Here is a 72,089-nt window from a genome sequence, read left to right as displayed (position 1 = left end):
AGGAGCCAACTCGTCGAGTCGTAGCGGGTTTAACCGAGTAGTCTTAACCCAGTGTTGGCTCGCCGAGTCGGGAGTCAACTCGACGAGCTGAGTGAGTCCTAGGTAGAGTTCAGTTCATGCGAGGGGACTCGACGAGTAGAGTCAAATGTGGACGGTTGACTTGAGCTTGACTTTTGTTGACTTTGGGGTTTTGGTCAACATAAGTAATAGAGGCCTTGGAAGGGTAAAATGGTCTTTTGCCCACTTTAGAGAGTTAGAAAGAGAAGGAACCGCCTTCGATTATCTGAGTCGTGAAAAAGAGTTATTATAAGAGATATTCATCCTATGTGTTAGGCGGTGGCGAGTTCGAGATTCAAGTGTGAGGATAGCTGCTTTTTGCTTGCCAGGTGAGTCTTCTCACTGTACTTTACCTAGAGTGGGAATTAGAGTTATGTGACAGAGTATTTTGTATGATATTTATGTGATGTGATGCACTGCATTATTTGTATGTGATTTATGATGTGTGTGTGTGTTCCAGAGTTTACAGAGTTAGGACCGAAAGGTCCACAGAGTTAGGACCAGAGGGTCCACAAAGTTAGAACCAGAGGGTCCATAGAGTTATAGCCTCGAGTGGCTAATATGTGTTTTATGTGGTATTTTGGGGAACTCACTAAGCTTCGTGCTTACTGTGTTATGTGATATGTGTTTCAGGTTCTCAGGATCGTGGGACGACACCGGTTGATTGTACGCACCAGAGAAAGAGTTATGAGAATCCTGGATTATTAATTACTAAAACATGGAGTTATGTTTTGTGAATCGAACAAATGAGATTTTAATAAAATGTGTCATGAGGATTTATATGATTTTAAATGAAAATTTTCTTTTGAAAATTTACGTTGTTACAATTAAGCCATGCAAAGTCATAAAGTCAAGAACTTTACGACTTTAGACGTCCATTAAAGTTAGATCTAAGTGTTGTACGTTTGGTCTTAAGCTATTAAGATCTTAATGGAGAGTTGGCAATTTATTCGGTTATGTGGGGCGTAACCCCTAAGTATGTAGCGCGTAACGGGACTTTTCCTCGTTTTTCTTTTTGTGGAAACTCGGTACACATGGTGTAAGGAAGGAGTATGCATGGCGTACTCCCATAAGTGAAATTAGGTCATTTTTAGGTATTGGGTAATGTTTGGTTGGGTTTAGTTTGGAAAGGGTGGAATGGTCTTTTACCCTAGAGAGAGAAAGAGAGTATGTAATGGACCTTTGATTATGATTATTACCCTAATTCTTAATTAGGGTTGGTTTTTATATATGTAATGTGAGGAGATTCTTGGACCAACAGATCGGGTGTGAGAGTTATCTATTATCGATTGAGGCGAGACTTCTCACTATATTGTAGGACACTAGGTGTCGTATGTGCTTGTTGTCTTTATGACTCTTGTTATATGCATGTATTTCAGAATGTTATATATATGTGGGGTTGAAATAGACACATGGGTGAAATAGACTCGTTCGGTTGAAAAACACTGATTGAGTCGTAAGGGACTTTGGGGTAAACTAGACCCAAGGGTGAAATAGACCCGTTCGGTTTAAAATTACCGATTGGGTTTGAAGGGAATCTGGGGTGAAATAGATTTGTCCAGTTGAAAAATATTGATTGAGTCGGAAGGGACTCAGTGGTGAAATAGAGTTGAATCACTAACTCTCCCCCACTTGGGGTCCAAACTCAAACCAATTGTTGCTTAAAGTCGATCATTGCCCCGTTAGGGCTTAATCAATCCATGTCCATGATAACCTTGTTCCCACGCTAAGGAATGGGAACTAGATCCACTGGATACCACTCGCTGAATAACTGAAGAGTACAACCTTGATGAACCCTCACAAACGGGATTGACCTATCATCGGCAATCTCAACATCTAAAGGACAATCCAGCTCCTCTAGAGCTCCAGAAAATCTCTTGCAAAGCGCAAGAGATACAAATAACCGAGTAGCCCCTGAATCAAATAATACTAAAGCAGAGATACCGTTCACCTGGAACGATCCTAAAAGAAAACATATAAATATAAGCAACAATTCAATATAAATAAAGAGATAAGGAAAAGATACATATGTTGAATTCAGTCTAAGCTCCATAAATGACAATAACTCATAAGATATCATCTATGGGACCAAAAAGGACTCAAACACTCAAATAAAGAAGACCAAAGCATTAACAAGGCAAGTTATGAGCTTTATACCTCAAATGAGTGCTAAATGATGAAGATAACCTGAATCTTCAAGCTCAACTCCAACAACTCTCCTTCACCAACTTCTTCTTCTTATTTCCAAGGCACCATGTAACACCGTGAAAATTCACAAGAAATTTAAATTTTTCAAAAACAACCCATATTCATTAAATCATGACAAAAAGGTTTTCAATACATTTATTATCAGAGTATTCCCAGAACTATTTCATAAAACATAAACAATAGGAGCGATACGATCACGCCTTTGCCTTGCCACGATCACCTGAAGTACCTGAAACAATACACTGAAAACTGTAAGCTCGAAAGCTTAGTGAGTTACCCCCAAAATACTACATACAACACATACGCCTTTCCAGGCCATAACTCCGTGGGATCTTCCGATCCGAATGCCCCAGGGGATTTCCATCCCATATCTCTGTTGATCTTCCGTTCCATACTCTGTTGACCTTCCGGTCCATATCATATTAACCTTCCGGTCCTTACCATACATAGCATACATGGCACATACATATCATATAACCGCATACAACATGATGACCTTCCGATCCGTAACATGTTGCTCATATCGTAACATAACACATACAACTCTCATAACACCTAACCTCATATATCTCATACTCTTTATAGCACATACGACCTTCGTCTATAACATACTGTTCATACATAACATTACAGGTGAGCAAAAACCGCATCGCAACTAAAATTAACCGCATAAACCGCAACCGCAATTAAAACCGATGGTGAGGTTTTCTGTTTTTCAAAAACCGCAAATTTGCGGTTCGGTGCGGTTATTAGTTTTCAAAAACCGCAAAAAAAAACCGCACCGCACCACATATATTATATACAATTTTTTTAATTAATTATTAATATATTAAATATTTAAAATAACACAAGTTTCATGGATAAAAGATGGATAAAATACCAGAAGACAAAAGTATTGGTGTTTTGTTATGTTTAACTTTGAAAAATGGTAAAATTAGACAATTTTAAGATATTTCTTGTTAATTACTATTGATTTGACGTTTTTAAGATATTAGTTGTTTGTGATTTAAGTTAATTGTCTTATACTTTATGTTTTTTTTTATTATTACAAGTAATAGGTTTGAACTCTTAAAACCGTTTGAGCTCTAAACTGTGGTTAAACACCACACAAAATAACCGCACCAAATCCATGCGGTTAATAACCGCAACACAGAAAAACAAAACCGCACCGCAAAAATAACCGCACCATGCGGTTTTGAAAATGGATTAACCGCATTTGCGGTTAGTGGTGAGGTTTTAGCTAATAACCGCACCGCGCTCACCCCTACATAACATATATAGATCACATATCATCTAACAATATATATATCACATACTCTTCATAACACATAAGACCTCCCGGTCACACATATATCTCCTACTCATATCGTATCCCTACTCATACGGATCATATATCATCTATCAACTTAACTAATACTTCTCATGACACATAAGACCTTCCGGTCACACATATAACTCATACTCACATCGCATCTCGACTCATACGGATCACATATCATATATAACTTATCCATAGCACATAAGACCTTCCAGTCACACGTATATCTCATACTCATATCGTAACATAACACCACAATTAAGTAACAAACAACTACCCAACTTTCCATCCGGTAAAAGGGCCGGCCTTGGTGCCTTAGACCCTATCAGTATAGTGAGGATAACTCACCTGCAACTGCCGACTTGAAGGATTAAGACCACGCTGCTCCGACCACCAGTACGAACTCCACCACTAATCATTACCAAATAACCAAACCAATAAACACCAATAATTACCAAAATACCTCTGGAACTCAAACTGGTCAACCCTTGGTCAAAGTCAAAGTTGTTGGATTAGGTGTCTAAGCCCATAACTATAATTGGTATGTACTTGAATTGATAGCAGCACAGTCCTTTTGGGTTGCCCTCAAACCTAGCAACCAGACAAGGAAATTATGAAAGGAGAGATATTAATTTATTATAAGATTAATAAATTAATATAAATGAATTTATTAATATGTTAAAAGATTAATATATTAATAAGAAATCATTTTGTTTAATTAATTGTTAGCCAAAAATTAATTAGAATTAATTTTGGGGTTAAAAGAATTGATTATAAGGTGCAGGGACTAGTTTGCAATTATCTAAGAGTTGAGTGGAAGGCTCTAGAACCCCCTTGGATGAGGGTGGACGAAATCTTTAGGGGAAAGCCTAATAATTTCGTCCATAGGGGCTTGGATAAGGCCCTTGGGTTTGCTTAGGCCCTAAGCAAAGGATAACTAGGGTTTCCCCTAAACCCTAGATCCCTCAGCTATATAAGGAGCCTCCTGGTTCATGTTTTGGTCACTCTTCTCTTTTGAAGAAACCCTAAGGGCCGAAATTTTGCATACTCCCTCTCCCCTCTCTCCTCTACTTTCCTTCTTGCTAGTTTGGGTGTGATTCCATTAGAGGCATTACACTTGTGGTGCTAAGCTTCCAAGAAGATCAAGATCAAGATCAAGGGAATTATCAATTGTTTACTATAACAATTGAAAGGAATGTAATTACTAAACCGTAGTTTGTAAATTTCGATTATAGCCTCTCTCCTCTAGGGTTCTTGTTTTTCAATTCAAAGTTGTATGTTCAATAGATAAAACATAGATCCAAAGTAGGTTGCATGTGAACTTAGGAATTGTTTTCTAGTTTATTTGTTTTAGTTGAAACCCATCAGTGGTATCAGAGCCATTGTTTGTTTTAAATTGAATTGTTATAATTGTTGAATTGCAAATTAGGGTTTATAGCTATTAAACCCTAAAGGCCTTTTTTCGATTTTTAGGGTTGTGGATCAAAGGGTTTTTGAAAACCCTAGCCTCCAAAGAACCTTAATCGAAATTAGGGTTAGGGTTTTGAAAACCCTAGCCTCCTCCCTTGAAAATTTTGAAATATGCTATAAAGATTAGGGTTTCTTTATTTTGGATAATAGTTGCCTTATTGGATAATTGAGAAAAATAAGGAAATTATCCTATCCCCATATTTTCGAAATCTAGAAAGGATATGGATTAGGATTAAATTAATTGTTTAATTTAATTAGATAATCCTTACAAGATTTAATAAATTAATTAAAAGTTAATTAATAGATCAATATTAAATCTAATTAATTGGTTTATTTAATTTTAAAATTTAATAGTTTAAATTTCGAAAAAAATTTATATAAACCCTTGGAGTTTTAAAATGTTTTTAAAACACATCTTATATATATATATATATATATATATATATATATATATATATATATATATATATATATATAATATTATAATTAAAAGTTAAATATTACATATGTATAAGAATATGGTCAGTCAAATCGCTAGTATGTCTCATTCACGAAGCTAATCTATAAAGGGGTATAAGAAAACTGCCTATAAAATGGTAGTTGAATGGGTGTCCACTCTCACCCACCGCTTCCTTGATTAGTGGAGGGTCGTTAGCAGAACGGATTTGATAGAACAACTACTTCCTATTAAAAGTATAATGATATTAAAGAAAGTACTAGAACACTATTTTTACAAAATACCAACTCTAGTTACTTTAGGAAAAATGTGAAAAGTATGCTAATCCATGAAATTGCACATTATGCTTTATTGGTCGTTAGTGGAGCGTGTGTGGTTAACCGGCACACTAAAAGGCACTAATAAAGAGTAGTAATGGGTATCTTATAATTATCATTTTGATGGAGCGTGTGTGGTTTACCGGCACATCAATAGTTAATGATAAAGACAATAAGGTTACCAAGCACATTTGCATGGTTATTCACATCTAGTTTGTGATCCTCGGTATCCCAGTCACAAATAGTAGAGCATAATCTGAGATTAAAACATGCCATTAAATAGTTTTAATGTATCTCAAAAGAATTAGGAATTTCACTTCGTTTATTTTGTCTAATGGTGGAATTGGTGAATCGTCATTCACCTACCTTTATGAGATTTGAACTTGGATCTCGGCGTCCCATTTCTAAGTTATAAATTGTAATAGTTGGGTCCTAACCTTGATATGATATCTTTGGGTTATTATATTGAGGTGTCTTGGAATCTAACTAAAACTATCTTTCTTTTCAGATGTCTACTCCTGGAAACACTTCTGCTTCATCATCCTCCAGCCACAACTTCTCTCTACTAAACATCTGCTCCAAAGTCGTTATGGATGGCTCCAACTATAACGATTGGATGCGTAACATCAAGATGGCACTTAGATTCGAGGACAAAGAGTATGTCCTTGAAAAGGAGCTCAAAGAACTTGATGAGTCAAAAGCCATTCCCGAAGAGTATGCTGCCTACAAGAAACACTATGATGATGCTACCAAAGTGGCATGCATCATGGTTGCAACCATGTCCCCAGAATTGCAGAGGTACTATGAGGACTACTGGCCTTTTGAGATGAACAAGGACCTTATGGAAATGTACCATAAGCGAGCTCGTCAAGAAAATTTTGAGGTAGTCAAGTCACTCATGGCTTGCAAGATGAAAGAGGGGGAATCGGTTGTATCTCATGTGCAAAGAATGCAACGCTACATAGAGCATTTGGTTAACCTCAACATTCACTTCGATGAGGAATTGGCCATTGACATGGTCTTGAACTCGTTGCCTAATTGTTATGGTCAGTTTATCTTAACTTACCATTTGAACAACACTAAGTAGACTTTGGCCCAATTGCACAACTTATTGCAGACAGCTGAGGCAGGGATGAAGGGTAAAAGTATACCCTCCACACCTACAAGTGCCCCTGTCTTGGCCATTGGACAGGGAAAGGGGAAGAAGAGGAAAGGTCCTCCCAAGCAAAACTGGAAGAGCAAGGCTCAAGCTGTGTCATCTAGTAATGGCCCGAAGGCTAAGCCCAATGGTTCCACTCCCCATGTTTCTGATCCAAAAGAGGCCATTTGCTTTTACTGCAATCAAAAGGGGCATTGGAAGAGATCTTGCCCACAATATCTACAAGATATCAAGGATGGTAAAGTGAAGCCATCCTCAGCAGGTATTTACACTATTTCTGCTAATAACTCATTATCTTCTCGTTTATGGGTCCTTGATACAGGATGTGGATTTCATATCTGTTCTGATTTGCAGGGGCTAAGGGAAAGTGAAGAGATAGAGCATGGGAGAATAAACTTGATCATGGGGAACAGAAAGTCTTCACCAGTTACTAAGATCGGAGTTTATCAACTTTTGCTCAGTAATGATGTTAGATTAGATTTAATAAATTGTTGCTATTCATCTGAGATCACGAGAAACATTATTTCATTTCATGCATTGTTCAGACAAGGTTTTAAATATTCTTTTAACGATTTGAATGGTTCAATTTCTGTTTATAAGAATGGTGTTTTTGTGTTTGAAGCTTTACCTTGTGATGGTGTGTATGAAACAATGACTTGTGTTGATAGCTTAGGAAATAGTGTACTTAATATTGACTTTTCTAATAGTGTAGACAAGGCATGCTTGTGGCATTGTCGTGTTGGACACATTAACAAGAAACGCATAGCCCAACTCCAAAAGGATGGAGTGTTAGAATCATTTGACCTAAAATCAGATGATATGTGTGAATCTTGTCTTTTGGGAAACATGACAAAATCACCATTCACAGGGTCTTGTGAAAGAGGTGAAGGTCTGTTGGATCTCATACACACAGATGTGTGTGGGCCCTTCAGATCAACCACAAGGGATGCTAATCGATTCTATGTGACTTTCACTGACGATTATAGCAGATATGGTTACATCTACTTGATCAAACATAAGTCAGAACCCTTTGAAAAGTTCAAAGAGTTTAAGCATGAAGTCGAAAATCAATTGGGCAGAAAGATCAAGATACTTAGATCCGATAGAGGCGGGGAGTATCTTAGTACCGAGTTCAACGACTATCTGAAAGAATGTGGGATAGTCTCACAATTGACTCCTCCTAGGACACCACAGTTAAATGGTGTAGCTAAGAGGCGTAATCGAACCTTGTTAGACATGGTTCGTTCTATGATGAGTCGTGCCTCGCTTCCTATTCACTTCTGGGGGTATGCCTTAGAGACAGCCGTCCACATCCTCAATCTCGTCCCTACAAAGAAGGTTGCCAAAACACCTCATGAAATATGGACAGGGAAAGTTCCCTCGTTAGCACATATTAAAGTCTGGGGTTGTGAAACTTTCGTAAGACGAGAGACTCACGACAAGCTAGCAGCTAGAAGTGAGAAATGTGTTTTCATTGGTTACCCAAAGCAGTCTTTTGGATATTTGTTCTACAAACCTAATGAAAACGTGGTGTTTGTAGCTCGAAGAGGAGTCTTTCTGGAAAGAGAGCTCATATTCAAAGAGGATAGTGGGAGTACCATTGACCTTGAAGAGATTCAAGAGTCAACCAATGAAGGAACCTTATATGACACTAGCACTCAACCAGAGGAAACAGTTCCTGTTGAACCGGTTGATAAATCATTACCTCTTCGAAGATCCACTATGGTGAGTGTGCCACCTGAGTTGTATGGTTTTCATATTACTTCAGATGGTGACACATTCATAAGTGACAGAACACTGGTAAACTTAGATGAACCAGTCACTTATAAGGAAGCAATGGCAGGCCCAGAGGCTTCCAAGTGGAAAGAGGCAATGGACAGCGAGATTAAGTCCATGTATGACAACCAAGTTTGGAATTTGGTTGATAGTGCACCAGGTCGGAAGACAGTTGGGTGCAAATGGATCTTCAAGAAGAAGACAGACATGGATGGGCATGTGCATACGTTCAAGGCTCGACTGGTTGCAAAAGGTTTCACTCAAACCCCAGGGGTTGACTATGATGAGACTTTTTCGCCGGTGGCTAAGATTAAATCTATTAGGATATTGCTCGCCATACCTGACTTTCATGACTATGAAATCTGGCAGATGGATGTCAAGACTGCCTTCCTTAACGGGAAGTTGGCTGAGGATGTTTACATGAGTCAGCCAGAGGGTTTTGTTGATGCAAAGTTTCCCACTAGAGTATGCAAGCTTGAGAAATCCATTTATGGATTGAAACAAGAATCTCGCAGCTGGAATCTTTGCTTCCATGAGAAAGTCAAAGAGTTTGGTTTCTCTAGAAGTGAAGATGAGTTTTGTGTGTATATCAAGGCTAGTGGGAGTATAGTAACTTTTCTGGTGTTATATGTCGATGACATATTACTCATTGGTAACGACGTTCCAACCTTGAATGAAGTTAAGTCTTGGCTTGGAAAGTGTTTTGCCATGAAAGACCTAGGAGAAGCCGCCTATATTCTTGGGATTAGAATATTGAGAGATAGAAAGAAGAGACTAATTGGACTTAGTCATAGCACATACTTGTATAAGGTACTAAAGAGGTTTAGTATGGAAAATTCCAAGAAGGGAGAGCTACCTATCTAGAGCAATACCAAATTGAGTAAGACTCAATGCCCAAGTACAGATGAGGAAATAGATGACATGAGTCGTGTACCTTATGCTTCCGCTGTCGGATCGATCATGTACGCTATGACATGTACTCGCCCTGATGTGGCATTTGCTTTGAGCATGGTCAGTCGCTATCAGGGAAACCCAGGTAGAGCTCATTGGATAGCCGTGAAGAATATACTCAAGTATTTGCGAAGAACGAAGGACCGGGTCCTTGTACTTGGTGGCAATGATACTTTGAGAGTAGATGGTTACAGTGATGCCAGCTTTCAGACGGATAGAGATAACTTCCGTTCTCAGTCAGGCTGGGTATTCTTATTAAATGGAGGAGCAGTTACTTGGAAGAGTTCCAAGAAAGATACGATGGCTGATTCTACTTGTGAATCATAGTACATAGCAGCAAGTGAAGCGTCGAAAGAAGCAGCTTGGTCGAGGAACTTCATCAGGGATCTCGGAGTTGTTCCAACCATCTAGGAGCCTATGGAACTGTTCTGCGATAATGAAGGAGCGGTTGCCTTGACAAAGGAACCGAGAGATCATGGTAAAACCAGACATATCGACAGAAAGTACCATTTCATCAGACATAGAGTAGAAGAAGGCCATCTTATAGTGAAGAGGGTGTCATCTGAAGATAACCCAGCAGATCCCCTCACAAAGGGTCTGGGTAGGGCTAAGCATATTCAGCATGCTCGGAGCATAGGACTGAAAGATGATATTAGTTTTAGTAGTTAGATTAGTTTTCTGAAACTTGTAACAAAGTAAATGTAATTGACTTTTGGTGATTAAATAATAAAGTATTATTTATAAGTTTGGGTTCTACCTTTTGTCAATTGTTTATTATTATGTTTCATTTTTGCATGTTTTACTTCCCGAATAATAAGATTATTCAAACACCACAGTCGCTCGTACTTTTGGAAGTAAGTAGTGAATCAAGAGTGTCATGAACTGAATTGTAGATTGTCTAAGGATAGACATGGCAATGTATTTGCTGCAACGTTCATGAGTACTCAGAAATTAAGATTTGAGTATTGGATAAGCCCTCACTCAGAGTATTACTTCATGGAATTCATCACGAGTAATACTGAGACGATAATATCTTATAATCTTGAAACAGAGATATATGAGTTGTGATTTGCAAGTCGGCTATGCATTGGTGACAGGAAAACACATCAGTAACTTGGTGTTATAAAACGTATTATCATGTATGGTTTGATGAGTAAAAGATACAAGCATATGAGTCAATGTTTATTCGTTCCTTTTGCCCTAACGGGAAAAGCGATATCTGTGGGCCCCTCGATTATTTGGTGTTGACTTGTGTGTTGGGCCCAGCCAGGACTAAATTGATGTGTTCAATTAGAAGTCCTACATCATCACAAATCAGGAATCAGGAAACATAGATTCTGGACAAAGAGGTTGATTGCATTCCATGTCTTTTGTCTAGGGATATCTAGCAGAACGAAGGATTATATGATCACTTATCTTAGGACACGTAACTGACTGGGTCAAAGTTCGGCAGCAGCTTTTTGGAAGCTACAATTTGCTGGTCAAATTTAGAAGGCATACTAGCAATTATAGTTACAGACTTATCCAAGTGGGAGACTGTTGGATTAGGTGTCTAAGCCCATAACTATAATTGGTATGTACTTGAATTGATAGCTACACAGTCCTTTTGGGTTGCCCTCAAACCTAGCAACCAGACAAGGAAATTATGAAAGGAGAGATATTAATTTATTATAAGATTAATAAATTAATATAAATGAATTTATTAATATGTTAAAAGATTAATATATTAATAAGAAATCATTTTGTTTAATTAATTGTTAGCCATAAATTAATTAGAATTAATTTTGGGGTTAAAAGAGTTGATTATAAGGTGCATGGACTAGTTTGCAATTATCTAATAGTTGAGTGGAAGGCTCTAGAACCCCTTTGGATGAGGGTGGACGAAATCTTTAGGGGAAACCCTAATAATTTCGTCCATAGGGGCTTGGATAAGGCCCTTGGGTTTGCTTAGGCCCTAAGCAAAGGATAACTAGGGTTTCCCCTAAACCCTAGATCCCTCAGCTATATAAGGAGCCTCCTAGTTCATGTTTTGGTCACTCTTTTCTTTTGAAGAAACCCTAAGGGCCGAAATTTTGCATACTCCCTCTCCCCTCTCTCCTCTACTTTCCTTCTTGCTAGTTTGGGTGTGATTCCATTAGAGGCATTACACTTGTGGTGCTAAGCTTCCAAGAAGATCAAGATCAAGATCAAGAGAATTATCAATTGTTTACTATAACAATTGAAAGGTATGTAATTACTAAACCCTAGTTTGTAAATTTCGATTATAGCCTCTCTCCTCTAGGGTTCTTGTTTTGCAATTCAAAGTTGTATGTTCAATAGATAAAACATAGATCTAAAGTAGGTTGCATGTGAACTTAGGAATTGTTTTCTAGTTTATTTGTTTTAGTTGAAACCCATCAAAAGTCCTCAGTCAAAGTCAACCTTCCTGACTGACTCTACTCACCGAGTCAACACGCTGACTCGTCGAGTCTCCATGCTCTGAAAACTCCCATATCTCGACTCAACTCGCCGAGTCGCCGTAAGAGTCGCCGAGTCCAACAACTCTGAGTCCTTCCACACTCAACTCACAGAGTCATCCCTTGATTCACCGGTTCACGGCTCAACTAGTAAAGGTTAGAACTCCTCGACCAGACTCGCCGAGTCTAAGAACAGACTCGTCGAGTCCAAGGCTATCTTCAATAAGCTCGCCGAGTTGTTCTTCCAACTCGTCGAGTTTCTGCCTATCATCATGCAACTCGCCGAGTATACCCATGTGACTCGCCGAGTACCACTAATTCTCAAACCATACAGAGGCTTTCCAAGCCACGCAGGGGCTCCAATCCATAGATCTACCCTTCTACAAGCCATTCATCACGTAAAGTGGAAAACTTTACGCGAATCCAAAGAGATCTAAGCCCTACACACTCTAGGATAGGGTTTGGGACAAGAAGGCTTCACCAACAAATCAAGAACAGGGACTTTATGCACTTCAGAATCATCTCAATCCCAGATCTGAGGTAGCAACCTCAGATCCAACCTCCAAAACCCAACATAACACTAGATATGCTCCCAAAACTTCCACAAATGATAGATCTAGATGCACAAAAGAGCAAGCAACAAATTATTACCTCAAAAGAAAGCTCCAACTGAAGAATAATCCCAATCTCTGCAAAGCCCCCTACTCCAATCCTCTTAATCTTCAAAATCTCTTCACCAATCACTTCTCAAGCTCCAATTTGCTCTCTAATGCTCTCACCAACGGATCTAAGGTTTTTCTGGACTTCAAAGGGGCTAAGTGGACTGAGGGGAGGACATTAAGTCCTTTAAATAGGATGAAATCCTGAAGATTAGGGTTTTTCTCTCTTCAGCACCAACTCGCCGAGTCCAGCCGCCGACTCGCTGAGTTGGTCACTTAACACGCAACCAGAATCGCGACTCAACTCGCCGAGTCTATCTATGGAATCGCCGAGTTGGTCATCCTTATTTACACTTTGAACCTTGAACTTGCACTTATGAACTTGGGATCTTACAATTCTCCCCCACTTAGATTAGGCTTCGTCCTCGAAGCCTGCGGCAACACAATTCCAAAACTACTCCCGCAAAACATCTCCTGGCATTAACCGATCCAGGTTCCTCAAAACACTATCACAGAAACCCAAAATCCAACTCTTCCCTCTGCGGTGTCCTGACAACCACCTCAAGCCGGCCACCAACTCCTTCTTCTGACAATCACACTTATCAACCAAATATCACCCAATGACACTTCAATCATTCCGAACCACAACGATCACTTGCCTCTTACCAACTAGATATCACCACGAACCACCAGGTCTCGACCCGGTACCCCACTGCTATCCCTTTCTTTACCTGATGTTACTTTTACCGAATTCACTGCTGAGACTTATCCCGCTCCCTTTCTGAATCCAAGACCCTTTTCCTTCCGTGCTGATAGGATGACGCTTCCTTCAGCTCCTGAGTAACTCCCATGAGTTCTCTTCCGCAATCACATACATATGTTGGACTTGCTCCAGCACCCTCGGGTTGGAAAAAATCGACACACTAAAGACACCCTTAGACATCCCCCGGGATGAATTACCACTACATACATAAGCTCCTGATCACAACCACCCTGCGAATCCAAGATTCTATCCTTACATCTCTTTTGAACTCCTCTGGTTCTACATTACCAGGAATCCTTTCAGTAATTGTGTCTCAGTGGGACCCCCCGGTCCCCCAACCCTGGCAACCTCCCAGCCTTACCAAGGCTTGCCTTCCAGCCTCGGCAGACATCCAACTCAAATGTACTTCCACACCACTGGCACAATCACAATGCCCAAACATCACATTGACATACTTTCAATCCTTCATTTTCGCTACTGCTTTCACCTCCGTGACCCAACACTCCCCCTCGGAGCTACATACATTTCCTTTTCCTTACCCAAGGAAGTCTGTCTGATCGCCTTGTTACTTCAAAAAGTGTCACGGTTCTTACACTCTACCCTACACCATTCCCTTGAAGGGTAACCACTATCCCATGTATCATACATGCTCTAAATCTGCTCGCAAGGACTCTCGAGTCCATGCACTTCCTTCTATTAACCTGATCCATACTCGGGGCCAGACCTACTGATTTCTATAGCATCACGGCATACTCGATCTATCTCCTCATATAGATCTAGCAATGCATTCAGAGTTTCAGCATGACTGAACCGCCCTTCCAGGCCTGCAACCACCCTAAACCACTCTCAGAACTTTCAGTATGGCTGAACTACCCTCCATGTCCTTCAGCCTGACTGATACGCCTTCCGACCTTCGGTCTAACTGATACGCCTTCCGACCTTCAGTCTATTCGGACCACTCAAACTATCATGCATCATCACGAACTATCCTCCCTAGGAATCTCTCCCGGATATACAGTTCTAGCCCTCTTGGGGTTCCGAACTCTAACTCCATTCCATATACTCATATTCCGGCCTAGCCTTAGACCTCACAACATCCGATCCTCTTTCTCCGAAAACCTGGGTCTGTACCCCGCCCCACCTGACTGGCACTTACATATACCAGCCCACACTCTTGGCTGACAGAAACCCCTAGACCCTTGCTTTGATTTTCTTTGAATTTTATCTGACATCATCCGTTTGATTGGGATTCCGCACCATCAAACGGATCTGACTGATACACGGGTATTTTAGGGACTTACAATTGGTATCAGAGCCAAGTTGTATCAGTCAAAAGGTTTATTGTTTCATCCAAATATAGAATATTCTGTGTTTACGGTCCAAGCTTACGGCCGTAAACACCGAGTTCTTGGGCCATAAACTCTATTTGGAGCATTATTTGATCTTATTTTCGAAATATTTTTGCGTTTTTGGATAGATCTCGCAAAAATAAAGGGGGTTTGTTCATTGTGTTTTTCATAAAAAAAGGTTTTTGATCGAGTTTTGGAGCTTCAAAGTCGAAAATTCGCTGTTTTTCACGTAATCTTGAAGGGTTTTCGGCCGGAGCTTACTGCCGGAAACAAATCACGGCCGGCGGCGGAGTTCGCGTTTACGGCTAGGATTTCCGGTATTTGCGGCTCGGCTCGGACATCGGCTCGGCTTGAAGAACGGCTCGGTTCGGCAGTGGACTACAGCAGCTCGCATTGCAGCTTCAAATAAAAAGGATGGAGCCATTTTGCAACGAACAGGAATCGAACCCGGGACCTTAGTTGAGGAACCAAGCGACTTACCAACTGAGCTGACTTCCCTCACGCTACTTCTTTTCGAAATTTAGTTCAAAACCTGTCTTTCTCGGTTCCCATTTTCGCAATTTGACAAAATCAGCCCAAAAATTCAAAATTTTATTTTTAAAATCCTTCTTCAACCCAAAAATTTTAGTTTTTAAATTTTGACTTTTTACTTAAATTTTTGACTTTGACTTTGAAAATTTGACCTTTGACTTTAAAAACTTTGACTTTCTCGTTTAACTTTTAAAATTTCAAATTTAGCTTTTCGGTTTGACTTTTCAAGTTTGACTTTTGAGTTTGATTTTTTAAAATTGACTTTTAAGGTTGACTTTTTTTTAAAAAAAAGAGGCATTTTAAATTTGACGTTTGATTTTTATCTTAGCTTCTAGTTGTTTTTTTTATTATTGATTTTAAGGTCTACGAGGGAGTTGAAAACATGAAAGAAAGTCGTCAGGATATGTTAAGACAAAATTTCAACTTTTTCGATTATGTCCCTGGAGAAACGCTCGAAACTCAGTTGCAGCGGTTTACTACACTCACTACTGAGATGAATATAGTCGGGATCTTCTTGACTAAGTCCGAGATAAATAAAAAGCTGCTAAATTCGCTTCCGAAATCGTGGGATATGAACGTGGCCATCATCAAGAAGACAAAAGATCTCAATCATCTTAGTCTTGCTGATGTTATTCAAGAACTTGATGCTTTGAAGTGTAGAGAAACAATGAGTTCTAAACATCCCGGTCACTGAAGTTACATGTACTCCAGCTTGTGAAGCCACGATTAAATTTCTTCGGGAACAAATTGATAGATTTAAAAGAGAAGTTGAGGACCTGAGATATGAAGGATATCAACTTAGGAAAGGACAGAAACCCCTGAAGGCTGAGTTAGAAGCAAAAACAAAGGACTTTAGGAAACTATAGGAAGAGTATAGCAGCAAGTGTGAAAATTATGATTATGTTAAGAGACAACTTGCTGCTGTAACTGAAGAACTTGACGCTTTAAAAATTAAGTGTGGAAAAACTGATGTCAGTTTCAAAAATTATACTGCGTCAAGTCAGACAGTTGAGTCCTTATATGAAACCCAATTAAAATTCAAAGAAAATCAAAGCAAGGGTCTAGGGTATGATAGTGTTCCTCCTCCTTACAATCATAACTACACATCCATCCTTATGAAACAAGAAGAAATTGACAGGGAGGCACATCTTAAATACGGAAAACCAGCTGGATTTGTGTCGGGAGGAGTTATTAATGTTGAAAATACTGATGCTTCTGTTACATGTGCAGGTAAAGTAGCAGAGGATGAGAACAAGGGGAGTTCTTCTGAACAAACAAACGACCCCTTGAACTCTAAATCTGTTGCTTCTAATCAACCTGCCGTTGGTAAATACATGCCACCAATTCCAGCGCAACAAAGTGCATGTTCTAAGTGTGCATATGGGAACAACAAGAGACAAGGCAAGGATACGCCACCAGGGGCAGGAAGAGATAACTTCACAGTGAAGAAAAAGACTTGTTTTCACTGTGGAACACCTGGACACATTGCCAGAAACTGTCCAAATCGCGCATACGCTCCCTATTGCGCACAAGGATGGAAAAACGCGCCAAGTGGGAGATACTTCAAAAGAAACCCTTCCAGGTCACGTTCAGACAATGTTGATTGGAACGCACAGAAGGCCAAGAATCAATCTTCCAAGGCCAAGAATCAAAATCCCAAGGGCAAGGAGGGAATGCCGACCAAGAAGTCCAATCCAAGAGACGCCACAACAAAACCAAGACCGGCTAGGTCAAAGTCATCTCGAAGATCGGCTTCAAGTGCCGATGCACCCCTCGGATCGAAAAAGAAATGGGTTAAATCCAACTACAAATGGGTTCCGAAGGCTCAATCTCCCAAATCAACTAACGATTCTAATATTTCTATGTCTTCTGTTTGTGATAAGCAGGATATGTCATGGGAGAAAGTATTGTGTGTTGAGGACAAAGGTCGACCTAGTTTCAAAATGGACTGGGTTCCAAAGACCAACTAATCCTGCTCTGTGTCGGAGCAGCTATGGAGGCATATCATCAGACTTTGGTTTGTTAGTAGTGGCTGTTCCAGGCACGTGATATGAGGCATCTCTCAACTGTAAAACACTCATAACATTATTTGGGAGTATGTGTCCTTTGCGGGAAAGGAAGAAAAAAAGAGATCACTCATGGGGTTAGTGCTTAATGACATGAAGAATTTTCGGATCTGTTCTGAGATTACGCGTGTTGTTCTCAGACCTTTTGGATGCAAATTCAATCGGTGAATTACGGTTTGTGTTTTCTTCTCTATTCTCCTGAGTTTTTCTTAAGCTGATTCGCTTTAAAGACTGATTTTTGTTTTAGAATAGTTTAAATTTGCGCATTTACTTTTGTTTCTCTCCTATGCACAAATTTAGGGGGAGAATAAAAACAAAACAAAAATTAGAAAATTAAAAAAAAAATCCAAAAACATTAGAAAATCAGAAAATAAAAAATGTGGTGTTAATGGAATGTGCTTGCAAGAGATGTTTTGGGAAGTGATATTATCAAGTGATAACAGGTAACCTGAGTCTGTGTAACGTACCCGAAGTTAAAGGGTCTATGCTCTCGTTTGATGCGTCGGTAGGCACGTAATTTTTTAAATGGACTTGACTAGGGAGAGTTGAACTTAGGAAATTTATAGACTTGACAAATCTTGACCTAGTTAGATACGTTCAGCCTGACAATACGACGCACGAATAGGTTGAGCAGGGAGACATACATGGGAATCTACTCGTCACATTAATTGAACCCGTACTTGGAACCTTGGCTTAACTTTTCCTTAATGTGTGGATTTTGTCCTTAATTCCGGTTGGATGAGGCGACTGGTAAATTCCGATAAATTAGGTCTGTAGAATATCATTTTCTTTCTTTCCGTCTGTTAGTCATATGCTGTCTCCTTTGCGTGACTTCCAATCCGACCTGTTACACAACATATGCAACTCTATTTCTCTGCAGGCTATATATATGTGAAATACTTCTTATCTGTTAGCCATATGTTGTCTCCTTTGTGCGACTTCTAATCCGACCTGGTACACAGCATATACAACCTTCTTCTTCTCAACCCTCTGAAGTAGTTAGCAATAGAATTCTGAATCTCTTCTCTCTCTGAATGGTTTTCTGCTCACCCGGTGTAAGGAGTAATCTGGAAGTTCTTGATGGTTGGGGCATATCAGGAAGCGGGAAACACGTTCCAGTACACTTAAAATTGAACTCATACAGATTGTCTATAGATCTCGTTGCTCAATTTAGGTGGACAACAATATCCCTGGTCGTCGTCAGATGAATGGACCTTAAGATATAGTATCTAAGGAATTAGGATCATATATAAATTTTAGGATTTTAAGTTCATCCTGTCTTGTAACAAATAGTATGTCCTAAATTTGTCACAATTTTTCGTGTTTAAGTGGACAACAATACCGACGATCGACCAGACAAAGATGTGAATATGGAAGGTACCGACAAGTGGATAAAGGTTGTCCAACAACTTTGATCCCAAATCTCTCTTAAAGTTAGCTATTATTTATGTTTTTGTTAAGTTTGTTCATAATGTTCTTCTAATTTAAATATTAGGGGAGAATTAAAATATAAAAAAAAAACAAAAAAAATTAATTAAAAAAAACAAAAAAATTCAAAATAAAAAAAATAATCAAAATAAAAATAGTGTTATTTCTGTTTTAATTTGTTTGCTAAGTTTTCTTTTAGTTTTGTTTTGTCTTGAAAAGTGATTTCAGGTATAGATAAGACTCATGAAGTTTGTGTTGAAGATTTCTGAGCCAAAGCCTCGTCCGTGAGCATCGAAGAATTCTCATTCGAAGGAGCAAGAAATGAAGATCATTCTTTCAACATTCAATCTTTCAACCCCATAAGCAAGGTGAAGCTGAAATTGAAGATTATGTGACGGATTGCATTGAAGCCTCCTCAATCAGTCTGCTGCTATCTTTGTACCTGCTGAAGTGATCCAGAAGATTTGTTCTCTCTGATGTTCTCTCTGAAGATTCTCAAGCTGAAAGCGTTATCTTTCAAGAATTAGTACGTCAAACCTCCTCACCCAATGTGCGATCAATGCCAAATTCTGAAGAAAAGTTCAAGTGCTCAAGATGAAGTCATTCATTGAAGATTCATATGTTCATCCTGATGCTGTGAAGAAATCGAAGATTAAAGCTGAAGCCAAGCTCTCATTGAAGATTAACAAGAAAAGCCAGCTAATTTTTATGGGGAGCTTGTTGGGTCATTAAGAAAAGAAAGCTATAAACCAAGGGGGAGATTGTTGGGTCAAAATATGGTTTATACTTTACTTTTCTGGGCAATTATTCTTGTGTAATATTTATGAATTTATGGCCATGTTTACGGCTGAGTTTATGGCCGTAAACACCTTACGGCCCAAGTGTGTCCGGCCCATATTCAAGTATAAATAGAGGTGTTAGGGTGAGGAGTAGAGAGTGATGAACTAGAAGGAGTTTACGACCAGAGAGAATAAGGAGCGTATGTGTGTGAATCTTTTGTATCGGGAACGTTAATTCATATCAATACATACAAGATTCATATTAATTCTTCTTCTCCTTCTCTTATATTTTTATCTGACATCATCCGTTTGATTGGGATTCCGCACCATCAAACAGATCTGACTGATACACGGGCATTTTAGGGACTTACATGGACCGTTTCGGCACCGGCTGCGACTGCACCGGGTCTGCCTCTGTTCTCGCAACTGAAACTCAACCTCCAACTCACGCCGTCGAGCGGCCTCCTGCAATTCCAGCAAAGTCTCGCACCTCTGCGTAGACACAAACTGTCTGATATCCCTCTTAAGTATACTCAGATATCGGAACATCTGACTCTGCTCCGAAACAAACCCAGGGCAAAACATCACCCTCTCAGCGAACATCCTGGTGATCTCCGTCACCGACTCCGAATCCTGTTCCAGTTCCAAGAACTCCTGAGCCATCCCCTCCCTCTCAACCCGTGGAACATAACGGGTACTGAACATCTTCCGGAAGTGATCCCATGTAACCGCAGCCCACTGCGCATCAGAATACGATCCCGAAGTCAACCTCCACCAATCCTTTGCCCCGAGCCTTAAAAGGTTCAGAGCACACCTCACCCTCTAATCCGCAGGGCATGAACACGTGAAAAAACAACCCTCCACGTCCGACAACCACCTTATAGCAACGATTGGATCCTGAACTCCATCAAAAGTAGGAGGCTTCGCATCATCGAAGTCCCATTACTCAAAACCTTGACCGGTTCCTCCACCTGTCGCTGCCACAACCACTGCAGCTGCCGCGGCAGCCGTCTCTACAAGAGCCGCATAACGCTCATCAAAATACTCAACCATGGCGGTCCTGATCAACCCAAACATCTCCGGCATCTCCGCCCTGAACATAGCAGCAATCTCATCATGCAGGATCTCACGAATCCTGGCATCCAACTCATCCGTACTCATCTGACCAATGACCTCGGGTGGCACTGATCCACCCTGACTATCCTTTCCTGATCCTGATCCTGATCCGGATCCACTCCCAGCATGCCTCGCAACCACCATACTGGAAATACACCTCCAGAAAATCAGATGCTTCCCAAATAACCTGGGAACTAACTCCCAACCCGACCCTAGGGGTTGTGACTTCCTTGATACGCGTATGGGTCATGTGCTTTCAGTAGTACGGGCCCATACTACCTTCCACACCTACCCATATTTATATCAAGTATCATCACAACATCCTAGCGATAACATATACGTGGCAACACTCAATCCTCACCTCTAGAGGAACTCCTAACTACTTCACATAACAGGCAACCCTAGGCTAGCAGGCATCATATAATCGGGCAATTCTATCATGCAATTCCTGAAGATCCCTAGCCTAGTACTAGCATGTTGTTCTAACATATCGCATAATCAAATGACTTGTATGGTATTTTGGGGTCTATTTACTGGCTCCGGCTGATCGTACCTCCGCATCCTCCTCTACTTATTTTTGAAAACCATTTTAAATTTTCTTTTGAAAACTCTCCTTGATTTGTGACAGGATTTACACGAATGTTCCTCCAATTCACTCAAACCAAGGCTCTGATACCAACTTGTAACACCGTGAAAATTCACAAGAAATTTAATTTTTCAAAAACAACCCATATTCATTAAATCATGACAAAAAGGTTTTCAATACGTTTATTATCAGAGTATTCCCAGAACTATTTCATAAAACATAAACATGAGGAGCGATACGATCACGCCTTTGCCTTGCAACGATCACCTGAAGTACCTGAAACAATACACAGAAAACTGTAAGCTCAAAAGCTTAGTGCGTTACCCCCAAAATACTACATACAACACATACACCTTTCCAGGCCATAACAACACATACGCCTTTCCATGCCATAACTCCGTGGGATCTTCCGATCCGAATGTCCCAAGGGATTTCCATCCCATATCTCTGTTGATCTTCCGGTCCATACTCTGTTGACCTTCCGGTCCATATCATATTAACCTTCCGGTCCTTACCATACATAGCATACATGGCACATACATATCATATAACCGCATATAACATGATGACCTTCCGATCCGTAACATGTTGCTCATATCGTAACATAACACATACAACTCTCATAACACCTAACTGCATATATCTCATACTCTTTATAGCACATAAGACCTTCGTCTATAACATACTGTTCATACATAACATATACATATCACATATCATCTAACAACATATATCGCATACTCTTCATAACACATAAGACCTCACGGTCACACATATATCTCCTACTCATATTGTATCCCTACTCATACGGATCATATAACATCTATCAACTTAACTAATACTTCTCATGGCACATAAGACCTTCCGGTCACACATATAACTCATACTCACATCGCATCTCGACTCATACGGATCACATATCATATATAACTTATCCATAGCACATAAGACCTTCCAGTCACACGTATATCTCATACTCATATCGTAAGATAACACCACAATTAAGTAACAAACAACTACCCAACTTTCCATCCGGTAAAAGGGTCGGCCTTGGTGCCTTAGACCCTATCAGTATAGTGAGGATAACTCACCTGCAACTGCCCACTTTAAGGATTAAGACCATGCTGCTCCGACCACCAGTACGAACTCCACCATTGATCATTACCAAATATCCAAACCAATAAACACCAATAATTACCAAAATACCTCTGGAAGTCAAACTGGTCAACCCTTGGTCAAAGTCAAAGTCCTCGGTCAAAGTCAACCTTCCTGACTGAATCTACTCGCCGAGTCAACACGCTGACTCGTCGAGTCCCCATGCTCTGAAAACTCCCATATCTCGACTCAACTCGCCGAGTCGCCGTAAGACTCGCCGAGTCCAACAACTCTGAGTCCTTCCACACTCGACTCACAGAGTCATCCCTTGACTCACCGGTTCACGGCTCAACCAGTAAAGGTTAGAACTCCTCGACCAGACTCGCCGAGTCTAAGAACAGACTCGTCGAGTCCAAGGCTATCTTCAATAAGCTCGCCGAGTTGTTCTTCCAACTCGTCGAGTTTCTGCCTATCATCATGCAACTCGCCGAGTATACCCATGTGACTCGCCGAGTACCACTAATTCTCAAACCATACAGAGGCTTTCCAAGCCACGCAGGGGCTCCAATCCATAGATCTACCCTTCTACAAGCCATCCATCACGTAAAGTGGCAAACTTTACGCGAATCCAAAGAGATCTAAGCCCTACACACTCTAGGATAGGGTTTGGGACAAGAAGGCTTCACCAACAACTCAAGAACAGGGACTTTATGCACTTCAGAATCATCTCAATCCCAGATCTGAGGTAGCAACCTCAGATCCAACCTCCAAAACCCAACATAACACTAGATATGCTCCCAAAACTTCCACAAATGATAGATCTAGATGCACAAAAGAGCAAGCAACAAATTATTACCTCAAAAGAAAGCTCCAACTGAAGAATAATCCCAATCTCTGCAAAGCCCCTTGCTCCAATCCTCTTAATCTTCAAAATCTCTTCACCAATCACTTCTCAAGCTCCAATTTGCTCTCCAATGCTCTCACCAACGGATCTAGGGTTTTTCTAGACTTCAAAGGGGCTAAGGGAACTGAGGGGAGGACATTAAGTCCTTTAAATAGGATGAAATCCCGAAGATTAGGGTTTTTCTCTCTTCAGCACCAACTTGCCGAGTCCAGCCGCCGACTCGCCGAGTTGGTCACTTAACACGCGACCAGAATCGCGACTCAACTCGCCGAGTCTATCTATGGACTCGCCGAGTTGGCCATCCTTATTTACACTTTGAACCCTGAACTTGCACTTCTGAACTTGGGATGTTACACACCAACCTACCAAAAATGCACTCCACAAGGTCAACAACACACCAAGATGATAAAGGGGGTCAATTTTAGGGTTTCTGAACAAGAAAGGCTGATAAGGGGCTAACCCATGGGACTTAATGACATTATATAGGGTTGGAACCTAAAAAATTAGGGTTTTTAGTCCTAACCGTGTACGATACACGTACCTCTTCGTACACTAAGCGTACATGAAATGCTTTCGTGTTCCATAATGGTCCATTATGGCCAGCGTACACCAGGCTTAGGCCCAATATACACTAGGCTTACCCCCAGCGTACGACCTTAGCAAGCCCACTCAAATAAGGCCCAATTCCACTAAGCCCACACAACCTGCATAATTAAAAATTAGATAAATGATGAAATAATTAAATAATACCTGGGAACCATTAGGCGTTACACACAATATACCAACATGTGGTGGTAGATTACATAAGAAAATATGAAACTTAAAGGGACTACATTATTAAGACATGTTTACGTACATTTTCATTGCATTTCTAAATTCTACCACTATTATGCATCATTTGCGAAGCATAATTTTCGTAATGGAAGTCTAAATTAGGTTATTAAACTAGTACTAATAGGTCCAACACATAATTAATCGATAAACACAATGAAAATCAGTAAAAATAAATAAAAATTAAAGACAATGTTCAATGGTTTTGCAAAATCTCCTTAACTTGTGAACTATACTTTCATAAAAACAAGACTAGATTACCAATTAATATACGTGCATAAAGTCGAACTTTAAAAAGTCTAAAATGTACTATTTAACATACGATTTAAAAATTACTTTTTTTTTGCGAAAGAAAACTAGAAGAAGAAATTAAGAAAACAAGTAAGAACACTTGCTTTTATATGATGTAGTCTTGTGTCCAAAATAATTGTCATATATGTTGTAACTTGAGAGATTTCGTCTAGAAAGTTTCACATAGTTTTTGCCATGGTTGTAAAAATCCTGACTAGTTCATGATTAATCTCTGTTTTCTAAGTTGTACGCGACCGACTACGCGATGTCTACTGATTAATTTCTGTATAGATCATTAGTAAAGTTGTCCAAGCCCATGAACTTTTAAAACCTTAAAGAAGTTCTATTTTAATAAAAACTATTTAAGAAAATGTTAATGTTGTATTAGTTATATTAACTTATTTTTTTATGATATTATATATGATGACGTGCCCCTCAGAGCGAGCCAAAAGTAGTCAAGCCCCTGGTGAGACGCGCACAACAAGAGGTCGAGCCAGCGACTCGACTACCTCAGCGACCCAGGACTATCGCGAGGCGATCACGCAGGAAGTCCACCCTCACCAAGATATTGTCCTTTAGCTACAGTTCAAGGATAATGACTCCAGGCGACAAAGGACAAGACCAGAGCATTATCTCCTAGACCAATCGTTGGTCCAGACACAAACATGGAGCATGACCCTCCAATAAAAGCAGCGGATCCTGTCGGAACCGCATCCTTTGTCCCTCGTACGGACCGAGGAAGATCTTCAGTATAAAAGGCCGATCATTCTGCCTTCGGAGGTAAGCTATTCAACCCCGATCATTCACCTCCATACTCCAAATTCACTTCACTAACTTGATCGTCGGAGCGTCTTTCCGGGACCTCCTCCCGGAGAGCGGCCGATGCCTTTCTTTTCTTTGTGACCTCTTAGGTTCTAGCCAGACGTCGTTCATTCATAGTTCGGGTGGTTCGCCGCCAGGTCGCATCATTTGGCGCCATCCGTTTGTGTGATAGTAGATACGCAAACCCTTTCTCTTTCTCTTTTATCGTAATCACACATGACGAAGAAAAAACGATGGGTTAACCATCAGAGCCACCACATAGCCCGATACATCCGATGGGGTCGTTAGAAGTAACCAACACTCCGGCGGCACTATCCTCTGGTGGTTAGCCACCAACATCTGATGACCTGCCGTTGTCCTTCGAAGCGACACCGGCTTCCGACAGCCCGCCACCGTATCATGTGGCCACCCCGTCGCCAGATTCACTCCCAACTATCATTACCATGGCTGCACAGGCCGCCCTACTCCAGAACCAAACAATATCCACCATGACTCCCATAACCATCCCACCATTACCAAACAGTAGCACACCCAACAGATACGCCATACCCACCTCACAACCTTTTTCTCTAACACCGTCGGTCCTTATCCTGCTCAAATGACAACGGTGGCACCCTTCGCAAGTAACATACACACAAGCAACACTATGATTGGCGCATGTATTGTATCACAACAACAAAGCCACCAATTACTGATGACGGGCAATACACCAGCGCCGCCACTCACGTTCTACCAACAAACACCCATGACCCAACAATAGACACCCATGGCCCAACAACAGACACCCATGACCCAACAGCAGACACTCATGACTCAACAGCAAACACCTGCAGCCCAACAACAGATACCCATGCCATATAGCATCCTCACTCCGTTTCAACCGCCTAACCACTATGGTCTAGCAACACCAGATCTCACCGCTTACAACAATATGCTAGTTCAGCTGTTCCTGGAGATGCAGTCGCCAGGGTACCACCTCAACCAGCATTTCCAACCCAAGACTGCTCATTGCGAAGCGTCACATCGTCATTTGTCAAAGAACTCTTGGAGTACGAAATCCACAACACCGCCAAACTACCCCACCTTAAGATGTACAATGGAACTACCGACCCAGATAGCCACATTGACACGTATGAGTGGACCATGACGTCCCTCAAGCTAGATGAGCGGTTCTGGTGTACATACTTCCCCACCACCTTAGACGGCAACGCAGGAACATGGTTCAAGACGCTGCGTCCGGGCAACATCAGCAATTTCATCCAACTGAGGTATCTCTTCCTCACAAACTTCATGCAACTCAGGAAGTACAAAGGCGACTGCCATTCAATCATTGGATGCAAACAAAGAGATGGGGAGACATCCAAAGACTACTTTACTCGGTTTACCAAGGCGACGTTAGACGTCCCAGGACATGACGAAGGTTTAATCGTGGGTGTGTTCACCTGGGGGTTGTTACCAGGATCATTGTCCCAAAAGCTTATGGGTAGGGATGGCAAAAAGCCCCATACCCAATGGGGAACCCGAAACCCGAACCCGTTTTGACTGGGGAATCCCCAGGTTGACTGGGGATGGGGACGGGGATGGGGAATACCCGAATAAAAAAAATGGGGATGGGATGGGGATGGGGATACCCTTAATCCCCGACCCTGTACCTGCCCTCGACATATATTAATATATAAAAACAATACAAAACGTATATCTATAGTATAGTTTATAATACATAAAATTTGATCTAAGTAACCTAACTCATTAGTAATTACTTGGTTGAAATTATACTTTTTGCTTTTTCTTTTATCTAATTTAAACTCGTGTATTTATTTTTTTTCTCTTTGGTTGATCTATTTTACCTTAAATATCAATCTGATAATTCTTTTCTACTTGATTTTTCATGTATGTATTTAAATTTGGTAGAAAATTTATTTATATTTTTTATGCAATTTATGGGTACTTATATATTTTATAAAATCTTTAAACTTATGCTGGTAAAATTGAAGTATAGAGTTTTTTCTTACGTAAAAGTTTATATGTTAAAAGAGATAAAGAAATCCTCGTTTCCCCGTTGGGGGTGGGGATGGGGGTTTATTTATATTCCCCAATGGAGATGAGGATGGGGATGGGGATTGGTATGAGGATTCGGGGATGGGGATGGGGATTGGGGTCCCCTGTGTTCCCCGCCCCCGTTGCCATATCTACTTATGGGCAAACAACCCAAGACGAGGGCCGAATTAAAAGAGCGAGTGGAACGGTTTCTACGCCAAGAGGAGGGCGAGACATCGAAATAGGCGTACCTCAACGCCATGACAACCTCCACTGGGAGGCGGAATAATTACCCTCCGACTCACCCCGACTCTCGGGGGAACAATAGGTTCATGGGGCAGGATAAACGACCGTCAGGGCGTTTCAGACCCTTCGGCAGAGATGATAGGCGAGGAAGACGAACAGAAGTCTACACGGTCGACGAAAGGTCAATAACCAAAGGCACCAATACACGATACTGCGAGTATCACAAGAGCAGGATACACTACACAATCAACTGTGCGGTTCTAAAATGGGAGATCGAAGAAAAGCAACTAAAAGGCAACGTGATAGAAATCGCTAAAAGCCTACAAGCTAAGTTCGATGCAAATAACCCAAAAGACGTCGTCGGAAAGGCAAAGCGCAAACTGGAAATTCTAACGATCCACCATAAGAGGGGGGGGGGGGGAGAGTGGAGTATGTGGAAGAGACATGAAATATTACAACAACAATGCAGGGGCTGACATTCTCCATGCGCAACCCGATCCCAGCTGGGTGGAATGAAGACAACCACCTCGTCATCTAGGGGTCCATCCGGGATGTGATCGTTCACCGGGTATATGTCGATACCGGAAGCTCAGCGGATGTCATCTACAGACACTACTTTCGGTTATTACCAAACACGTGGAAAGAGACCAGCCACAGGACAACTCACAGGATTCACCGGATACAACGTATGGTCACTAGGTACGATCCACTTACCATTCACGCTAGTTAGCCAAGACAAAGCCAAACGACAAACCACTCTAATAGACTTTGTAGTCATACGACACCCGTCGTAGCACAACATCATATTGGGTCGGACAACCATGCTTAGGTTCGGGGCGGTCACATTGACAATCCACGGGATAGTAAAATTTAGCACAAGCCAAGGACCAGGCACGATTCTAGCTACATCCCCCAAGGGAACTCAAATGTTATGAGATCATGCAACCAAAAGACATCTCGGTTGAGGCCAAAAGACCAAGACCGGACCCGTCGGACGAGGGAGAAGTAATCAACATGGAGTATCCCGACCAGCGAGTGACCGTGGGAACAACCCTCCCTGCAAGAACGAGAGAGGCGTTGGTCCATCTACTGCAGAAGTACAAACATGTATTCGCATGGACGCCTACAGACATGGTGGGGGTCGACTGAGGAATCATAGAACACAAGTTGATGATAAAACTAGAAACCAAGGAAGTGAAACAAAAGAAGCGGGTTCAGGGAGGGGACAGAAACAAAGCAATCAACGCAGAAGTAGCAAGGTTAACCAACACTGGAATCCTCAAAGAATCAATTTTTCCCACGTGGATCACCAACCCGGTAATGGTAAGGAAACATGACAGTAGTTGGCAGATGTGTATTGATTACTCGGATCTAAACAAAGCATGCCCCAAAGACTGTTACCCGCTACCAAAAATCGACCAAAAAGTGGAATCTTTGCTAGGATTTTAGTGGAAGTGCTTCCTAGATGCATACAAAGGATATCACCAAATCATGATGAGTACAGACGATGAAGATAAGACAACCTTCTACACGGATCATGGCACCTTTTGTTAAACAAATATGCCATTTGGGCTGAAGAACGTGGGGGCGACCTATCAGCGGCTCGTCGATTCCTTGTTTTCCCATCAGATTGGTCGAAATATTGAAGTCTATGTCGACGACATGGTAATAAAAAGCCCAAGCGAGAGTAAGCTGCTACTAGACGTGGAGGAAACACTACAAACGTTGGAAGGAGCTAAGATGAAATTAAATCCCACCAAGTGCACTTTTGGGGTCGAAGAAGGCCAATTTTTGGGATATTATGTGACGAAAGAAGGAATGCAGCCAAATCCAACCAAAGTAAACGAACTCGAAGAAACACCCTCACCTTGTACGCTTAGGGACACACAAGGCTTAAATAGAAAACTGACAACACTTAGCCAATTCATCTACAAGTCGGTTGAGAAATCCATGTCGCTATTCCACACGCTCAAAAGGGTGCATAGAGAAAAACAATTTTTTGATGGACAACAGAAGCCAAGTCGGAACTACAGAACATCAAAAAGGCACTTCATGCCCTCCCTACTCTGGCCAGCCTAATACCCGGCGAGATGCTACAAGTGTACTTATCCACATCGAAAGACGCTATCTTGTCAGTGATGGTAGTTGAAAGACAAGGACGCCAGCTGCCGATCTACTTCGTGAGTCGGGCCCTACAAGGACCCGAAATGAACTACCCAACCATCGAGAAACTGGTGCTCGCCTTAGTTTACGCGGCACGAAGGCTCCGCCGATACTTCTAGGCCCACCAAATAGAGGTACTGACTAATTGCCCGATCAAGCAGGTGCTCCTAAAACCGGAGACATCCGGGCAACTCGCAAAGTGGGCCATAGAGCTAGGGGAGCACGACATCAATTACCACCCTCTGGTAAGCATCAAGGGGCAAACATTAGCGGATTTTTTTGCTCGAGATCCCAGGAGAACTCCAATAAGAAGTAACCAACGCAAGCCAACAAGGCCACTCGACAAAGAAGAATGACCAGCAGTGGACCCTCTATACAGATGGGGCCTCCAGCAAAGAAGGGTTGGGCGCAGGGCTAATTTTAACCAGCCCACGGGAGAGGAAGTCACATACGCCCTGGGCTTCGACTTTCGTACTTCCAACACCGAAGCAGAATATGAAGCCCTACTAGCCGGCCTTAGGCTAGCAGTAAAAATGGGGGCGGAAAAAGTCACAGCTTTGACGGATTCGCGCTTAGCAGCCAACCAAGTATCAGGGGAATTCGAAGCGAAAGACAAACGAATGGAGAAGTATGTGAAAGCGGTGCAACGAATCACAAGCTCCCTAAAAAAGTTTTATGATAAAGCAGATCCCGAGGGGAAGAAACAGGCGAGAAGATGCCCTCAACAAGTTAGCGTCAACATGTTTCGGACACCTTTCGAAGGAGGTGCTGGTGGAAGTATTAAAAGAAAGGAGCATCGATGAGCGGCAAATTGACTCCCTATCAGTGGCACAACCCAATTGGATGATGCCCATCATAGACTATCTTCAACATGGTATTCTCCCTGACGACCACGTAGAGGCTCGGAAAACGAGGGTACGAGCCCCCCCAATATGGAGTCCTAAAAGGGACATTGTATAGAAAAGGCCACACAGCTCTGTGGCTCAAATGCATAGATGGAACAATGGGGAAACTGGCTCTGAAGAAGCCCACGCAGGGTCAGCCGGAACCCACGAAGGAGCGCGAGCACTCACAGACAAAGTGTTGTGCATGGGTCTCTACTGGCCAAAGATACACCAGGATGCGGTCGAGCTAACGCGAACTTGTGTGGAATGTCAGACTTTCTCATCGGCGCAAGAAGTGCCACCATCAAAGTTAACAAGCATAATCAACCTTTGACCTTTCTACCGATGGGGAGTAGACATTGTTGGCCCTTTCCCAGAAGCGTTGGGGAAGGTAAAATTTCTAGTTGTGGCGGTCGACTACTTTACAAAATGGATAGAAGCAGAACCGTTGACGTGTATTACCGGGAGGCAGATAATCAAGTTCGTCAGGAAGAACATCATAACACGGTTCGGAACACCTAAGATCCTAATCAGCGACAACGACCTACAGTTCGCAGAGAACCCCTTCAAGGACTGGTGCAAAGAAAAGGGAATAGAACAGAGATTCACATCTGTGGCGCACCCCCAAGCCAATGGACAAACAGAGGTGTCTAACAGGACGTTGGTGCAAGGGATCAGGAAACGGCTAGGCAAAGCAAAAGGCAACTGGGTAGACGAGCTACCAGAAGTCCTTTGGTCATATCGGACCACACCGCGGACTAGCACAAAAGAGACACCATTATGTTTAGCCTATGGAGCCGAAGCAATGCTATCGGCAGAAATGATGATAGGATCAATACGAACAGAGTACTGCCAGGAACAAGGAAACAACGAAAGTCTAAGAGAAAACCTAGACCTCCGGGAGGAACGACTTGAGCATTCAAGCATGCGCCAAGAAACCTACAAAAAGACAGTGGAAAGATACTACAATCAACGTGTCAAGAACAAAGCATTTCGAGTGGGAGACTTTGTCTTGCAGAAAAATGAGGTCAACCATGCACAACCTCGCGTGAAACTAAGCCAGACGTGGGAAGGACCATACAATGTGGTCGAGGCGCACCGCAATGGATTGTACACTCTCGAGACCCTGGAGGGGAGACAAATACCCAGGACATGGAACGCGAGGAACTTAAGGAAGTTCCACGTCTGAGCAACGATAGGATCCTATGCAGAAGGGAAGACGAATGCACACAACCTTCAAGCAAAGTCGTAAACCCACAAACAGTAGGGAAAACGAGGAAAACATCTCATGGCCGGACTGATCACCCGGACCAACAGATGGACTCTCAAAGAAGTCCAATGGGAAATTATTGTATGAAACAACCATGTATCAGAATTACATAAATAAAAGAACATGCATTGTCTTTAGCACGTTATGCAACGAACACATCTAGCATTCTAACAAGTATAGCACAGAGGATACTCAGTGAATCCAAGATGCAGTGTACATAAAAACGGAAAATAATATAGAAAAGAGCCTAACAAATGATCAACCTACATAGAAGGTTCGATACGATTGATAAAAAGCATAACAGTTCAGCAACTAAAGATAAACCATTGTTTGTTTACACATGAAAGCCTTAGAGGCTATAAGCCAAGAACATCCAAATAAAGGCCTCAGAGGCCGTAAAACGATTAAAAGATAACAAGACAAAAGCTCAACATGATTTTTTTACACCCCAGAAGGGTAGCTCTGAACAACTTCATACAACACCACTAGCACGATTGTCACCAACACCACCGCCACCAACAGAACCATCACCATCACCAATTTCACCACCACCGCCAAACCCACTAGCCCCAATACTCGCTCCGGCACCACCTGCCCATGCACTACCCACACCCAATATATCAACATCCTCCTCATCCTCATCAAACACGCACAACGCTCTTACTCCATCCATAGCCAAGTAACCCAGCCCGAGCCAACCAACAAAGTCCATTGTCGTGAAAGACAACAAAGCATCATCCAAGGCTAACGAATGACTGGACCGAGAATCAGTAGTCGAAGGATCGTAAGTCCCAACGTCGACCTAAGCTTTCAAGTTGGCCCAGCCTGACTCCTCCCCAACAACAAAGGCAACATGGCGAATATGACTGATACTACCAGTGAACTCGGGATGCTCAAGAAGCTTGTCCATCACACGTACAAACCCAACCTGTAAGAGCCAACTACTGTTCGCCCTCAACACCTCCAGTTCACGCTCGCGATCAGCAAGGTCCCGCTCCAGGCTTTCATTCTGAATCATCAAACCTTCATTTGCTTGGGTCAAAGATTCCACCCGACCCTCCAAAACACTACGCACATCCTCCAATACCAATTTCTCCGACGCCAAAGATCTGTTTGCCTCCTCTAACCAACCAACGAAAATGCTTAAGTCGGTCACCTTCGCCCTCAGAACAACTTCACTATCAACAAGGAAAGAATGCACATGCTCCAACTCATCAAACCGCTGTACACGACAGACCCCAGCGGCCAGATATGTCATGGCCTGTGCAGCGGCATATGCAAGATTATGAGCCAAGACATCATTGCTCATCGAATCCATATCATCCACAGTGGCAGGAGGAAGAGCATGACGAGTAAAATCCAAAGCAATGGAACGAATAAACAAACAAGAATCAGAACGTAAGCCCTACCCTGGAACAAACACAGGCGCACTGCACAACGCCTCCACCATAGAGGGCCCCTGGAACAACAGCTCATGGCTACCCCTCGAAGACTGAGGGTTGACGCCAGCGCCTAAAGAAACCGATACAATGGGCTGATGAGGCGCCCCTTAGACACCCTCAGACTGTTTCACGTCATCATCGGGTATCAACAACACATCTCGGGGATGGACGGTGCAGACGACAATAAGCGCATATGACCACGCCGTTGCACCACACGCCGTCTGATGAGTCCCGAACTACCTCCAGGAGCTGGACCACTCATCGCCTGCACAAATTTCCTTTTTTCCACAACCCGACGACCGCCAACCATAATCCCAACTTTGCTGTCCACCACACCGTCAATCGCCAACCCAGTAGAAGTACGGGAAGCAGCCGGAGGGGTCATGACGGTAGGGGAACCCGACTGACTTTCCGATGCGGTAGAACCCCCCACGGGTTGTGGGGGAACCCGAACAGTAGCATTCAAGCGACGGGGAGGAGGCAATGTATTATACAAAGGCACTACACGATGCTCCAGCTTGCCCTGGTAACGACCCCGCAGCACGGAATCCATAGAGACAGAGCATTCAACACCTGCCCAAAAAACAGAGAAGACAACCGTGAGAAAGCAAACGTGAACGAGCTCTCTTTTAAAAAAAAGAGAGGAAGGAGAGAAGAAAAAGAAAAGAGAAACGAAAAGCAAGAACGACTCACTGCTAGAGACAGTGTAAAACACAGACATCTCTCCCCGAGAGCGCCAACTAGGGCTCATCCCAATACCGACAAGTATAACCTCCGACATCACAACAACGTCTACCTGAAGAGTGCGCAAGATATCTGCAGTCGCCTGGTTGTGGGGAAACAGTTTAGGGATGGTGTCGGAAAGCGTAGTCGCCCGGGGATACTCACGACCGAGCAGCTCCTCCTTGACCCACAACCACTTATCCTGCCAGTTCTTGGGAGGCTTAGTGTCAACGACGAGATTATGACTTCCCCGGCGGGCAGAGAAGGTACACTTGTCATTGGTGGCGGAAAACCGAAAGAAGAACTTGAAGACGAAGTAGTCAGGAACAATGTCATTAGCTCGACAAATCATCTCGAAGGCCACTATCTTATGAACAACACCGGGGGTCAACATCTGAACACTGCACCTGTTACGTTGGAGTATTTCTTCTTGGAAGTCAGTTAATGGAAGGCGGGGACCGGTGTCGAAAGTTTTCAGATAAACACTCACTTTCCCAGGCGGAGGTCGAGTGATCAAAGAACCAGAGACTGGAAACTCCACCCCATCAGCCGGAGTAACGCCGTAAGCTTCCTAAAGGGTATCAAACTCGGAGGAACTAGGGATTAAAACCTGAACAGACACCATGGCAAAGAACAAGGAGTAGAGAAGAAAAGAGGAAACAAAAAGGCAGGGTATGAATTGAAAAAGAAAACTACTCGAGAGCAATAAAAGGAAAAGAAAGCGAGATTTACTAAAATCCCTAACACGGCTGACGTAATCGCCGCGCACACGTCGTAACATCACATCATTAGAAACGAAACGACAACCAAGTAAAGGCCCAACAAGTGCATCGACAGTTAAAGTCCAGAACATCATAGCTAGCTAGCATACACTATGACCACTGGACTGGGGGACTTGATGACATGCCCCTCAGAGCGGGCCAGAAGTAGTCAAGCCCCTGGCGAGACGCGCACAACGAGAGGTCGAGACAGCGACTCGGCTACCTCAGTGACCCAGGACTCCCGCAACGCGATCGCGCAGGAAGTCCGCCATGCCAAAATATTGTCCTTTAGCTATAGTCCAAGGATAACAGCTCCAGGCGACAAAGGAAAAGACCAAAGCATTATTGCCTGGACCAATTGTTGGGCCGGACACAAACGTGGAGCATGACCCTCCAATAAAAGCAGCGAATCCTGCTGGAACCGCAACCTTTGTCCCTCGTATGGACCGAGGAAGATCTTTAGTATAAAAGGCCGATCATTCTGCCTTGGTAAGCTATTCAACCCCGATCATTCACCTCCATACTCTATATTCATCTTACTAACTTGACCGTCAGAGCGTCTTTCCGGGACCTCCTCCCGGAGAGCGGCTGACGCCTTTCTTTTCTTTGTGACCTCTCAGGTTCCAGCTGGACGTCGTTCATTCATAGTTCGAGTGGTTCGCTGCCAGGTCGCATCAATATATATATATATATATATATATATATATATATATATATATATATATATCCCTATTTTAATAAATGAATAATTTTAATCTTCTTTTGACAAGTGTCACTATAATACAACTCCTCATTAATATTATACCACTAAACAAATGTTTGCGCGTTGTGCATAAACACTTATATAGTTAAAATCTATACAAATATATGTTTTTTTGAATATTATAATAACGCTGTTGTTAAATTTGATATAATAAGTCGTATACTAAATTGATATAATATATTGATTATTTTGAATTATATGATAATATATACATCTATTATGACTGTATAATCTCAACCATTTGAATGACTTCTACCGTGAGTTACACATGAATAAAATTAAATATAATATATGGCTTAATGTTATTTATAGTTGTTGTTACTATTAATTAATTTTTTAAAAATTGTTTTCTTAATGTTTTAATTTCTATTATTATAATTATTTAAAACACCATACATTGTTTTTTATTTTATTTTAAACGTAACAATATAATCATTTATATAGAGTTATTTCTAACTATTGTTATTGTAAGTTATTTTAAACTGCTTATTTGAAAATGTTTAACAATTATACAAATATCATTAGGAAATATTTTAGTTAAATTAAGATTATAATTTTTTTTGCATTTAGCACTACAGTTTATCACTTTTAACAATTCACAAAATATTCATTGGGTTTTTTTAGTGGAACTGAAATTTATATTTAAGTTGACATTGTAATGTTATATTTAAATTAACAATTTAAGTATTTTGTCTAAACTGTTCAAAAGTTGTTGCTTTAAATTGATAATGGTTTACATACAACAACATATTAAATCTAATAAATTAAGTATAATAAGTTAAAAGTTAAAGACATAACTTTGTAAGTAGAAGTAAATATATTATTTTAATATTGAAATTTAGTTTGTTTATGATTACATTTAGGTTTGATATTTATAATCTTATTAACCAAAATATAATCATTATTAGAAAGACACTACAATTTATCACTTTTAACTATTTACAAAATATTATTTTGGCTGTTTAAGTTAAACTAGAATTTATCTTTAAGTTGGTCATGTAATGTTATATTTAAATTTATAATTTAAATATTTTATACAAATTGTTCAAAAGTTGTAGCTTTAAAATGATAATGGTTTGCATCCAACAATATATTAAAACTAATAAATTAAGTATAATATGTAAAAAGTTAAAAAACATAACTTTATAAGTAGAAGTAAACATATTATTTTAATATTGAAATTTAGTTTGTATATGATTACACTTTAGGTTTGATATTTATTTAATCTTTCTAACCAACTTATAATCATTATTAGAAAGAAATTGAAAAGTCATGGGAGTTTCAAATGAATGTGGTGAAAGGAAAAATGCATGAGAGTTTCAAATGAATGTGGTGAAAGAAAAAATGTTTCCTTTATAATATAGTACTAGGTTACAACCCGTGGGAACCATGCGTAAAATATTTATATTATTAATAAGATTTAAGTTTTTTTAAAACCTTTGTATTGATTATTTAAAATTAATATATGTATTTTGAATATATAAGCAACATTCTTTATGTATAGCTTACATATAAAATCATAACATTGTATCATTATATATATATAATTGTAAAAATTGAGAAAAGTAAATAGACAAATAACGATTAATTTTCTAACTTTGGTTATGTTGGATTGTAGGTTGAAATGTTTAGATTTGATAATATTATCATATTAAATGAGTTTATATTCACTTATTTTACTTTGATGTGAATAATAAAATTTGTGAATTTCGGAAATCTAAATATTAAGATATCAAATTTTGGAAAATAGCAAAATCTTTGTACGGCGAATCACAAATAGTCAAATACCTTCGATAAGAGTTGAGTTAACTGATAAATATATACTACATTAATCCTAAAAAAATCCTTACACTAAATGAAATGAATCAAGCAAAATCTATAAATATTAAAATCAGAAAATCAATTCAAACCTAAAAAAACAATCAACAAGTCAACCATCTCGGTAACACAAAGTATGAATCTAACATTAGTAAAGATAAGAACTGAATTAAAACATAGTAATAATAAATAAAGAAACATGATGTAATGCATTCTTTCTTTCCCTTCACAAGCAATAAAAAATAAAAAAACATTACTGGTTTACAAAAAATAACTTTAAAAATCAGGAAAAGTAAAAAGGAAACATTACTTATTTTCTCAAAACCTTTAAAATTCAGGAAAAAACATATAAAATTCACAAACCTTACCATCAATCACCATTATTAACACATTGTACTTTGAAAATACAATCCTATGTTGTTAGGTGCTTGTTCTTTGTTATTTTGCTCATATCAAACAAGTAAAACAGGATAAAAATAATACTTTGGTCATGTGAAACAGAATAAAATAATATTTTAGTTATATAAACAATGTCATTTCAGGAAAAAGCCCTTTAAAATCCATATTTCATTAGAGTGATAACATTTAGACATGATGATTTTAACATTTTCCTTTTCTGTTTTGGAAAGTTTGGTTAGGTTCATTCCTTAAAAGCACTTTCTGGATAAATGGATTACAAAATTGAGAAAATAGAAGTCAAATTTGAAAAGTCAGTAACAATTCATATGAATGGATTAGATAATATAAATACATACAATATTACTTTATCTACTTGACAATTATGTTTCCAGGAACACCGAGACAAAGGGAATGATGGTGAAAACACACCATGACCACAACCTGACTTGATAGTATACATGCATGAGTTGTTGGACAAAGAGAGTAACATCTTTTCCTGGAACTAACTGGTAGTGACTTAATGTTGCTCCCAATAACTTAACCTTCTGCAACAGGTACGCCAAGAATGTCACCATCTCCAACATCTACTACAACACCTGCCATCTCACACTATACAAATCCAATACGGTTAACGTAAGAAGAAATTGGGAAAATACTAATATCATAAGTTCCTCGGTACATAATGTCTTTTTGGGGATTTCATCGAACAGGTGTTGTGCATAGCTGAAAACCATAACAACCAACCTTAGATGTTGTATACCCAATAGCAAGAGCAAGTACTGGTTGAACTCCAATATAAAGCCCTGTAACATTGAATGTTTTCACCAGTGTACTCTCGACTTTCAGGTGGTGTCAATGCAGCCTCCGTTAATAAAAAGTAATGGTCTTCTGGATCAATGCAAGTAGGTAAATATGCAACCACTATGTGTTCACTCAAAAACAGGCTCATTAGATAATGGAATATTAGACAGATATTGACAAAGAAACTCAAAACATATCAATAGAAGATGATGCATCAAATGATCAAAATTGAAATTGTAATGGATACTTACGATCTTGATAAAAAATCACGCTGATTAGATAGTAGGGCAATAGTTGGATGATGATTTATAATCTTTAAATAAGTGGAGAAATATGAATTATATGCCCCATTTAAATGATTTGATAAGGATGATTGATTTTGAAGGATGCAGTTTTAAAGGCTATATTTTGTTTCTATAATTGCAAATTGCTAATCGTATCTTTTTTTGTTTTTTTTTTCAATTCCACCGCCACATATGCCACTTTTCATCATCTCCTTCTCGATCTTGGAACCTAAATGCAAACTAATGCATAAACAAAATTAGAATAAGATGTTTGGTACATACATGAACCTGAATTAAAAAGCTAAGGTGATGGATACCCAAATACGTTAGAGTTTGATTCGATTTATCTGTTCATATCGAGAGTGCAGAACCGAAACTTATAAACCATTTGATTTCAGGTATGTTGATGAACATATGAACAAATTACTCCATGATACGTGATTTGACTTCAATTTCTTTGTAGCTATTTGAATCCGATTAGTTATTAGCGCATTCAATCTTGGAGTTAATATATTGAAATTGGAGCAAATGGAGACGTGATTTGGGGAATGAACGGATGAGTAGATTGAGTATGGGGGTTTTAAAAGCTCAAGGGCATATTAGGCAATTTACTTAGATGTTTTTATAGCCTGAGAAGATGCCACGTAGGATCAAAAGGATTTTTTTATTAAGATAGGAGATTATATGATATGATATGATATGATATGATATGATTTGTCATGTAGATATATTAAGCAATTCATTTCAAAATTTAAATTTACATTTTCTAATTATATGTTAAATTTAAAGTTATAATAACTTTAAAATTTTGATATATCTCTTAATTAATAATTTATTTAAAATGACTTATTTAAAATAATTGATTAATAACTATAAATTTTTATTATAAAAGTTTAATTAATTTTATAACCGTGGTTCCCACGGATTATAAACTAGTATATATATATATATATATATATATATATATATATATATATATATATATATATATATATATATATTGATTTACAACTTAGGATTGTCGACTAATCCTGACGAGAACGACTAATCAATCGATAATTGACCAACTTAATACAATCTAGCGATTTTACAACCTTTATTTTTACAAAATGGGTTAAAAGAAGCGATTTTGTAATGACTGTATCTTTGGTAGAGGAATTTCTAAAAGAGTTCGTTATCTGATCAAATTGTTACTCAGTCGTTTCTTTGGGTTAATTTTAGGTGTTATAGTCTGAACTTGAATTTGGTTGTCTGGTTCATGATCCAACTCTTGCTATCTTTTGCATGCATTTTTTTTAGGTTTTTGTCTAGTTTCTTATTAGCTTTTTAATATATTTGCTAGTTCGAGAAAAAAAAGAAATACCATACACCAAGGATCATGGAAACACCAATGTACCATTCATAAAAAGTACTTTAGAACTTTATTAAAAAGGATATCAATATATTATATTGCGTTTGGTCATTTTCATGATTAGCCATATAACTAACTATGAAACAACAAATTTTGTCAAAATCAAACTTCTTGTGTACACGTACAAATGACTAAGCGACTAGGGGAGAATGAGATATGGTATGAACAAAATCATCGATGGGTTTTCATGTGTTTGAAGAAATATATAAAATATGTACACATTTTGCTTCTAGAAATACAAATTTCCATTGCATATTGTGGTGTCAAATTCATAGCCCTTAATAATCATATGATCAAAAGTCATGTATGCACTACCTTCCTAGCAATGAACGTTGAAAATGTCACAAATACTATTTTCCCTTTTGGTGCACAAGTAAACAAAAACCGCAGCAATGTTGTCTCATTTGTGCGCCTCACTCTCTCAGACCTCCTCTTCATCCATCTCCATCTCTTTCACCTCCTCCACCGCCTTCCGCCACCGCCTCCGCCCCCTCTTCTTTTACTCCCCCTCAAAAGTCTTGAAATTACATAAAAAGGTGCCGGCTTTCTCCACGAACGCTTCCATGGAGTCGCCTGTGGGTTTGTCGGTTGATTCGGTCGCCGATGGATTGAAGAAACAGAGTTTGAGCGAAGATAAACGAGTGAAGTTGAACCTTGAGGATTTAAATTGGGACCACTCGTTTGTTCGTGAGCTCCCCGGCGATCCTCGTACGGACATCATGCCCCGAGAGGTGAATCCTTCATCCATTGATCGTTTCCATTTCATTTACTGACATCCCTTTTCCTCCAAATCGATGATTTTCTATGCTTAAATTCGTAGGTTTTTCATTTATCGCATAACGATTCACGATTCAATTGACATTTAGGTTTTCTAGGTCTCTAAGACTAAACAGTGAATATTAACCTCACTTTCATGGAAATGAGATCGTAAAATCTAAGAACCCTAACAAAACAACTATCGAAATCTCTTAAATTTCCAGGTCCTTCATGCGTGTTATTCAAAAGTATCCCCATCTGTTCAAGTCGAAAACCCCCAACTAGTCGCATGGTCAGAATCAGTCGCGGAAATTCTCGATTTAGATCCTAAAGAGTGAGTTCCTCGAATCCTCTCCCTACACATCAAATCCCATTTTCCATTTTCCCAATCTTGAACTTCTCTTCATGTTCCAGGTTTGAAAGACCCGACTTCCCACTTCTGTTCTCCGGGGCATCTCCATTAGTAGGAGGGTAAGTCTGTCTTCACTCTTCACCTCTGAAATTTCCTCATCCCTATTCCATAATAACATGAGTAATCTTTTCAGATTATCTTATGCTCAATGTTATGGAGGGCATCAATTTGGAATGTGGGCTGGACAATTGGGCGATGGTAGAGCCATAACACTAGGAGAGCTTGTGAATTCAAAGAATGAAAGATGGGAGCTTCAATTGAAAGGTGCAGGAAAGACTCCATATAGCAGGTTTGCAGATGGTTTAGCTGTTCTTCGTAGCAGCATTAGAGAATTTCTTTGCAGTGAAGCAATTCATAGTCTTGGAATCCCAACTACTCGTGCACTTAGCCTTGTAACAACTGGAAAATATGTCACCCGTGATATGTTCTATGAGTAAGTTTCTACTATCAAACTAGAATTCTTTTTCATTCAAACGAATATTGAGAGCTTATTTTCTACATTATATTTACAGTGGAAATCCAAAAGATGAACCTGGTGCAGTTGTATGCAGAGTTTCACCATCTTTTTTACGTTTTGGTTCATTTCAACTACACGCTTCACGAGGAAAAGAAGACCTTAAAATTGTTCAAGCTTTAGCTGATTACACAATCAGACACCATTTTCCTCATATAGAAAATATGAACAAAAGTGATAGTTTATCCTTTTCAACAGGCCAAGAAAATGATTCTGTAGTAGATCTAACTTCAAACAAATACGCAGGTAATGTAAAAAACTAGGGAAAACTCCATAAAAGTCCTTATATTTTGACCTCATAATCGATTTAGTCCTTATATGTTTTTTTTCATTCAGTTAAGTTTCAAAAACTGCCAATTGTATTTATTTTGACTCTTTTACCCGGTCAACAGCTCATCCAACTTTCAAAATCTACACTTTTGACCCAGATTTTAAATTTTATTACAAATTTACACTTTTGGCCCAGACAATGTTTTTTTTTGTTTACAAATTCATCATAAATTTAATTATTTTTTTACATGTTCTTTTTCAAAATTTTGTTTCGAATATGTTTTTTTGCTGTATAAAATCATATTCGTAACAAAATCTTGAAAAAAAATGTAAAAAAAAAACTAAATTTAGGATATGAATTCGTAACAAATTTTTGAAATCTGGGCTAAAAGTGTAAACTTTACACCAAATTTGAAATAAAATTTAAAATCTGGGTCAAAATAAATACAATTACCGGTTTTTGGGACTTAATTGAAAAAAAAAAAACATATAAAGATTAAATCAATTATGTGGCCAAAACATAAAGATTTTTATGTTGTTTTCCCAAAAAAAACTATATAAAAGTTTAAACTGAACGATTGTTTTATACTTTTATAGATTTTGACATTTTTGTAAAAATTTACAGCATGGGCAGTGGAAGTAGCTGAAAGAACTGCTTCCATGATTGCAAAATGGCAGGGTGTTGGATTCACTCATGGTGTGATGAATACAGATAACATGAGTGTATTAGGGCTCACAATTGATTATGGGCCTTTTGGATTTTTAGATGCTTTTGATCCAAGTTTTACACCAAACACTACAGATCTTCCAGGAAGACGATATTGTTTTGCAAATCAACCTGATGTTGGATTATGGAACATTGCTCAGTTTGCTTCAACTCTTTCATCTGCTCACTTAATTAACGAAAAAGAATCCGATTACGCCCTCGAAAGGTAATTTTACCCTTTTACCCTTTTGTTCCTTCCCCAAAACATTCATTCCTTTTTTTTTTTTTTTTTTTTTTTTTGTGTGCAGATATGGAACGAAATTTATGGATGACTACCAATCAGTAATGACAAAAAAACTCGGGCTACCAAAATATAATAAACAACTGATAAGCAAACTGCTTAACAATTTGGCAGTTGACAAAGTTGACTACACGAATTTCTTTAGATTACTTTCCAACATCAAAGCTGATTCCAGTACTCCAGAGGAGGAATTGCTGATTCCACTCAAAGCTGCTTTGTTGGATATTGGAAAAGAGCGGAAAGAGGCTTGGATTAGTTGGGTCAAAATTTACATAGAGGAGGTAAAATCTGACTATCTTGAATATTCATTAACAAATGTCATTAAATAAGTTCAATAAGAAATAACAACATGCTTTTGATTTTTTTTTTTCTAATAATAATAGCGATTTACTTCATTACCTACTTTTTTTGCCCATAATAGCAACCTACTTATATTTGTTTATTCATAATAGCAATGTATTTTATTTTTCATATCAGGAAATGGCCTAATTACAGTTTTGGTAGTTTTTAATTTTAATAGTTACAGTTTTGGTCCATGTAGTTTATAATTTACATTAATTACAGTTTTGGTCCATGTAGTTTTTAATTTAGGATAATTACAGATTTGGTCCTTGTGGTTTTTAATTTGAATACTCACAGTGTTGGTCCCTATAGTTTTAATTTGCGCTCGATACAATTTGGTACATGTAGATTTTAATTTAGGATAATTACAGTTTTGGTCCGTGTATTTTTAATTTGCATTAATTACAGTTTTGGTTCCTGTAGACTGTATTTTTTAGTTTTATATATTACATTTTTGGTCCTTATAGTTTTTAATTCCAATAATTATATTTTTGGTCGTGTAGTTTTTAATGTCAATAGCTACATTTTTGGTACCTGTAGTTTATAATTTTCATCTAAGTACAGTTTTAGTCCCTGTAGTTTTGAAGTTAGGGTGGTTTTAGTTTTGGCCCCTATAGTTTATAATTTTCATCACCACTCGTTGTTTATTATTGGTAAGGAAATCTAAGTATGTTGCTATTATGAGTAAAATAAAGTACATTGCCTATATTGATAGAAAGAGTAAGGTACGTTGCCGTTTCCTGAAATTTCCCCTTTTCAAAAACATCAAATTTCTGTCATTTGGCAAAAAATAGTTTGACTTTCTTGGGTCATCTCACTTTTAATACAAAACTACAAAACCAAATCATTTGCAAAGTACATTAAGCTAAAAGTGTAACAAAATGATATAAGTGAGACATAAATATAAAACAGAAAAGTAGATTGGTAATTTGTTTGATTACTTTTATGAACAGCTATTGGCTAGTGGAGTTGGAGATGAGGAAAGAAAAGCTTTAATGAACTCAGTGAACCCAAAGTACATATTGAGAAACTATCTTTGCCAAAGTGCAATAGACATGGCTGAACAAGGGGACTTTGATGAGGTGAGGCGATTGCTTAAAGTAATAGAAAGGCCGTATGATGAGCAACCTGGAATGGAAAAATACGCGCGATTGCCTCCTGCATGGGCTTATCGTCCAGGTGTCCGCATGCTCTCCTGCTCTTCATGAGATTTTTTTTTTTTTTTATAAAAATGAGAAAGTGTTCATGAGTGAGAGCAATGTGGTTGTAGATATATAACATTTGCACATTTACAAATGGTGATATGTTGTATGTATGTTTATGTTTGTTGTGGAGATGTAGTTGGTTTTTATACTTTGTTTTTTGGATTTTGATATTATTTTAGATGGGTGTTGGAATGTAACGTTTGCTCTTAAGAGAGAAAAAAAAGTATGTATGTAAGTATTAGACCCTTGTGACAATCGGGTGATTTTTTAAAAGGTAAAAGTGATAGTTTTTATCCTATATATTTTAACTAGAGTTATTTAATTATTTTTTCTTATTTGAGGATTATACACGTCAAACAATGAGTTAAGTTTATAAAAGATATTATATTTTGTGTTTTTTCAGATTAAATCGTATCTTTGTTTTTTTTTTTTTTTTTTTTTCAAAATAAACCATCAACTTTGTTTATTTTATCTTTCCAAAAAAACATCAACCTAGTATCTTTTTTCAAATAAATCCCAACTTTTTTAGGGTTTCCCGAAGTATAATCCAATATCTATTAGATTAATATCCATTTTCGTCTTATTAATCATCATGGCCCTTCGCCAATTAAAAAATATTATTATAAAACATCGCCGTTGCCGGGGATCGAACCCGGGTCATCCGCGTGACAGGCGGAAATACTTACCACTATACTACAACGACTTCGATATTTACGTTTTATTTGTTCCGATTAAGAAAATGGATAGAATACTGAAAAGGGTATAGCTTTACATTGGAGCAAAGTCAATCACAGACGTCTCCATCTGTCGATCGTTTCCTCAGCGAGACCTCCCCAGTCGCCGCCTTCTCCCCTGTGAAGCCACCGGCCGGAGACTGTCGCACCCCCACAGCAACACTGGAGACCGTCGACCCCACTCCTAGGTTCGTTTTTGTTCATTTTTTCCTGCTATCTTCGTTTTTTCCCTGCTGTCGATTTTTTTCCCTAGCTTTATTCTTCCTTCTTTTCCCTGGTTTATGTTAGAATACTTTGTTGGTTCACTGAGTTTATCATTTGATGCGTAAGAATTGTAAAATAGAAACATTCACTGTGTCGTTTTTTTTTCCTTGCTTTATTCTTCAATTCTATTATCAATTGATGCGTAAGAGCTGTGAAAGTTGTTTATCTTCCAAAGATCTACACTTTTTCAAATCTTCTTCGTTTCGTTTAGATTGAAAACTGGTGCTCATAACCTGTTTGTTATAATGCCAAATTGATTTTCGCTTCTGTGATTCTGTGATTCTTCTGTACCCAAATCAAAGTTAGGAAACTAAAATCCGAAAAATTTAAACAAGACATGAGTGCATATCCATCTCCGATCTCGAGCTTTAACTGTGCTATGAGATAATTCAATCTGATATTCTTTTTATCAGGGAATGAGAATTCCTCGGAATCTTGAGGTATGGAAGCTGGGGACACTCAATTACTTAGAAGCCCTTAAATTACAAGAAAAGCTAGCTTCCGATAGGAAAATCAGTAAGATTTCTGATACCCTTTTATCCTTACAACATCCACCTACATACACACTAGGCAAACGTAGAACAGATTACAACTTACTTATTCCCGAATCTGAACTTAAATCCATGGGCGCTGAACTTCACTACACACAAAGGGGAGGTGACATTACATTTCATGGCCCTCATCAAGCCATTCTATACCCTATTATTTCCTTAAGAGAACTCGGTTTAGGTGCTAGGAGATATGTTGAAAATCTTGAGTCAACCATGATTGACTTAGCTTCTATTTATGGGGTCAAAGCTCATGGTCAAAGGAAATGTGAAACTGGGGTTTGGGTTGGTGAAAGAAAGATTGGTGCAATTGGAGTTAGGATTTCATCTGGGATTACTTCACATGGTTTGGCTTTTAATATTGATCCTGATTTGAGTTATTTTAAACATATTGTGCCTTGTGGAATTGCTGATAAAGATGTTACATCTTTGGCAAAAGAGACTGATATTGTGCTTCCTGATGAAGAAGTGGTTCAAGAACAGTTGGTTTCTTGTTTTGTGAAGTTATTTGGTTATGAAAATGTTGTTTGGAAGAAGAAAGAATTATCAAGATTGATGGATGATTAGCAAAGTTTAGGAGGTTTTGTGGTTTGATTCATGGAACACAATGTATGTTTGTATTTTTCTGATTCTTTCTATAATACAAATCAATTTTAACTTCTGTAATTGGGAAGATTTTTCAAAGTATAATGTCTCAAATAGAAGAAAATTAAGATTGAGGACATTAAGTCCTTCTCAAAAGGTATACAAAAATAAAACTGTTGGCTCCTAATTACTCTTATAAAATGATACCTTAGTTATATGCTATTTATTATCGATTAATGTTGTTTATTGTTTATTGTTATCTTTGTAGTTGCATTTATTCAAGAACATCATGCATCTTTTATGGATTTTAATTGTTTCTTTAAGAGCATGTATTGTTAAATTTTTTATCTTAGAGTTGTAATTGTGTTTCATAATGAACTTTATCCTTGAATTAAGCCAATTATTTGAATAATTTGCTCCTCTTGAAATGATTTTGGGCATCAACCGATAAAAATTGTTAAGGATTTGTACTATTGAAATCTTTTAAAGATTATCGAAGTACAATGCCTTAGTAAGAAAAGAATGAAAGTACAATGTTGTAATAGAAGAAATAAAAGTAGGATGATATAATAAACAAATAAATAAAAGTACGTTGCTATTTCGTGCTTTTAACCATATGATCATCTTTCAATTAATCCTTGTTATTATTTGTAAGAAAAAGAAGTCACGGATATTTTACATTTTTAAATCATGGATATTTTACATTTTTATTGTATCTTGCTTTCATATTTTTATGGCTTAATGTCATAAAAACCATCAAGTTTTCAGGGTTTTGTCGGTTTTGCCCAAAGTTTAAATTTATGACTGTTTTTACCCAAACATTTTCGAAAAAATGTTCGGTTTTACCCTTTTACCGGTGATAACAGGTTTTCCAGGTTACCATTATATTAAATTCGTAAAAAACCCCTTAAGTTTACCATTTTTTTTTTTTTTTTTTTGCGTTTTTACCCTTAAATTTATAATTTTTTTTACACTTTTACCCTAAGTATATATATTTTTTTCATAATATACATATTCATACAGAAAAATCATATTTATATACGAAAAAATATTTAATTAAATATTGTATTTATATATTTTTTTAATGTTATATATATATATATATATATATATATATATATATATATATATATATATATATATATATAGGCTTAGGTTATTCTATTTAAAGTAATTATTGTGTTATTGTATGCATAAATGTGGACCAATCAAATTTACTTATTTTAATAAAAGTGATTAATATATATTATCGAATTAAATATAATTGAAAAATATCATCTTAATTAATTACAAGGGTAATTTAGTCAATTAATATAGATTTAATAAAGGAAAATTGTATTTTTTAAGGGATCATAGATTCTATTAATTTAAAAAATCCGATTTTACGAATTATAATTCTTTTAATTTGGATAATCTGACAGAATATGTTTATGAGTATATTCAAAAATAAAAATATTCTTCAACTATAAATAATAAAAATATTGTTAGAACCTATTTCTTGATCATGACTTTAAAAACTTCTTCTAGAATAACAAATTCTTAAACAATCAATTGAAGAATAAAAACAAAAAATACATTATTTCTTATAGAATACGGGTAACAATTGTTAAGAATTACATTTATTGTTAAAGAATAAAACTAAAAAAACTTTCAAAACGGGAAAGAAAACATCAAAATCTAACGACATTAATATATTCTAAAAGAATAATGTTGCTTAGAATCACTTTCAATTTTGTGGTCCGTTCTTCAAGCATCAACTTCTGTGATTCCAATAGAATTGGAATTCGTGATTCCATTCCAATAGAATTGGAATCTCACCAATTCCAACCACACATGGCTCCAAAATTCTCCAACTGCAGAATGTGCCAATACGTCCTTCTGGCGTGCCCATTTTACGATCAAACCTTTCACCTTCATCTCACTTACCAAATCCTCCGGTAAAAACTCGATTCAATCACACCCATGAACCGAACCCGATCGAACCACCCATATGAACGGCTGGTTACTGTTGGCTAGGCCCCATGCAATTTCAGTCGCCACTTTTGCATCCATGGTTGCTAAGCTTCCTACACTTGCGTAAATGACTGATTTGGGTGATTGTTTATCTAGCAATGCAATGCAATTGGTATCTTCTTCAAGAAAACTATCGGAAGGTGTTGGTGATGTTTTGTGTAATGGGTCGATGGTAAAAACTGGAACTTGGTAGCGATGGTGGATCTGGGTCAGTGCCAATTGTTCAATAAATTCGATGGTGTTCCATATGAAAGCAATCAGGTGTGTTTTTGAGGAGAACAATGTTGTCAATTTCAGGCTTTATTGTGTTGTGAGGCCAATAAATGGTATATCTTTGTATCTGAGTGGATGGAGTCCCGAAACTATTTCCTGCAGCAAAGAATCTTGAAGACAAAATTTATTATCTCGGTCTATAAATTATAATTTGTGATCAAAATTTCTTTTAGGTTTTGTTTGTTTGTGTGGGTTTTTGATCTGCACTTACCTTTTATAGGGAATCGACCTTCTTTATGGAGCCGAGGGATGATTCTGTAAGCAGGAACAGACGCTGCACTGCTGCTGCGCACTATGATGGAGGGTAGACCCAGATCACCGACGATTGATCCAACACAAAACATGAGATTATCATGGATGATAACGATTGATTCCTTTTGAGATGAGGCCTTTTGTGCATCTGTGATCTGGATGAGGTGTTTCTGAAGATGGGGTTTGCAGTTATCGTTTAGAGCTTGCAAGAAATGAATGAATCCGGAAGAGCCGTCGGTGTCGGATAATTTGTCCGGCAGAGGGGGGGGGGGGGGGGAAGATGAAGTCAGGGTGATTAGAAGGGTGTGGTGGGTTGAGCTCCGAGTGAGCAAAGGTTATGGAGAACCCTTTGGAATGAAGGTATGAGGATGGAGGCGACGACTGGAGATGGTTTGATTAGGGTTACGATTTACATTGGAGGTGGTTTTAAAAAGCCGAAGATGGATGGAGAAAACCTAAATGGTTACCATAATTGTATGATATTATTTGTAGAAACTAATTATCAAATTACCTATTTACCCTTATTTATTTATTTAATTATTTATTTTTATTTTAAATTTTGATTGGCGCACATTTATGCATACAATAACACAATAATTACTTTGAATACCTGAACCTAGCTCTCTCTCTCTCTCTCTCTCTCTCTATATATATATATATATATATATATATATATATATATATATATATATCAAGTAAATTAATGCGAAAACGTGAAAACATATTTTATCTTATAAAAGTCAAACACATCTACAATAAAAATTAAATTTATTAACATTAAATTAAAGATAATAAGTTTACATTGGATAATGTTATGGTAATATAGATTTAAAGGTGGTTTTAACAACTTTTTTTTTTTTTTTTTTTTTTTTTTTTTTTTTTTTCACGTTCTTAACCATTTTTTAAATTCAAGTTTTCATAATAAAAATGTCAAAAATCATGCTTTGCTAATATGAAACAATTTTTCATGTATCATCGATTATCATAATGTAACTCAAAGTTTGGATGAATTTTTGTCGAAAATATAAGGTTAAGGTGGCACAATCTCGTAGTTTTTCTTGTTTTCGCGTTTTTGCAAATTGTTTGCATTTTTGCATGAACCCTCCCATCTATATATATATATATATATATATATATATATATATATATATATATATATATATATATATATAAACATTAAAAAAATGTAAATACAATATTTAATTAATTTTTTTCGTATATAAATATGATTTTTCTAGTTGAATAAGTATAATATGAAAAAAAGGGTAAAAGTGTAAAAAAAATTATAAACTTAAGGGTAAAATCGTAAAAAAATTGTAAACTTAAGGGTTTTTTTGCGAAGTTAATATAATGGTGACTTGTTATCACCGGGTAAAACCAAACATTTTTTGGAAAATATTAGGGTAAAAGTGGACATAAAATTCAACTTTGGGCAAAACCGACAAAACCCTGAAAACCTGAAGGTTTTTATGACATTAGCCTATTTTTATTAGGGAAATTAAGAAATCTAACCATTTTTAGTGTTTATTTAAGAAAAAATAACCATTTTTTTTGCAAAAATAACTACTTGGTCCAGAATGGGCATTCCGGACCAAGAAAAAACATTTTTTCTGACAAAAAAAAAATATATTTCCGACTGATTTCATATCAATATTTTTGATTCCAGGCAAAAATTTCGGATTTCGAAAAAAAAACTCTGGAATTTCAAGAACCAGTCCAAAAATCATAAGAATAATTCAAGAATTTCGAGAAAAAAAAATGTTTTTATACTTAAATCTAATAAAAAGTTAAAAATGTAAACTATATGTGATATTGGTACTTAAAATCAGATATTTTATTTAAAAAAATGACATTAAACACTTTCGAAATACAATGGAATGGATCAATGGACCATGCCCGAAGGAATGTGATGCCTTCAATTCTATTAATTTTCATTCTTTTAATAACAATTTCTAGTCATCTACGTATATGATTTAAGGCCAAATGTTAGAAATAAACCCATCTATGTTGGACGCTTTTTTTCAATACAATCATTATGGTCCAAAGCTTCCTAATAATAACCATTTTGGACCAAAAGGCCTTTGACCTAGCAGTAAGGAATGATTTTTGTAAATGAGAGATCCTATGTTTAAGTCTCACTAGGAGACATAAATGACAGTTTAAGATTAGATTAGAAGTATGATAGTTTGACGTTTAAAAAAAAAAGAAGTCATTTTTGATTATTTTAAAAGGTAAAAAATTCAGAGTATGACATACCGTCTCAAATCAACAATAAGAAAGAATTATGAGCTCTTTATATGCATTACAATCTCGGTTGCTAATAACTTCCCAAAATTTGAGTCATAAACTTTATTTCTCAATAAGAGTCCAAAGACTACTATATCAAGGTATTCACGTATAACAAACTCTAATGATTAATATAAAGAGATTTAGAAAGAGTTAAAAAGATTTGGCGATGAAGAACGTTTGATGATGAATCCTAAATTGTCTGAGAGTTTGATGTCTCCTAAAATAACGTGTAAAATCTAATTAAAGTATTTTTTCTTTATATATCTATATTTCTTCCCTTGTACTTTCAGTCAATGACTCCCTTAATGTTGTACTCATGTAGCATCTAACACTTAGTCTTTTGTTGAAGATTCCTAAAAAACAATTATAAAATAATTAGTTTATTAGAGATCCACACTAAATGATTTTTAGAAGTTTTTTCAAACCAAAAACTCTAAATAATAATAAGTCATTGGGGCATCTTTTTCAAACCAAAGTTTTTCCAAAAAGGTTTTCTCATGAGATTTATCAATAAATGTAGGTCGTATATGTTTTCCACCAAATTGTAACTAAATAACTAAGGTGCTGTATTTTTTTTTAAAAAACCCCTTCTAACCAAAAACACGCGCAACATTTGGCTATTCGTAGCTGTTTGTTTTTCAGAAAACTTCTGACTTAAAAACTGTTGCGCTTGTGCTGCGTGGCGCAACACTTGACCCTCTACTTTAAACCTCTTCATTCTTACTTTAATTTATTGCAGCAGTCTGTAAAAGTTAAAAACAATCAGACTTTTTATTACATGTTACAACCGTTTGGTCATCCTCTTTAGCTACAGAGGGTTGCAGAGGTGGTCCGCAGACTTCAAACATTTTCGCTTCGAAAAAACAAACGACACCTAACTATTCAAACAACCAATAAAAAAGGAAATGAAAAACCTCTACTCCATTACATAGAAATAACGAGCTTCTTTTTTTTTTTTAATGAAAAACTCTCTCATGCATAGTAGATAATGTTTTAAAAACCAGTTTGAGTCGGTCAGTTGAAACAGTCGGACCGGAAACTAGAGATGAGATCGGTTTAACAAAGAGTCAAAGACCGGTTTTATGCCAATTTCTAGATTGGATCGAACCGAAGAATTTCTTTCAAAACCGTTTGAACCGGTTTATTGGACTTAGATAGTTGAATTTCACTTAGCTTGTTAAAAAAACAGTCCATTTTCAAAACAAATTTAACAGCTCGATCAATAAAGTTAACCGGAGTGTACGACTCTCACATGTAGGGAAATTCTTGGTTTTATATAGATATCTATGTATATTAATTGAAAATACATAAAAATTATGGAACCAGGTTGAACCGGTGTCGAATCGGAAACCAATCACCCTATCAGTTCAACCACAAAACATGTTTTTAAAACATTGAGTGTAGATGCACTTTAACATATTTTTCGGGACAAGATTGGAAGTTGCATATGCATATACATTTTAACATGATCCAAGGAAGAAAAGAGGTGAAGCGAAGATTGAATGAGCTCATCCTCAATTAGAAAGAGGATGAAAAGGGGTCTCACTTTACAGAGGAAGTACATCAACATATGAAAAGAAAAGAGGAGCTTGTGGGGAAAGAGCTATGCCCATGCCAAGGCTCTCTTTTTACGTGAAAAGGTTGTAAAGTGAATGATCTAAAACGCGTATTTAGTTCACAAAAAGTATAAACTTTTACAATCTTTGACTCCATGAGACTACACTTTACACTTGTTTCTTTCTTTTCGAATGCTTTATATTCATATTATATTAGTAATAGGTAACATTACACATGCATGCTTTGTCAGACTCTAGCACAAGCTGCATCTAATAATAAACGGTCTTCCTCTTCCATCTTTCTTAAGAAGGAATCAACTCATTTTCTTCAACACTATCAAGAATCATCATTCATCAACCATGGCGCCTTACAAAGTATTCGTACTTTTGTTTTCTTTGATTTTGTTATCATCATCGTTGTTCTGCCATGGTCAACATGACATTACTTCAGTCAAAGATCGAGCTCAATCAAGAAAGCTACTACTGACATCTTCTCTCACCACACTTTCTACAAATCCACCTAATAAGCTTAGTGCAGCCATGGAAGACTCTGAAACATCAGCAGAAGCTAGTTTGAGGAAGAGTCCACCAAGTGGTTCAAACCCGACTCAGAACTAATGATTATAGCTGAAGAAGAGAAACCAAAATTGCTTTTCTTCTTTTCTAACAATTTTGTTTAAATTTAGGGAAGGAGATTTCGATGTATAAAGTGTTGAATTTGAGCTAAAAGTATTATTCTTTTGATTAGTTCATGGGATTTCTTTGGTTTTGTAATATTCTTAAGGCATAACTTGTACGAAATAGTTTTTGGGTATGCGGTATAATAAAAAAGATCATTTTTTTTTCACATCAAAGAAAATTACAATTTTTTGTTTCCATGTTATCAGTCTTTTTGTATGTAGTAAAATTGAACTACATGGTTCAAAAATTAATGATAATTTTGGTTGCATATAAAATTTTATCTTGCTAAATGAGAAAAAAAATCTAATTAAGGTGTTGTGTTTGATATGATTATATTAGAATGAAACAATGTTTGTTTTGTCATAATATTTGATTATTTAAAAAATATGATTTCTTTCTTTTGTTAATTTTCATTCTTTGCTCATTTGTTTTATTCTGTAATGAAATGATAGTTTTTTAATATAACTTATTTTCATTTATGTGTTTTTTCTCCAAATTACATGATTTTAATTAAAAAACAAATTCTCGTTTTGAAAAATAATAAAAGATTGTATTTATATTATAATCTCATACGAAGTTTAATGAACTATTATTTTTTATTTTTGTAGAAAAAATTTATTAGTTAATTTATAATATAGAGAGTTATAAAGATAAAACTGCACATTTTATTTATACAAAAATAAAAATTCATGTAAAGTTTCATATCATTCTTACTAGCCAATATGCTAATATATTAATTTATTCTATTACCTTAACTATTCTATTACACTGTCCGCTTCATATGTTTCCCTTTCTATCATTATTAAACCAAACGAACCCTAAGTTAATAAATTAGCATCCATATTCTCATCAGATAAATCGAAAACCATGGTTTTCATAACATTATTCCTTTATACATTGTCAGCATAAAGCATGTATCATGAGTGAGTGCATGTCTCTTTATTTCTTTTACTGGTTCCTTGTGATCTAATTATGTCATCAGTCATCACCTTAAAAGTAAAGAAGAATTAAGTATCAATAATGACTATGATTGTATTTTATTTGAGAAAACAAAGGGCGCTTGCCTCAAGAAATGAAAGGGGCTCAAAATTAATTTGTTATCAACCAATTTTTATAGACTTTTGGTGGGACCTTTCAAAGATTGTATCTTATGAGGTCATCATAGGCAAAAAGAATTATGTTCTTTTGATTTATGAAGACAATGACTAGCAAACAACAAAGGTACACTCAAACAATTAATGGAAATAGGAATCGTGTTCTTCTGTGAAATTAAAGTCGAATAAGTCAAGAAAGTGAAACATCATTTACACAATGAACGTACCTAGACCACTACTATTGATGACATACCATCAAATGAAAATGGTCCAAATGAAGAGCATCCCACTTTATGACCATCTATAGCAAACAATGTGGGTGGGGGTGGGCTCTATTTAAGGGGTCAAGAGGAGTTCGATTTCTGTCATCAAATATTTTAGTTTGATACTATTTACTCTCATTCTTTGCATGATAATACTTTGAAATCTCTTTATTATTTTTTTCTTTTGAAAAATAGAAATTGGGTCTTATTTATACTTCTATAGCATGTGAAATGGATTTCGAAACATGGTTGTCAGTGGTGCAACGTGGAACGCCGAGTTTATCTCTGCCGAGTTAGCTCAGATGATTTATCTCCTAGTAGAATAACTCGGCGTTGTCGTTGCACCACCGATAACTGTGTTTCTCTTTGAAGAATAGGTAGTTTGACGAATCGTTAAACACCATCCACTACTAGAAAAATAGGTAAATACCTACGACAATATTCATAGGAAATCCGTAGGAGCAGGACGTTACCTACATAATTCCAACAAAAATCGGTTTGTAGGAAAAACCTTCATGGGTAATTATTTCCTACAAATTACCTACAAAGTTTCTTAAAAAATATTTTATCAGAAATTTACTTACGAAATACCTACGAAACACTTTTACTACGGAGTACCTGCAAGTTTATTTGCCTACAGAATACTTACACGTTACATATCCCTTGTCATCAACGCAATTATTTTGCAACTAGCAATTTGTTGGTTGTTTGTTCGGTAGGTAAGGTATCATTTATATATTTTTGTTCTTTGTAGATAAAATATCAAGCACAACCGCTCGAAGGAATTTAATTTATGACCTTTAAGTTACTCTTGTACGTTAAATTCTTTAAAAAGAATCGAAATCAGAAGACCAATATTTGATCTTTGCTTGCTTTTAATCAATTCCCAACCAACATAGGACACATGATGTGGGTTTTGTGTTCCCCAATGGGAAATGGGCTTTGTGTTTTCAGATGGGCTTTTTAGTATTATGTAAGATTCATTAATATCTTGAGTTTGTACGATTCGATTATAAAATAATATTGTACTTTGATGTTTGATGAAGAGATTTGGAAAACTTACTTTTCTGATTGTATTGATTTGCGAACAAGAAAATTAAATCTATATAGTTTAAGTGTTAGAACAAAATAAAAGTGACTTTGGTATTTATTTGAGTCGAATCTACAACATTTGTAACATACTTACAAGGTTGAACACAATTTAGTTGTCAAAGATATTTACTAGAGAAAGAGACAAAAACAATTAAAACGTATTAACACTTCATCAAAATTTAAGCAAAAATCAAGTTTTTTTTTTTTTTTTTTTTTTTTTTTTTTTTTTTTTATTTTTCCCAGAAAATAACCACAATTTCGTAGGTCTCATCTAAGAAATTGGCATAGTATTGGAAAAGGAAGTGATATTTCCACTTAATAATTTGATTCATCCACATAAGATATAACACTTTTGCAGCTATCGTACAAGTTGGTAAAACATACATTTCAAGTGGATGAATCAATTTATTAAGTGAAAATATCATACCAAAACAATATCGATTTGAATGAATTTGCCATGTAACCTCGCTTATATGACTAATTATATATAAATTTTTTTATTTTATTATAAAAATTCTATTAGGGGCACATTTCAACAGATGCATTAAGGAACTCTAAATTTTGAAAAAAGTAAATAAATAGGTTTATAAATATTTTTAGAGACTATTCTGATAAAAAAAAACACCATTTTTGTTGTAGAAATCTTCAAACAACATTTCCAGAACAAAAAGAGATTTATTTTAAAGTTTTTACCTGTAGAAATGACAAAACAAATTAAAATTTTGTAGGTCTGAATTGCAAAAATCCTTATTTCATATATGACCCGTAGAATTTTATGTGAACTACAAAAATCATGTTTTTAGTTGAAAAAATATTTTTTAGTTTTTTAACTTTTTTTTTGTATGTTTCCAAAGAAAATGAGAGCTTTATATTGCTAAAATGAAGTTAAATGGAGAGAGTTTGTATCATAAAATATAGGAAAATTTTCAAAACAGTTTTAATATTTTAGTCTAATTTATGAAAAAGTCTCAAACTAAATTTTGTTTATCGAAAAACACAGAATACCGGCTAAAATTTTGAAAAAATCATTTTTGGCTGGTTTCGCAGATTTGGCCGCTATTCTGTCTTTTTTCATTAGTTTGGTCAAAATATTAAGATTTTTTTTGAAAATTACCAAATAACTAAAATATTGGGACTTTTTTTTAAAAAATAATCAAGAAATTAATATTTATTATTATTAACAAATCATTTATAAACATAACAATATTTTTATTATAAACAAATGAAATATATTTGTTGTTAATTTGTATGAATAGAATGGTGGACTAAATACTTCTTTATTGTTTGCTGACCACTTCAAATTCTCTATGTTCTTCATATTCATCGTTATGAGTGTCATGGTGAGATGTAATTTGTGAGTGCTCCTCTAATGTCGATTTTCCTTTTATATTCTTTAACCTAACTACTACCCAACATCCATACATCACCTGGTAATAACCATCGGTGAACATACATCTATGGAATGTGAAAAGCGAACTATGAATGACAATTTATATTAAATTAGGTGAATGGTGATTATCTATTTAAATCGGCATTCAAAGTTCACTTTTCACTCTAGATAGATGTGTGTAATTCGATGGTTCTTACTATGGTAATGTATGAAGGTTAGGTGACAATTAGGCTAAAGAGCATAATGAAAGTTATTTATGTTCAAGAATCATTTTGTAATGATATTTCTAATAACATGTGATCATATAACGTCACACCTTATACCAAGTAGACACTTATTGATTGTTTATTAGATAATTTGATTATTAATAAATATTATCAACTCTTATATTTAATTGGAGAAACATATAAAGTACATCTCACCATGAAACCCACAACGATGCATATGAGAATTATAAAGAGTTTGAAGTGACCAACAAACGATAGAGTATCACTTAGTCCGTCATTCTATTCCTAGAAATTAGCAACAAATGTATTTCCTGTGTTTATAATAAAAAAATATTATTTGTTATATTTATAAATAATTTGTTAATAATAATACCTATTAATTTCATGGTAATTTTATAAAAGTATCCAGATTTTGGTTATTGAGTTATTTTCAAAAAAACTCTTAATTTTGACCAAACTAACGAAAAATGACATGAAACTAAGAGGCCATCAGAGCCATTTGCGGCCCATTAGCCAGTCGTAGAAGTAGAAGATACCTATGAAATTTATGACCATTTCTAGAAGAGACCCCATTTTATTTTTATTTTTAATTCGTGGAAAAACCTTAACTTTTCCTTTTCTATTTTAACAAACATAAAGATAACTTCAAAGGTAGATATGCCAAAAGGTCGAGCCTAAACCTAACCTCAATTTATTATCAGACATTGTTCATTTTTCGACAATCATTGTACATAAAACAACAATACTTTATCTTTGTATTGATTTCATGATAAATGATAATATTCAGTTGTTTTTTCTAATCATGCCCCTCACCTAAAAGCATTAATTTCATGTTTAAACCAATTAGAAAGAAAGTAGAAAACAAAGAAAAGTTATCCAATGATTCCATGTGTGACAAAGTGATGGTCCAACACAAATGAACTATGAAAGCGATGGGATTTAAGTATGAACCCGAACTATGAACAAAGGTTGAAATTCTTTGATTTAGTTGATTAGATATTTAGGCTTTGAAATATAAAGATAACATTTTAGTTTATATTTAATAAAATTGTATACTGTTTTTTATGTAATACCTATCTAAAATCATACTACATGAATTGGAGAACAGATAACTATATGGCAAAGCCAATGGTTATCTGGAAAATTAGTAGTAACGAGTCGAGCCTAACAGTTTTTATATTGAGAAAATAGTAAAAATGAAAGAAAAGAATAAGTATTATATTTAAAAACGGAAACTATGTACGTCCATTAATATTCTCTTGGTATATTACCAAAAGTTTATAGGCCATCCTAGAAAAGTTTTAAGCATCAAAGCAAACCTAATTAAAGACAAGACAATTATCATTGAAAACCATTAGCTTAAACTTTTTATGTTGATTGAATATCACATTTTCTTAAAATGGTGACTTGCACATCATCTTATGTTATAAGAAAAGTTTTAGCGATTAAAATATATATTATTTGTTAGGGCATAGAGATTGAATTGTACGTATTTTTATACCAACTTTAGGCCTTTGTACCTTTAGCCCAATAGCCCTATATACTTTGTATTTATCATACTTGAGCCCAAGATATCCATTAATAGAAAATACTATCAAATATGGTATCAAACCACGATTTTATTTTATTTATTCATTTTTCTTTTTTTCAACCTTAGCCTCTCTACCTTATCCACGTCTCTCTCCTTATCTCCATTCTCCCGGACTGTTGGCTCCCATTATAAATAACAACTCTCCTATTTGTCCTAAGTTGCCTCCATAGTTGAGAAATCCTATAAGATCACCAAAATCAAGTACTTCATCCCTTTGATCCTCGACCTAAACCACCTAAATTATGAAACTTTGTGTGAACTTTTTCAGAATCATATTGAATTTGACATCCATATAAAGAAGAGCACATATTCTAACTTCAAACAATGGTATTTTGAACACAAATGAGTCTGATTCATTTGATATATGTGAATCTTATTTACATGTAAATATAGTTTTCAAACGTCTTTATCTATTAGTAGTGAAAGAGCAAAGGAGTTGTTAAAGAATCATACATAGTGATGCGTGTGATCTTTTTAAACCCCATAAATAGATATGACGATAGATACTTAATAGACTTTACTATAGATTTTTATCTGTTATTGTTAAAACATTTGAAATGCTCAAATTTTTTCATAGTGAAGAATCATACATAGTGATGCGTGTGGTCTTTTTAAATCCCATAAATAGATATGACGATAGATACTTAATAGACTTTACTATAGATTTTTATCTGTTATTTTTAAAACATTTGAAATGCTCAAATTTTTTCATAGTGAAGATGAAATACAACCTAATAAGATACTCAAAACCCTTCGTTCTAATAAAGGAAACAATCTATAAGCCAATGTTCCTTAGATCGTCTTATGAGTTGTGAAATCGGATCACATTTCACCTAGGACATCTTTGTATGTATGAGAGGAGGAATCATACCTTATTGGATGTGGTATTCTCAATGATGATAAAAAAAACTCATTTCTTTATGTATTTGGAGTTATGTTCATTACAACACACATATTTTGAATATGTTTTCCCTACCAGACAACTAGATTAAATACCAACATAAGACTAAGAATGAAAGGTTCATTCCTTATCTAAAATGTATAAAGTTATGAAGCTTATGTAAGACAAGAAGCTTAAACTTAGCCTAACATTTACTAAAAACATTTATGTAGAATATCTTAAATGATTGTTTAAGATAAAGCTTCTACAATCCCACTAATCGTTATTCTAGAAGAAAAATTCTTAGAAATCTAGTTTAGAGTGGGAGCAACATGGAACTTGAAGAAATTCAAGAACCATAAGCTAAATGCATTAGTTTTGGCACTAGCAATCTACAATAGTTTGTTGAACCTATTCAAAATAGTTGACGGGATTAATAAAACACAAAATTTTCACAGATATGGTAGAATTCATCAAAAGATAGAGAAATTTTGATTTCTCGTATCTGATGATGAAAGTTTTATGGTAAATATTTCATACTACCAAACTGCTATATCGTTGAGTCCCTTTGCAAAAATGAATAATTTGGTTTAAAATACATACCAGGATCCGGGTGTTAGAAATCTCCCCAACTTATTTTAGACTTCGTCCTCAAAGTCTGTTGCGCCTGGGAAAAACTCTAGGTAGTGCTCCCTCATCTCGTCCTCCGGCTCCTAAGTCCATTCCGAGCCCTTGCGGTGCTGCCATTGCACTTTCACTAACTCGACCTTCTTGTTTCTCAGATCCTTCGTCTTCCTGTCAAGGATGGCTACCGACCGCTCGATGTAGTTCATGCTGTCGTCCACCTGAATATCCTCTAAAGGTACCACCACTGAGTCATTTACCAGGCACTTCCGCAGCTGGGAGACATGAAAGGTACTGTGGATCTGACTAAGCTCAATTGGCAGATCCAACCTATACGTCACCTTGCCTACCCGTGCTATAACCTTGAAAGGACCAATGTACATGGGGCCCAACTTGCCGCGCTTCCTGAACATGATGACACATTTCCAAGGTGACACCTTTAGGAGAATCATATCTCCTACCTAAAACTCCAGGTTCGAATGACGCTTGTCGGCGTAACTTTTCTACCGACTCTGAGCAGTCTGAAGCCTGCTCCGGACTTGTTGATCCTTTCTGTCGTCTTGAGTACCACCTCGGTACTCCCCATGACCCTCTGCCCACCTCACCCCAACATATCGGGGTTCTGAATTTCCTCCCATATAACATCTCGAAGGGAGGACGGTCGATACTCGTGTGATAGTTATTATTGTAGGAAAACTCTGCCAAGGGCAGGTAGGTATCCCAGCTACCACCGAAGTCTAGGACGTATGCCTACAACATATCCTCCAGAGTTTGGATGGTCCGCTCGCTCTGACCATCCGTATGCAGGTGAAAAGCTGTGTTAAAGTACAGACAAGTACCCAAGTCGTCGTGAAACTTCTTCCAGAATCTGGAAGTGAACGACACATCTCAGTCAGAAATCACAGAAACTGGCACTCCGTATCGTACTACTACTTCCCTGATGTAAATGTCGACCAGTTTCTCGGCCGAAATGCTCACTTGGATCAGGATGAAATGGGCACTCTTGGTCAACCGATCCCTGATGAACCAAATCGACTCCACTCCTCGTGCGGTACTAGGAAGCTTTGTGATGAAATCCATAGTAATGTCCTCCCACTTCCACACACATATATCCAATGGCTGCGTATTGCCATGAGGCCTCTTGTGTTATGCGTTGACCTTTCTGTAGGTCAGGCATCTCTCGACGTACCAGGTTACATTCCGCTTCATATAGGGCCACCAGTAATCAGGGTGAAGATCTCTATACATCTTCGTCGCCCCGGGATGGATGGAAAATCTGGACTTGTGTGCCTCTTCCATCAGGATCTGGCGCACACCGCCTGCGTACAGAACCCACACTCGGCGGTGAAGGGTCAACAACCTGCGTCTATCATAGTCGAAGGAGGAAATCTGGCCCACTATACGTTCACTCTTCCGAGGTTCCTCCTTTATAACCTCCTGCTGGGCCTCCCGAATCTTCTCCAGAAGCGGAGTCACTATTGTCATTCTCAAACATATATCTCTAATCGGGGCTGCGAATGCCTTGTAGCTCAGTGCATCGGCCACCACATTGGCCTTCCCCGGGTGGTAGAGGATCTCATAGTCGTAATCCTTCACCACATCTAGCCACCGACACTGCCTCATGTTCAGATTTGGCTGATCCATGAGGTACCTCAAGCTCTTGTGGTCCGTTTAAATGGTACAATGGACCCCATAGAGGTATTGTCGCCAAATATTGAGGGCGAAAACAACTGCCCCCAACTCCAGATCGTGCGTCAGGTAGTTCGCCTTGTGAGGCTTCAGCTGCCTCGAGGCGTAGGCAATGACGTGCCCCCTTTGCATCAATACTGAGCCTAAGCCTGAAATGGATGCAAGACGGTACACTACAAAATCCTTCACGACCTCTGGCAGGGTTAAGATCGGTGCCTCACACAACCTCTGTCTTAACGTCTCGAACGCTGCCTGCTGCTCGGTCCCCCAACGAAAGACCACACTACTTTCTTCATCAGTTGGGTCAAGGGTACTGCTATCTTGGAGAAGTCCTGTATGAATATCCGGTAATAGCCTGCTAACTCGAGGAAACTCGAATCACAGATGGATACTTCAGAACCTCCCATCTCATCATGGCCTCCACTTTGGTCGGGTCATCCAAAATCCCATTCTGTTTGACAAGGTGCCCCAGAAACTGCACCTCACGCAACCAAAACTTGCACTTGGAGAACTTGGCGTACAAGCTCTCTCCCTTCAGGGTATCCAACACCTCTCGCAAGTGCTCCTCATGCTGCTCCTGCGTCTTGGAGTAAACCAAGATGTCATCAGTAAAGACAATCACAGACTGATCCAACATCGGTTTGCATACGCGGTTCATGAGGTCCATGAATGCGGTAGGGGGATTGGAGAGCCCGAAAGGCATCACCACGAACTCGTAGTGGCCATAGCGAGTCTGGAAAGCAGTCTTCTGTACATCCTCATCTTTGGCTCGCATCTGGTGGGGGCCAGAACGCAAATCTATCTTGGAAAACCAGGATGCCCCCTGTAGCTGGTCGAAGAGATCATCAATCCTCGGGAGTGGGTAACGGTTCTTCACCGTTACCTTGTTCAGCTCCCGGAAGTCTATAAACATCCGATGCGACCTGTCCTTCCTCTTCACAAACAGGATCAGGAATCCCCAGAGCGAACTGCTCGACCCAATGAATCCTTTTCCTAACAGCTCCTGCAGCTGTGTAGACAACTCCTGTATCTTGGGAGGAGCCAACCGATATGGTGCCTAGGCTATTGGACCCGCACCAGGGACTAGGTCGATCCTGAACTCCACCTGTCTCTCCGGAGGTATCCCAGGCAAGTCCTCTGGAAATACTGAAGGGTTTTGAGCATTCTAACACTCCTATGGTGTACATCCAACCCTAGAAACCTTGGATCTATGTTTTCTCTAAAATACATGCAAATAATAATTTTCCAAGGTTTACATCCTAACTAGCATGTTATAGGGTACTTGAATCATAAAACACTAGTAGAATTACATACCGTTTAGTAGTGGTTGATTGCTTGGAGTTTGAGATCCTAACACCAATAATGTGGATGCCTCAAATGGAAATCACAAATAACCACAAACTTTGGAAACTTGAGAGAGTAGTAGCCCACTTCTAGAAATCGGCCACACCTTAGTTCTCACACACACTAGTGCCATTTCAAGTGCCAAGGACCCCTTTATATAGTGTTGTGGATTACGGTTACATCCATGTAAACCCTAATACCCATGACCTTTCATTTCCATAAGATCCATGAGTTAAAGCTCCATGGACTATCCATGGACTTACCATGCAAGCCTAGCCTATTCTAAATAAGCATTAGCCCATACTATATAAATACAAGAGCCCATATTTAATTAGTCACCTTTTTTTATCACCAAATTAATTCTAAATTAATTTTAGATCAATACTAATTAAATAATATGATTTCATATTAATATATTATAACTAATATATACCTTAACAAATCATAAACATACTACTCTCAAAAGATTATCCATATAAATTGTTCGGGTGAAGTGCAACCCAAATAGACCATGCTGGGTTGGTTCAAGTACATCTCAAATATAGTTATGGACTTAGACAGCTTATCCAACAGTCTCCCACTTGGATAAATCTAATAACTATAGTTGCAAGCATGACTTCAGGAACCGACCGACAATCGTAGCTCTTAAAACTCTGTTGAACTATGAAGCGCCGTTATAGATAAGTGATCATATAATCCTCTGTTCTTAAGATATTAGCCAGACAAATACATGGAACAATGTCATACTTATTGTCCAACAATTTGTTTCCCGATTTCCGATTTGTTTGACATAGAACTTAATTGAAAACATCAATTAGTTCTGACCGGGCCCGGTACATAGGTCAAAACAAAATCATCGAGGGGCCCATATATCACTTCTAATCCCCCAAGACTAGAAGGAACAATGTAGCACCTGGTTCTTGGTACGTATTCTTTTATTAATTCCTTAAAATATTTTGCATTTTGGCCTTGGACTCGATGAGTAGAAGCGGGTTGAGACGCGGGGTTTAAGCAGTGGAATCGACGAGTAGGCCCTGTTTGGAAAAAAGCCCTAATTCGAGGGTTTGCACCCTATTTAAACACCTTAAATCGGCCTCATTCGTCCCATTTACTCCCATAAGACCCCTATAGCAAACCCTGGCCATTATTGTAGCAATCTAAGGCATTTGGAGTGATTTTGGTGCTTTTGTGATCCAAGGAAGGAAAGAAAAGCTTGAAGGATCAAGAGGAGGCTAGAGGGATCCAATTTTGAGCATCATTTGCAGTCTACAGAAGGTATAAAGTCTATATCTTGTTTGTTCTTTTGATAGATCCCATTTTGTGGAGATTTAGGGCTTTTCTAAGCCATTTTGGTCACCAACCATGATTGCAAGCATGGTTGGGGGTTGATGTTTCAGATCTAGGTCCTTAGAGGGGTTACAAGACAGAAAGGAGTGGCTTTTGCACTCAAAGAAGGCCCCATGCATTGTAAGAGCTTGTTTTAGGACCTTTTGAGCTCAAAGTCCCATGCAAGCACGTAAAGGTTGTAACTTTACGTGCTAGATCAATTTTAGAAGCATAGATCTATCTTTTGATCAAGGGTTGTACATCAGAAATCGAAGATTTAGTGACAAGATGTGGCCAACTCAACGAGTCCATCCTTGGACTCGGTGAGTCCAAGGTTTGTGTACCATATCAGTTGAGGGTCAAAAGGACCCAGTTGAGTGTGGAAAGGTTTTAGGGAGTCCCGGGGAGTGACCCAACGTTCTGGACCATGCCATTGTTCTAGAAAATCATGGGACTCGGCGAGTGCATGAACAGACTCGGCGAGTCCAAGGAAATCTTCTTAAGGACGAAGATGAACTCGACGAGTTGTTCATACAACTCGGCGAGTCAAGGACATGACATGTGTATCAGTTGAAGATGAACTCGACGAGTTATTCATACAACTCGGCGAGTCAGATGAAGATTCAGTCGATGTTCAATTAGAAGGAAAACTCATCGAGTCATCGCCTAACTCGACGAGTAGAGACGGGTATAAGGACAAATGGAAGGATAGGGACTCGGCGAGTTGGCGAACCAACTCGGCGAGTCAGGTCAACTGGAAGTTGACTTTGACTTGGTCATGGGTAAAATGGTCATTTTACCCTACGAACAGTTAGCACTGTATGACTAAGTGTTTTGTGGGAATTATAGCCGGAGGATTTCCGGAGCAGCAGCGGCAGCAGTCAGAGGATTCCCGCACATATCAGCAATTACTACAAGGTGAGTTACCTTCCAGTAGTGGTGGGTTTACGACCATAATGCCAGCCCACCAATAGGAGTTGTATGCTAGATGATTGTCTTTATGATATCATCTAGGTTTGCTACTACCTGATATGTTATATGCTGGCATGATATGTTATATGTGATAACTGTAATAGGAGGGGAATAGTCCCCAAGTTCGATTGTTAGGACCGAAGGGTAGTTCGGACACCCCAAATATGTCTGATAGTATGTTTATGTTATGATACATGCGATAGTAGCAGTAGGGGGTGGAATAGTCTCCGAGGGTCGGTTGTTAGGACCGACAGGTAGGTCAGCGCCCCAGAATGGCTTGACACGGGTAGGTCGGCACCCCAGAATGGCCGTACAGGTAGGTCGTCACCCCAGAATGGCCCAACAGTATGTATGTTATGTGATTGTATGGTATGTGGTACGATGGGGGAACTAACTAAGCTTCGTGCTTACAGTTTTCAGTATTGGTTTCAGGTACCTCTTCAACGAAGGGGAAGGAGCTGGCATGGTAGCGGCACATCAAACACACACATTGTTTTCTGCACTAGGAGTTATTCTAGGATTTGTGCTCTGACATTATTATGTTTTTACGATTCGGTTTTCAGACACGAGACATGTTTTTATGAAATGATATGATCGGTTGATATTTTGTTACAAATGTTTTGCAAATCACTTAATCAAAAATGAAATTTTTGGACGTGAAAATTGGGTCGTTACAAACAGATAAACTTCGAATCATATGCTTGTTCTACTACTTGTTGAATTATACACAAAGGTACGTTTTATGACATCAAGTTACTGATGTGTTTTCGTACAATCAATGCATAACCAACTCATATGCAATAACTCATATCTATAGGTTTGAAGATATTACCGTCTCACGATCACTCGAGATAAATTCCATGAAGTGATTCAAGTGAGCGTGGGTTTAATCCAATACTCAGAACTTATGATCACTCATGAATGTTGTAGCAACTCTTGCTATGTCCAACACCTTAGACATCTGCAAACCAACTCCATGACAGTATTGATTCATACCTACTAATAAATAAACAAAAACTTTTATTCAATCATCAAATGTCAATTACATTTTACAAGTTTAAGAGCTATCTAATCTGTAAACCTAATATCGTCCTTCAGCCCGATGCGCCTTGCATGCTGCAAATGCCTAACCCTAGTCAGTCCCTTCATGAGGGGATCTGCTGGGTTCTCTTCTGAAGACATCCTCTTTGCCACGAAGAGTCCTTCTTATATCTTATGTATTATGAAGTGATATTTTATGTCAATGTGTCTAGATCTTCCATGATCTCTCTGTTCCTTGGCTAAGGCAACTGCACTATTGCTGTCACAGAAAATCTCCATAGACTCCTTTATAGCTGGTACAACTCCAAGGTCTCTGATGAAGTTCCTCAGCCATATCGCCTCCTTTACCGCTTCACTCGCTGCTATATACTCTGATTCACATGTCGAATCAGCTACCGTCTCCTGCTTGGAACTTTTCCAAGTAACTGCTCCTCCATTCATGGTAAAGACCTAGCCCGAATGAGAGCGGAAATTATCCCTATCAGTCTGGAATCTAGTGTCACTATACCCTACAACTCTCAACTCATCACTCCCACCAAGGGTAAGAATCCAATCCTTAGTCCTTCGCAAGTACTTGAGAATGTTCTTTACCGCAATCCAGTGAGCCTTGCCAGGATTTCTCTGATATCTGCTGACCATGCTCAAAGCAAAGGCCACATCTGGGTGAGTACAAGTCATAGCATACATGATCGAGCCAACAATGAAAGCATATGGTAATCGACCCATCTCAGCTATCTCAGCCTCTGTAGTCGGGCTTTGAGCCTTGATCAGTTTGGCATTATGCTGGATCGGTAAGTCACCTTTCTTGGAATTCTTCATGTTGAACATTTTCAACACTTTGTCCACATAGGTGCTTTGACTAAGTCCAATTAATATTTTACTCCTTTCTCTGAATATCCTTATCCTTAGGATATAGGCAGCTTGTCTAAGGTCCTTCATAGAGAAACACTTCCCAAGCCAGGACTTAACTTCCTATAAAGTTGGGATGTCATTTCCCATGAGTAGTATGTCATCCACATACAGTACCAAAAAGCTAACTATACTCCCACTAGCTCTGACATACACACATGACTCATCTTCACTTCTCGAAAAGCCAAACTCTTTGACTTTCTCATCAAAACTAAGGTTCTGGTTGCGAGATGCTTGTTTCAATCCATAAATGGACTTCTCAATCTTGCACACTCTATCAGGGTACTCTGCACTGAAAAAACCCTCTGGCTGACTGATGTAAACATCCTCAGACAAATTTCCATTAAGGAAAGCGGTTTTGACATCCATTTTCCATATTTCATAATCATGAAATGCAGCAATGGCTAGCATAACCCTAATAGACTTAATCTTTGCCACTGGTGAGAAGGCTTCATCATAATCAACTCCTTAAGTTTGAGTGAAGCCCTTCGCAACCAGTCGCGCCTTATAAGTGTGCACTTTCTCATCCATGTCAGTCTTATTCTTGAAGATCCATTTGCACCCAACCGTCTTACGACCCGGTACATTTTCAACCAATTTTCAGACTTGGCTGTCATACATGGACTGAATCTCGTTGTCCATAGCCTCTTTACATTTAGCAGACTCAGGGCCTGCCATGGCTTCCCTATAGCTGTTAGGTTCATCCAAATTTACCAGTGTACTATCACTGATAAATGTATCACCTTTTGTAGTAATATGGAAACCATAGTAATGCACATGTGCATTCCTAACTCTAGTGGAACGCCTTAGAGGTATAGACTCGTCAGTTGGTTCAACAGGAGTTTCCTCTTCAGGTTGATTGCTAGGGTTTGAGGTTCCTTCACCACTTGAATCTTGAATTTCTTCAAAGTCAATTGACTTCCCACTGTTTCCTTAGCTTATGAACTCTCTCTCGCGAAAGGCTCCTCTCCTTGCCACAAAGACCACATTATCATCGAGTCTATAGAAGAGGTAACCAAAGGATTTCTGTGGGTAGCCGATTACAGTACACCTCTCACTTCGAGTTTCAAGCTTATCGTGAGTCTCGCGCCTCAAGAAAGCCTCGCAACCCCAAATCTTGATGTGGTCAAAATTGGGAACTATCCCAGTCCACATATCGTGAGGTGTTTTGGCAACCTTCTTTGTAGGGACTAGATTAAGGATATGGGCGGCAATCTCTAAGGCATACCCCCAAAATGAGTTTGGTAGCGAAGCTCTCCTCATCATGGAGCGAACATGTCCAATAAGGTTGGATTACGCCTCTCAGCCACACCATTAAGTTGTGGTGTTCTGGGAGGTGTCAATTGTGAGACAATCCTACATTCCTTAAGATAGTCAAGGAACTCTGTACTAAGATACTCACCACCTCGATCAGCTCGAAGCATCTTAATGTTCCTGCCCAGCTGATTCTCCACTTACTGTTTAAACTCTTTGAACTTTTCAAAGGTTTCTGACTTATGCTTTATTAAGTAGACATAACCATATCTATTGTAATCATCAGTAAAAGTCACATAGAAGCGGTTAGAATCCCTTGTGGCGGTTTTGAAGGGTCCATACACATCAGTATGTATGAGATCCAACAAACCCTCACCCCTAGCACAAGTACCAGTGAAGGGTAACTTTGTCATTTTTCCAAGAAAACAAGATTCACAACTATCATCCGACTTTAGGTCAAATGACTCCAAGACTGCATCCTTTTGGAGTTGGCCTATGCATTTCTTGCTTACATGTCCAAGACTACAATGCCATAATGATGCTTTATCCAAGCTAATGGAAGAATCAATACACAACACATTATTTCCTAGGTTATCTACAGCCGACACAGCACCATCACATGGTAATGCTTTAAAATAAAAAAAATTTATTATAAAAAGCATTAATACCACTACATTCATTATGAAACGAAAAGGTAAACCCTTGTTTGTACAAACCATGAAAGGAAATAATATTTCTCGTCATTTCAGACGAGTAACAACACTTATTCAAATCTAACACTAACTCACTACTTAGTAACAAACAATAAACTCCAATCTTGGTGACATGTGAAGCTTTCCTATTCCCCATGATCAAGTTTATCTTCCCATGCACCACATTCTCACTTCTTCTTAGTCCCTACAAGTCATAACATATGTGAATACCACAACCTGTATCAAGGACTCAAGAATTAGAATATGGTGCGTTATTAGACAATATAGTGTAAATACCTGGATGGTTGGGTTTCACTTTCCCATCCTTAACATCTTGCAGGTACTTTGGGCAGTTTCGCTTCCAATTCCCCTTATCATGACAACAGAAGGATTCAGCTTCCTTTGGGTTAGAAGAAGGAGTGACTGAACCAATTTTGGTTCCAGTCGAAGAGGAGCCATCAAGAGACTTTCCCTTGGTATCCTTCGAAGGGGGTTTTCTCTTCTTCCCTCTACTTTGCCCGATTGCCAAAACAGGGGGAGAGTTAGGAGTAGGAGTAGTAACAACCGATTTACCTTTGAGACCAGTTTCGGCAGTCTTCAAAAGTCCTTAAATTTTGTTGAGTGTGACCTCCTCCTTGTTCATGTGATATGTCATTCAGAATTGATCATAACAAGAAGGTAAGGAGTGCAATATGATGTCAATTTCCAACTCCTCTGGGAAGTTCACATTCAATTTCAGCAAACGGTCCAGGAATCTTTGCATTTTTTTGCATGTGGCCCGTGATGGGTTCACCATCCTTCATCCGGGTTGTTATCATAGAGGAGATGATTTCATACCACTCTTGACGATCACTCTGATGGTATCTGTCCATCAATTCCTAGTGCATCTCAAAAGGGTAATAGTCCCCATAGGACTTTTGGAGCTCGACTGTCATCGTGGCCAACATGATACATGCCACCTTAGTGGCATCTCTCTCATGTGCCCGGAATTCAGCGATCACCTCTGGAGTAGCAAACGACTCATCAAGTTCCTTCAACTCCTTGTCGAGGACATATTCCTTATCCTCATAGCGCATGACCATCCTGATGTTCCTGATCCAATCATTGAAGTTGGAACCATCGAAGATGACTCTCCCACAAAAGTTCATGAGAGAGAAGGAACCAGTAGGGTTTGAGCCAGAAGGATTGTTGGAAGACATCTGAAAAGAAGAAAGACAAGTTTAGATTAGATATGGAATCCTTAATAAGACACTCAAATGTAATATTAAGGCTAGGACCCAACACAATACTTTATGACTTGGAAGAGGGATGCCGTAATCCAAGCTATAAAATATTTGAAGGTAGGTGAATGACGATTTACCAATTTCCACCATGAAAAACGAAATAAATTATTAGGTTTTAATTGGTTTTGAAACTCCTAGATCCTTTTGAGATTCATTGAACTTTTCAATGACATGTTTCAATCTCGATTGTGCCCTTCAGGTTTTGTGACTGGGATGCCGAGGATCACAAAACAAGGTGTGAATAACCATTCAAATTAACTTGGTACCCTTAATATTATCACCTAATCGATGTGTCGGTTAACCAAACGTGCTCCACTGATCTCTGA

At 38.0% G+C, this 72,089-nt stretch overlaps 2 protein-coding genes, 1 non-coding gene and 1 pseudogene across 3 annotated transcripts; 2 read left to right on the top strand and 2 right to left on the bottom strand.

Moving 5' to 3' along the window:
- Positions 1–40,718: 40,718 nt before the first annotated feature.
- Positions 40,719–45,045, top strand: LOC111890253 (uncharacterized). The gene is made up of 8 exons (XM_023886407.3): positions 40,719–41,122; positions 41,372–41,481; positions 41,562–41,618; positions 41,693–41,992; positions 42,072–42,319; positions 42,969–43,275; positions 43,358–43,631; positions 44,646–45,045. Exons 1-8 carry the CDS (start codon positions 40,784–40,786, stop codon positions 44,898–44,900), a joined length of 1,890 nt encoding a protein of 629 aa, XP_023742175.1. The 5' UTR covers positions 40,719–40,783; the 3' UTR covers positions 44,901–45,045.
- Positions 45,046–45,528: 483 nt separating this feature from the next.
- TRNAD-GUC (transfer RNA aspartic acid (anticodon GUC)) lies at positions 45,529–45,600 on the bottom strand. The gene has a single exon. It is a non-coding gene; the product is annotated as a tRNA-Asp (tRNA).
- Positions 45,601–45,614: 14 nt separating this feature from the next.
- Positions 45,615–47,109, top strand: LOC111890180 (octanoyltransferase LIP2, mitochondrial). The gene is made up of 2 exons (XM_023886336.3): positions 45,615–45,819; positions 46,309–47,109. Exon 2 carries the CDS (start codon positions 46,312–46,314, stop codon positions 47,008–47,010), a length of 699 nt encoding a protein of 232 aa, XP_023742104.1. The 5' UTR covers positions 45,615–45,819; positions 46,309–46,311; the 3' UTR covers positions 47,011–47,109.
- Positions 47,110–48,842: 1,733 nt separating this feature from the next.
- Positions 48,843–49,658, bottom strand: LOC111890156 (UDP-glycosyltransferase 76H1-like; annotated as a pseudogene).
- Between the last annotated feature and the right edge of the window lie 22,431 nt (positions 49,659–72,089).

This window comes from Lactuca sativa, chromosome 6 (genome assembly GCF_002870075.4).
Source record: "Lactuca sativa cultivar Salinas chromosome 6, Lsat_Salinas_v11, whole genome shotgun sequence".
In the NCBI taxonomy this organism is placed as follows: domain Eukaryota; kingdom Viridiplantae; phylum Streptophyta; class Magnoliopsida; order Asterales; family Asteraceae; genus Lactuca; species Lactuca sativa.
Note: the sequence above shows the minus strand (reverse complement) of the source record. Positions and strands in the feature narration are given on the sequence as shown.

What these genes read in the sequence shown, in the direction of transcription:
- LOC111890253 (XM_023886407.3), top strand. Translation starts at nt 40,784, where the DNA reads ATGTTGTCTCATTTGTGCGCCTCACTCTCTCAGACCTCCTCTTCATCC. An exon ending in CTCGATTTAGATCCTAAAGA is followed by an intron (nt 41,482 to 41,561) that starts GTGAGTTCCTCG and finishes TTCATGTTCCAG; the next exon opens with GTTTGAAAGACCCGACTTCC. An exon ending in GCATCTCCATTAGTAGGAGG is followed by an intron (nt 41,619 to 41,692) that starts GTAAGTCTGTCT and finishes TAATCTTTTCAG; the next exon opens with ATTATCTTATGCTCAATGTT.
- LOC111890180 (XM_023886336.3), top strand. Translation starts at nt 46,312, where the DNA reads ATGAGAATTCCTCGGAATCTTGAGGTATGGAAGCTGGGGACACTCAAT.